We start from the raw sequence: 60,948 nt of genomic DNA, 5'->3' as shown, positions 1-60,948 counted from the left end.
AGAACTTGTGATAATTTTCAGTGAGATTTGTGGCATAAAGATGAGTTATGCTACCGTGATCTTTTACATGGTAGTTTACATGGGCCAGTTAACTGGCACTATTGCTGTAGTTGCAACTCCTAACCCTTATTCTTTCCACGACTCAACAACCTACCACGCGCTCACACACAACAGCCCGACATCGTTACCTTTAAATTTTCTGAGCCAGTGGCCAGTTTGTGAAATCAGACGATCAAGTTCACACGGGCAAATTGTAACGGTTGGTATTGGACTTTACAATGGGAGAAAGTTAGCTCAAATAGTGTGACACAAACGTGACATCAGGAAGTCAGTCTGTGCAGAAGGAAATGTGCACGGATATAAGATTATTATTTATTCGAGATTAATGTTTTGTTACAATTACTTACTATTTCCCTTTATGTTTCCCACCAGTGTTTACCATATAGTGCAATAGAATCATTGAATCATAGAATGATGCAGCAGACAATGAGGCCGTGCGGCCCATCGTGTCTGACCGGCTCTTTGAAACAACTATCCAATTAATCCCCTCCCCCTGCTCCTTCCCCAGAGCCCAGCAAATTCCCCCTTCAAGTATTCCTCCAATTCTCTTTCGATAATCATTATTGCCTCTGCTTCCGCCATCCTTTCAGGCCGTGCATTCCAGATCAGATCAAGAAAAAATGTCTGATCATCACACCTCTGGATAAGACCATAAACAATAGGAGCAGGAGTAGGCCATCCGGAACCCGAGCCTGCTCCACCAGTCAACAAGCTGAGAGCTGATCTTTTCCCTCAACCCCACGGTCCAGCCCTATCCCCACCGCCCTTAATTCCCTTCGTGTCCAACAATATAGGAAGATAAGAACTAGAAGCAGGAGTAGGAGAAACAGGAGCAGGAGTAATTATCTTAAATCTGTGCAGTCCGGATACTGACCCTTCTGCCAAAGGAAGCAGCTTCTCCTTATTTACCTAGAAAAACTATTTTCCCTCAAGCTCTCTAATCTGTGTTTCGTCTCCGTTCTATACTTTTAAAATTCATTCTTAATACATTCTTCATCATAGATTACAATTATAGGCATATTTGCAATGTTACATTCAGTCTGAGCTCTCCCTCTCACCTTTGATCCCCAGCCTCGGATGTTCAGTGAAACATGCCCAAACTAAAAGATTTGATGAACAGATTCTCACCGACGCATGATCTCTGTAAGTTGCTGCAATCTGATTGTTTAACTGAAGCGACAATAACTGGCTGCCGCTGTCTAAAGCTGGTGCTCCTGGGATATCAGTCCCAGAGCCACTCGACGGGAGTTTTATTCGCAGTTATAGCTGAGAGTGAATTTGTGACATTCCCTGTGTAACCGGCGAAATCCTGGATATCCCAAACCTATCCCAGCTCCCCCTCCCCATCTCAGTGTGAGCCGGTCGGTTTACAAACAATCCTCACTTTCCGAAATGACAAAACTCGTCACTTTCCCTGAGACTCTATCGCTTTCGCTAAAATTGACACAAGGCTCATTTCCAGAGAGAAACTGACACGGACACTTTCCCGGGAGAGAGACAAGAAAGAAACGGTGAAAGAAAAGGCATCGGGATCATGTTCGGACTCAGAGTCGAAGCGGATTCAATATTCTTAAAAAAAAATCTCAAAATGACTCCAGGAAACAGCCCAGAAATGAGAAATAACTTCGACTTAAAGAGCAGAGTCTCGGACAGAGGGCTGGGACAGCGGGATTCAAGTGGTGCCCTGTCTCTGGAGCCGAATGTCAGCACTAAAATCAGCGGCCCCGGGATTCCCGCTGCTCGTGTCACTGTAACCCGGATTTTCAAATACAATCCTCAACACATATCCACACTCCCCCAATACAGAGCCTCCCTCTAAACCACCTTCGTGCCCCGGGGAACCGAATCCACACAACACGGAGCTGGAGCCGGGCGCTGGTTGGGATCTTCTCTAGGGGATTTTCCCGTCGCTGCTTCAGGAATCTCCAGCTTTTGGATTCCTCACCTCAAACAGGAATCGCACAAACTATTGCTCTCCTGCCGCTCTTCCAAAGCTCCTGCAGCCCGATTTCACTTTTGGAATGTAATGCCACCCATTAAAGCCGGCAGCATGGCAGTGCCCGCTCCCAGCAGTGTCCAGCCGCACTCCCATACCACTCGGCAACACAGGCGGTCGCTCCCGGATCACAAGCCGCTGCATTTCCACTTCCAGACTTTCATTCAGTGACAAGAACCGTTTTCGGATCTGAACCCGGATCCGCTCGGCTTCTGAGCCTTCAGATCGGTGCTTTACCCTGGGTCGGTTGAGCATGGCTTTGGCGAACGTTTGGAGATGTTGCCTTGTGTTGGTCTTGTGGCCCGGGACCCTGAGTCTGGGCTGTGAGAGACTGTAGTTACAGCAAGTTCTCAACACACACACTCTGAGTAAACTGAATGAAATGATGAGTTTAAGGTGCATTCCGAGTCGGATCCGAACCACATAGGGACTGTTGTGAAAAGTCAGATATGGGGAGATAGTTTGGGGTTTTATAACTGTGTCAAATTAAAAGTCACTGACGCTCCAGTATTGCTGTCTCTCGGGTTGTCTGTAACAGCGATTATCTTCCATCTCAGGGCGGTCGCATCCCTCGACAGTGTGTAAGAGAGAGGCTCTCGCTGAAAACTAAGCCCTTGAATCTGGTGAAACCTTCGGAGGGATTGCAGGTGAGTGTTGTTTTATTTTATTCAAGCTCGAGTTTTATCCAAAGTATGAGTATGTTCAACATCCGGGCTAGAACTTTAATCATGGAATTTGATTCCAGCGTTGGCCGCCCATTGATGTGAACGTGGAAGGAGAACTTTTAATTCGCTTTTTGTAACTCTCCAACTCATTCGTTAACTCGCTCATTTACTCTCACTGTCACTCTCTCTAATTTGTTCACTCACGCTAACTAACAAACTCCCTCTATCTCAATCTCACTACCTCACTCAAACTATCTCACTCCTTTAAACTATCTTCTTCCCTCTAATCATCTCATATCCAGTATATTCACTTAACCCAGTATAATCTGCTTGCTTCCATAACAAACTTCTTCCCAGCAACTGTCTCACTTCCTCTTACCATTTCACCACCTCTTTCTCACTCACTGTAACCATCTCACTCCTTCATTCACTCCAGCTAATTATCTGACTCACTGAAATCTTCTCAACACCTCTAATCATCTTGTACCTGGTATCTATCTTAATCCCTGTAACCATCTGCCACCCTCTAACCATCTCACTCCGGAACTATGCTGATAATTGTGAGGTTTGCCCGATTCCGGGCTGGTTAAATCATGGAGTCATGTAATGATACCGCAGAGAAGGCGGTCTTATGCCCATCGTGCTTATGTGGCCTCATTGCAAGAGCTTTGCAATTAATCCCATTAAATTGCCCACTCCCCATAGCCCTTGTACATATTTCCCCAACAACTATTACATCACAGAAGCATATAATGATCCAGCACAATAGGAGGCCATGCGGACCATCTTTCTTGTGCCACTTCTTTGAAAGAGCTATAAAATTCATCCCACAGCCGTGCTGTTTCCCAATAACCCTGCACAGTTTTACCATTGAATTATTTATCCAAATTGTTTTTGAAAGTTATTATTGAATCTGCTTCCACCAGCCTTTCAGACAGTTTATTGCAGATCTAACAAATCGCTGTGTAAAGAAACTATCCGGCATCATACCTCCAATTCTTCTGCCAATTACCAACTGTGTTCTCTTGTTACTGATTGTTCTGACACTTGAAGCAGTGTTCTTTACTTAGCCTATCACTATTCTACCGTCAACACTCTCCATTACTGCATCAAAGAACTCAATCAAGTTAATCAAACATTGTTTGCTTTTAACAAATCCCTGCTAGCTGTCATTCATTAACCCATTTTTCTCAAATTGGCAATTAATTATGTCTTGAATTATTGTCTCAAAAACTCATCCGACCCCCAGCGTTAAGCTGACTAGCCTGTGGTTTCCGGCATTTTGTTGTCTTGGTTTAAACCCTCCATCTTTAATCGTCCAGGGATTGTGGCTAGACTGCATCCAAATTATGTCCGCTTTATAAGAACATAAGAACATAAGAAATAGGAGCATGAGTACACCATTTGGCCACTCGAGTCTGCTCTGACATTTAATAAGATCATAGCTGAACTGATCGTGGACTCAGCTCCACGTCCCTGCCTGCTCTGCATAAACTTATACTCCCTTATCGCACAAAAATCTGTCTATCTCCGCCTTAAATATATTCAATGACCCAGCCTCCACAGCTCTCTAGGGCAGAGAATTCCGTAGATTTGCAACCCTCTGAGAGAAGAAATTTCTCCTCATCTCAGTTTTAAATGGGCGGCCCATTATTTTAAGACAATGTTGCCTAGTTTTATATCCTCTCTGCATCCACCCTGTTGAGCCCCCTCATTATCTTATATGTTTCAATAAGATCACCTCTCATTCTTCTGAAATGCAATATGTACAGGCCCACTGAACCTATCCTCATATGTCAACCCCCTCATCTTTGGAATCAACCGAGTGAACCTTCACTGAACAGCATCCAATGCAAGTATATCCTTCCTTAGATACAGAGACCAAAACTGCACGCAGTACTCCAGGTGTGGCCTTAACAATACCCTGTACAGTTGTAGCAGGACTTCTCTGCTTTTATACTCTATACCCCTTGCAATAAAGGCCAACATTCCATTTGCCTTCCTGATTGCTTGTTGTATCTGCATACTAAATTTTTGTGTGTCATGCACAAGGACACCCAGGTCTCTCTGTACTGCAGCACTTTGCAATTTTTCTCCATTTAAATTATAATTTGCTTTTCGGTTATTTCTGCCAAAGTAGTCACCTCACATTTTCGCATATTATACTCCATCTGCCAAATTTTTGTCCACTCACTTAGCCTGTCTATCTCCCTTTGCAGATTATTTGTGTCCTCCTCACAATTTGCTTTCCCACCCATCTTTGTATCATCAGCAAACTTGGCTACATTAGAAACATAGAAACATCGAAAACAGGTGCAGGAGCAGGCCATTCGGCCCTTCGAGCCTGCACCGCCATTCAATGAGTTCATTCGGTCCTTTCATCCAAGTCATTAATATAGATTGTAAATAGTTGTGGACCCAGCACCGATTCCTGCGGCACCCCACTAATCAATGTTTGCCATTTATCCCGACTCCCTGTTTACTGTTAGTTAGCCAATCCTCTAATATATTACTCCCAGCCCCATGAGCTTTTATCTTGTGAAGTAAGCTCTTATGTGGCACCTTATCAAATGCCTTCTGGAAATCCAAATGCATGATAGCCACTGGTTCCCCCTTATCCATCCTCAAAGTGCTCCAACAAATTTGTCAAACACGATTTCCCTCTTTAAAGGCCTCCCATTGCTGATTTAATATTTTACCTGACAATCTTTGATTAAATCCACATGGGCCAGAACCTCTTTGTCGGTTCTGAAATTTGCCCTCCTCCAGTTGAGTACTTTCGCTTGGGACGGTTGCTTGTCCTTAACCATAACTACTCTAAACCTAAAAGGTTAAAAGCCTCCCTACTGACATCGTGTGTGTTTTGAACAGAGCCAGGACAGGATCCAGATTGTCCATCAAACACTGCGTCACCTCACCAAGATCTACAGCATGAACCTGGGCTCAGTCACATGGCCCCGGAACAAGGTGGAAACCTTCCGTCTTCTCCTGGATCAGCAGCTCGGGGAACTGGAAGAACGTGTCAGGAAACCGGGCTCAGGCTCCAGGCCGAGGAGAAACGCCTCCATTCACAAATACTTTAAGATACTGAGAAAGTTTCTCAAACAGAAGGTGGGACCATTGATATTTGACTGTGAATACTGACATGTAGCTCATTTCACCCCATTTAAATCTGTTCATTCTCTAATGGATTATCCTGAATATTTCTCTTTTTCAGAGATTCAGTGACTGCGTCTGGGAAATAATCCGCGCTGACACCAGGACCCGTTTACAACAGATCCTTTTCATCACGGCAAAAATCAGAAGAGAAATTCGAGATTTTCCTTGACGTGGTTAGAGCCTGGCAGTCTTAATTATTTATATTAAAATTGTTGAATTTTAAAAATTGTTACATTTCAAAGACATGTTTAGTACAGAATAGGAATGATCAATATTTATTTAAAATATCTTCGATTTATAAAAGAATCAATATATTTTTACAGACATTATATTGTATTGCAGCTAAGTGACTGATGGAGTACAACAATATCTTGATATTGTTCCATATTTAATTATTTATTTTAAGTTATTGATATTTATTACTGGGTATATTTTCCTGTGATGAAATGTTAAAGATTTCATTGGGGCGAGTCTGAGGAAAACGTTGTTTCTGTCCCGTCCTTTATGGATGGAAGCTGCTACAATTAAAAGTTTCATCTCAGATTTGCTCTGTTGGGCACCTTATTTCATTCGCTGGTTTCCCAGTGCCAGCTCTCTGTACTGGCCCACCCGGCTCACACTACTGTGGCTCCTCATCTCACCTGAACTGAGCCAGTTTTATGATCGTGATATCTTCATAAAATAAAATGTTACCGTTTTTACACAATGTGTAAAGTCAGTTCAGTAAGAAATATACATTGCTTGAAATGGAACAGTAAATGTTTCTTTAATGAATCTGTTTACATTGATTTTAAATAAATATACATCAAAAATTTCTGCCTCTCGTGCTTCATGAAAAGCTATTTATTTATCATGCCCGTAAATGCATTTGGTTTTCCATTTTTATTATAAACACTTTTGATTCTTCGCACACTCAAATGCTCAAGCTCACAATCTACTAATGCCATCATTCAGCATCATTCGTTTGTCCATTCTGTACCTCAATATCTCTGATTGCCACTTTGAGCAGGATAAAGAGTATCAGAGATTGGAGATTTGACTATCCTGGTCATGGTACTCAGATACATCCTTTATCACAGAGATATTCTGCCCCTCATTTTCCTCCTTGACTTCTCTGGTGTGTGCCACATGCTGTACCACTCCATCGTTTTTCACCATTTCTCCTCAGTGATTCACCACTGTGACATTGTCCTGGGTTGGCCCGTTTCCACATGTCCCAATGTAGCCACCACACTTCCTAAAATGGATTCTCCCTCCAGCCCAGTACATTCACTTTGGGTATTTCTTAAGATACTTGCCCTTTCTTTCATCAACGTGCTTCCCTTGGGTAATATCATTCTTTCACATAGGCTCAACTTCCTTATGTGTGCTGTTGGCATTTGGCTTTGCCCTTAATTCATGGACCACCACAGTATCATCTGACAGTAAAAATTATAGGTGAGCCAGAATTGTTCCCAACTCAGGTCCAGCAAAGCCAAAGCCACCCTATTTAAATCACCAATTTCATCCCCCTCTCTGGCAACTCATTCTGGCTGAATCCAGACATGTGCCTTGTCTGTGATCTATTTGACTCTGAGTTGAACTTCAAGCCCAAAATATTATCCAGCACCAAGGATGCCTTTATCATTGCAGCATAATTTCCATCTACCCCTAGCGGTCTCAGATTGTCAACAAACCTTCATCTACTCTTTCGTCAGCTCCAGGCCTGAATTATCCAAGGACCTTTTTGTCCCCCATGAACTCTACTCATCATAAACTCTGACTCATCCAACGTGCATCTGACTCATATCCTTATTACCCAGTTCCTCACCAAACTCCATTGATTCCTCATCTCCCAATGCATTGAGTTCAAAGTCCCTAGCCTAGTCTACAAATCTCTCTATGTCCGTGCCCCGCCCTACCTCTGCAACCTCCTGTAGCTCTATGTAGCAACATACACCCTCTGCTCTTGTGACTGATTACCTTTGCAATTCCCTTTCCCTCAGCTGCACTGTCAGTGGCAGAGTTTATAGTGCCTTGGGCCCACATTCAGGAACTCTACCCCTAAAGCCTAATCTCCCAATCATCAAAGGCCTCCTCAAACCCATCCTTCCCACCTTGCCTTAAACATATCTACTGTTGCACTGCTGTTTATAGTCCATTTTTAACCATTGTGAAACATTGTGGATGATTTACTGAAGGTACCACATAACTGCGTTGCTGTTGAGAGTAGAAAATCGTATTCGTAATATACTGAGATATAAATAAAAAAGAGAAGGAAAAACAAAGCTAATTAACTATGTTAATATTAAGAGAAAAACTCTGATTAATTATCCCATTCTTTAGCCCAGTGGCACTGGAGGACACAATTGCACTGTGTCTGAGACTATCCCAAGAGATCAGTTTACCCAGCAGTGACCATTTCCAAACCAAGCAGTGCATTTTTCCACTAAGCCACCAACGGGATGCTTTCAATTTATTAAAGATAGCAGTATTAGCAGAGTCAGCAACAGAAGGTGAGAGAAAACTGATTGATGGCAGGGCAAACTGGGGGACATGGGCAGCGAGTATTGTGCAGTGACTGTGTGCTTCCAATCGGTGCTGGGAGAGAACTTGTCTGTGTGGAGCATATTATTAACCTAGATGCCAATTTAGATTTGAATATTTCACGTTAATTACAGAGGACAAAGAGCCTGGATTTCAAGATTGAAATAGTGCCCTTTTGTTTCAATAAATTTCACAATATGGCACGTTGGTTGTATTTTAGTCTGCTGTGTGCCCACATCAAGATTTGGGAGTCTGAGCAAGCAAATCATTAAAAACTAATGCACAGGTAAAAAAAACAATCAAAAAGGCTACAGGAATGTTACACCCACACCAACCCCCCCATCACCAGGAAAATTGCCTGCATGACCGTAAGGTTGGAAGATTGTCTAGGGTCAGAACACAGAAGATCTAGGCCTCGTTTTCCAAAGTGACAACAGTTGCTAGGACAAGGCATTGGAGACTATGCTTTCCCGAGGAATAATACCCACCATCAGCTGCTGCTTTAAGGAGAGACAAGTTAACAATAAAAAATGAGAGTAAAAAACCATGGGGAGATGAGGAGAATTTTGTTTACACAGTGAGTTGTCATGATTTGGAATTCACCATCTGAAAGGGTGGTAGAAGCAGATTCAGCAGTAACTTTCAAAAGGGAATTGGATATATACTTGAAAACAAAACATTACCAGGGCAATGCAGAAAGAGCAGTAAAGTGGGATTCATTGGATAGCTCTTTCAAAGAGCCAGCACAGGCACAGTGACCGAATGGCCTTATTTTGTGCTGTAAGGTTCTATGATTCTATGATTTTCATGCTTTCAATGATGTTGACATATAACTTTGTGGTTCCTTTTCTACCCTCTCATTTTCAATGTTATTTTCTCCCATCCTTTAAGTTCATCTTGCTTAATCTATGTAGCACTATGTGTAGTACTGATTGCAAGAGTGAACCTTAGTCAATGGCTGGTATTTTCTGTAAGTAGGCAGCTCAGGGGCGGGTGGACCTCCGAGGTGGACGATAACCCAGGAGGCCGGGCATCCCACAGGCCCTGCCGACTTGAATAGCGGGGCCTGATTTGCATGTGAGCACTCGGTTTCCCCCCCACAGTCTGCCAGATTGCGTCTCGCTGCCTACGAGTGGGTAGGCCTGCAGATGCAGAGAGGGAGGGAGGTTCTGGTCTTGGGGAAGGATGGTTGGTGTGTTGAACGGCGACTGCTGGGTCTCGGTCGGGAAGCGGGGGTGGACGGCCATGGATTGGGGAATTGGGGGTATGGGGGGAGGCTCGGATGGGGGATCAGGTGGGTTCGGTCGAGGATCATGGGAGGGTTGGGGATTGGGGTGGTTGGCACGGTTTGGCTGGGGATTGAGGAACAGCGGGGGGCTTGCTCGAGGATTGGCAGTGGTGGTCTTACAGTTGCCAATGTCCTCCGATATGTCATCAAAATGGACATTGTCCACATGGCCTAGATGGCAAACTATTCCCTTCTATGGGACATCAGTCATGTCCAGTCCTGTTCTTAACGAAAATCCACGGACGTGCCCTTCTCAGTAGGCATGCACAAACATCTGAATGGGCTGCCCTGCCAGTTTAAGTGCCCACGCACCAAAAAAAATGACAGGGAATATTAGCTGTGAATAAGGGCACCCATAGTGTTGTTCCAGTAAGCTAACACCAATTCAATCCAAAATCTTCTGGCTGTCAATAGCAAATGTATTTGAAAAAGAAGCACTTAGAACACATTTTTTTAAAATATATAGGAAGATTAACAATAATGTTGTTCAACTGGAACTCTGTAAATGGGTTTGTTGCAAAAGAATAGATAATTTACAATATATAGCTTTGAACTACAAGTCCAGCTCTGCTACCCATGAACTGCTGAGGCCTGCTTATCGATGCTATGAGTACCATGTCACTGGACAAGCTGAGATAAGCGCTGATCTCTGCAGGTTTAGGGATTGGGTGTACAGTGATCCTCTCCTTGTCACGCAGAGCAGGGGCAGTCTACCTGCCTGGAACACGGTGAAATTCCGGTTAATATAATTTGACAAGCAAACAAATCCTGGAGATGGGAGAGATCAACATCAGTTCAAATTCACCATTTTATTCAGTTTGCTCAGAGTGTGTGTGTTGAGAACTTGCTGTAACTGCAGCCTCTCACAGCCCTGACTCAGGGTCCCGAGCAACATGACCAACACGACCAATGCAATCCAACATCTCCAAATACACGAGCTGGCCATCTTGAACCAAGTCAAGGTGAAGCAGAGAGGTAAGACTTGTGATTAACATCCAACAGAAATACACTTTACTGTTGGTTAGTGAACAAGTACAAGCGAAAGACAGCTTTATAAATCGAAAAATGCTTTTACTAGCTCTTAATATCTACTTATAGTAGGAAAATTTAATGCAGCCGCCATTTATTCAAGTAAACCACAGCAATACTAGGAGATTATTTAGAGCCAGTATCAACATTATTGGGGTCTTGATAAGGAGACTTATTATATGGAATTGTACAGCACAGACCTGGCCTTTTGGCCCAATACGTCTACGCCAGTTGGTATTTGTGGTCCACATGAGAATGCTCCCACTCTATTCACTTCACCTCATCCTTCTTCTATTCTTCTATTCTTTTCTCCCTCATGTACTTATTTAGCTTTGCCTTAAATGCATCTATGCTATTCACCTCAACCACCCCATGTGGTAGCGAGTTCCACATATTCACCACTCTCTGAGTAAAGATGTTTCCCTTGAATGTTTTAGTTAATTTATTAGTGACTTTCTTACATTTATGCCCCATTGTTTTGGAAACATCTTAGTGCTTGCTGATATCATGCTGGGCCAACTTTATACAATTTGCTTAATTAGTTATACATGACATGCTCACAGTCAATGTAGATCCTTTGACTCTGAGGCTGCAATTATTTTAGATTTTTTTTGTTGGACTTTCCAAAGGCTGTAAGGGGCAAAAGGAGTGATTGGCAAAATGTAAACGAAAGCAAAATATATTTGGGGGTAGAAAACTGAGGCTGTGACAAAGTAATGAGAAGGTGCAGCTTCTGAACCATCTTTTGATTTCAGTATCCTCCATCATATATCTGATTTTAATGCTTATGCTTCAATGCCAACGATACTGTGCCTATAAAACTATTCAAGCTTATAACCAATGGTAACATGTTAATTTAATTTTTCAGTTGTTCTGGATATTTCTGAGAGAGATCCAAAAAGTGTACCTCGCTTTTGATATCTGGATTTGAATCGATCCTACCTCAGACTAAAACCAGAGCCATTGTTTCCTTCCAGTGGTCATTCGTGTTCTGGATTGAGAGCGCAAAAATTGCTGAAGAGGAGTGCAAATATTTTTGCGAAGTATCAACATAAATCAACTTGTGGGTTTACCAAGAAGATAGACCCACAAGGAGATAATTCTTGTCTAAAGAACACCTGGAATACTGCGTGAACTTTTTACGAAAGGATTTTCTTGCTTTGGAGTCAGTTCAGAGAAGGTTTACTCGGTTGAATCCGGAATGAGAGGGTTGATTATGAGGAAAGGCAGAGTAGGTTGGGCCTTTACTCATTGGAATTCAGAAGAATGCGAGGTGATCTTATTGAAATGTATAAGATTATGAGGCGGCTTGACAAGGTGGATGTAGAGATGATTTTTCCACAGATGGGGGAGAGTAGAACTAGAGGGTATGACCTTAGAATAAGGGGCCACCCATTTAAAACAGAGACGAGGAGGAATCTCTTCTCTCAGAGGGTTGTGAATCTGTGGAATTTTCTGCCTCAGACAGCTGTGGAAGCTGGGACATTGAATACATTTAAGGCAGAAATAGACAGTTTCTTAAACGATAAGGGGATAAGGGGTTATGGGGAGCGGGCGGCGAAGTGGAAGTGATTCCATGATTAGATCAGCCATGATGTTATTGAATGGCGGAGCAGGCTTGAGGGGCCGTATGGCCAAATCCTGTTCATATTTCTTATGTTCTTATGTTCTCAGAGGAAAAAAATTACAAAACGAAAGAACAGAAACATTTCCTGACTTTAATTCGGCCAACTTCAGGTTCATCCTATGGGTGCAACCCTGACTCTAATTAGTTCACTTTGTTGATTCATTCAACAGTAACTCACTGACCACGTGAAACTGTTTGTGGTCACCCTGAAAGTCTCCTGCCAGGGTAAACACCTTGGACACCCTGCTCAGAGTTGTGTAGGAGCATCCTGCTGTATGGATCTCTTCCAGGTTTGCTCTCTCCCTACAGGGAAATGCCTGGCCTCCATTTAACACTTCTCCACAGCAATCCAGCTGAAGTAGGGAACTAACCAGTGAGGGTGATCATGTCCTACGATTTAATGTTGCTCTGTAGGAGGCCATTCAAGGGAGCAGCATGTGGCAGCACACCACTGCAGCGAGCAGTGCGTGCTGCTACAGCAGGGCAACTGCTAAGCAGCCAGGTCGCTGATTGTAGTGCAGGCATGCAATGCAAGACTGATGAAGGAGTGGCAAGAGTCCATAGAGGGATGTGAGCGGGACCCAGGAGAGGCGTGAATCTGAGGCCCAGAAGGGCGAGGGCCCGGGGGCAGCATGGTCCAGCCCACACTGTGATACGTGTGCACGCTCAGTCTGTGCAGCAGAGCTGGTCTCCAGTTAGTCTTGGGTCATCTTTGCCACTGGACCAAGACCTAGCTCAGTCAAGCCCGTGTGGTGTCTGGTGTGCAAAAAACTCCAAGCACAGTCATCTTCCAACCTTCACGATGTAGTTCGGGATCTGGAATATTAGGTCCTTCATTGAAACACCTGTGAACTCATCCCTTTTTGGCCTCATCCTCGCTTCGAGCAACTGCCTATGATGATGATGGTATTAGTGCCACAATGACACAATTAATTCCAAGCATCTTCAACAACTGTGTCCTCATATCTTGAGACATCAGCAGAAGATCACAGAACATAGAAACATAGAAACATAGAAATTTACAGTGCAGAAGGAGGCCATTTCGGCCCATCATGTCTGCGCTGGCCGATAAACAGCCGCACGGCCCTTCATCAGCAGCCCTAAATGTTACTTACCAACCCAAGAACAATGATGGAAAGGCAAAGAACGCTCTGCGCACCAATCTGCCTCACCACAACTGCGACACCCCTTGTACTAAAAACATCTGTACTCCACCCCAGCTGGAGCCATGTGATCTCTTGGGAGAGGGAAAAACCAGATAAAAACCCAGGCCAATTTAGGGAGTAAAAATCTGGAAAAATTCCACACCGACCCATCCAGGCAATCAAAACTAGTCCAGGAGATCACCTTGGCCATATTCTATTCCCTGCAGTACTTACCATTATATGTGTGCCGACCAACAAAGGTCCTTTAATCTAATCCCAGTTACCAGCTCTAGCTCCGTAACCCTGCAGGTTACGGAACTTCAAGTACTCATCCAACCATCTCTTAAAAGTAGTAAGGGTTTCTGCATCCATCACTCTTCCAGATCCCCACAATCCTATGTGTAAAGAAGACACCCTTAAACCCCTATAAACCTTCCACCAACCACCTTAAAACTATGCCCCCTCATAATAGCTCTCTCCACCAATGGAAAAAGACCCTTACTATCCACTATGTCCAGGCCCCTCAATATTTTGTACACCTCGATGAGGTCTCCTCTCAACCTCCTCTGTTCCAATGAGAACAAACCCAGCCTATCCAATCTGTCCTCATGACTAACATTCTCCATTACAGGCAGCATCCTAGTAAATCTCCTCTGCACCCTCTCTAGTGCAATCAGGTCCTTCCTATAATATGACCAGAACTGCACACAGTACTCCAGCTGTGGCCTAACCAAAGTATAATACAATTTAAGCATAAGCTACCTGCTCTTATATTCTATGCCTTGGCCAATAAATGTAAGCATTCCGTATGTCTTCTTAAGCAACTTATCCACCTGGCCTGCTACTTTCAGGGATCTGTGGACAGGCACTCCACGGTCCCTTTCTTCATGTACACTATTGAGTGGCCTACCACTTAATGTGTATACCCTTTCCTTATTAGCCCTCCCAAAGTACATCAGCTCACACTTCTCTGAATTAAATTCCATTTGCCACTGCTCTGCCCACCTGACCAGTATATTGATATCCTCCTGCAGCCCATGACTTTCCTCTTCATTATCAACCACACAGCCAATTTTAGTGTTATATGCAAACCTCTTAATCATACTTCCTATATTCAAATCTAAATCGTTGATATATACCACAAAAAGCAAGGGACCCAGTACTGAGCCCTGTGGAACCTCACTGGAAACCTCCTTGCAGTCACAAAAATATCTATCAATCTTTACACTTTGCTTCCTATCTCCAAGTCAGTTTTGTATCTAACTTACCACTTTGCCCTGGATCCCATGTGCTTTAACCTTCATGACCAGTCTACCATGCCGGACCTTATCAAAAGCCTTGCTAAAATCCATATATACTACATCGTATGCGCTGCCCTCATCGACCCACTTGGTCACCTCCTCAAAAAATTAAATCAGTTTAGTCAAAGACGACCTTCCCTTAAAAAATCTGTGCTGACTGTCCCTAATTAATCCTTGCCTATCCAGATGCAGATTTATCATGTCTTTCAGGATTTTTTCCAATAATTTTCCCACCACTGATGTACGGCTGACAGGCCTGTAATTACTCGGCCGATCCCTTTTTCCCTTCTTAAACACTGGTACTACATTAGCATTCCTCCAATCCACCGGCACCATGCCCATATCCAAAGAGGACTGGAAAATGATGGTCAAGGCCTCTGCTATTTCCTCTTTTACTCTGCTCAACAACCTGGGATGCATTTCATCTAGGCCTGGAGACTTATCTACTTTCAAAACTGCTAAACCCCTTAATACTTCCTCTCTCACTAGACTTATTTCATCCATAATATCACACTCGTCCACTATAGTAGTATATGCATTACCTCTTTCCTTTGTGAAAACAGGTACAAAGTATTCATTAAGGACCCTACCAACATCTTCCACATCCTCACAAAGATCACCCTCATGGTCTCTAATAGGCCCAACACTTTCCTTAGTTACCCTCTTACTCTTAATATACTTATAGAACATCTATGGGTTTTCCTTAATTCTGCTGGCCATGAATTTCTCGTGCTCTGTCTTAGCATTCCTAATATCCTTTTTAATTTGACCTCTTATCTTTCTATATTCCTCAAAAGATTCTAAAGTATTTAGCCATTGATATGTGACATAAGCATCGTTTTTTTTCTTAATCCTCCCCTGCAAGTCCCTAGACATCCAGGGGGCTACAGAATTATTTTTCCCAGCTATTCCTTTAAGGGCACATGTTTGGCCTGATCCTTTTGGATCTCCTCCTTGAATGCATCCCACAGTTTCCAGCCCGTTATGGCCAAATCACTGCTTAACTTAGCAAAATTAGCTTTTCCCCAATTCGGAACTTTTATTCCAGCCTTATTCTTGTCCTTATCCATAACCAACTTAAATCTGACTGAATTATGGTCACTGGCACCCAAATGCTCCCCCACTAATACACCTTCAACTTGCCCAGCTTCATTCCCCAAAACAAAATCCAAGATCCCCCCTCTCATGTTGGGCTTGCTACATACTGACTAAAAAAGTTCTCTTGAATGCACTTCAAGAATTCCGCACCCTCTATACCCTTCACATTAAATTTGTCACCGTCATTTTATTTTTCATAATACATCATAAAACAAGGATTTATCACACACAAAATGAAAGTAACAAACACTTGATACAATTCAGTACAAAATGCATATGTTTGAAGGATAACTCTTCCATGCATATATGTCAAAATAATTAGTCTCTCTGATACTGTACTTGCTTGGTCTGAATTTGATTTTATGCCAATTATATTTTTACCCAAAGTTTCCTCTGGATTCACTTACTCATAATTGCACCCTGAGCAAGGTAGGCAACTCCAAATATTTAAAACATTTCCGCTGTAAACAGGAACAAAGTGCATGTTGCCTAACTTAAAATTGTATCAGGTCTTAATGATATTGTTTAACGTAGGTGAAACTGCTTTATATCTCTTACATAATGATTGAAACCACACTGAGGAAAATCAGCAAAGATTGCTGCCATCTAGAATTAGAAAACAATGCACAAGAGAACAAAGTTAAATAGACACACCGTTGTATAAAGGATGAAGAAGAGTTTAATGGAAAATGAATATGAAATTAAAACAGGAAGTGCTGGAAATTCACAGCATGTGAAAGAGAAAAGTGGTTTGTTGTTTCGGGAAAACACTTCAATACTTTTCTAGATAGAACCAATAGTATTGAAGGGTATTGCCTAAACAATCAGTTCCTTTCAAATACATGTCCAAGTGTCTTTTAAAAGTTCCAATGGAATCTGATTCCACCACCCACTAATGTAGTGCATTCTAGATCTTAACAAACCTCTGTCTGAAAAAAGTCTCTACTTGTTCTTTTACAAATTATTTTAAAGCTCTGACCTCTGGTTACCGACCCACTTGGCACAGGAAACACTTTCTCCAGCAAAACCCCTCATAATTCTTAATACATCTTTCAGGACTCCTCTTAACCTTCGTTGCTCTAAGGAGAACTATCCTAGCTTCTCCAATTTCTCTACATAACTGAAATCCCTCATCCCTGGTATCATCCTGGGAAACATCCTCTGTAACCTCGCCAAGGCCTTGGCATCCTTCCCAAAGTGCGGTGCCCAGAATTGTACACATTACTCCAGCTGAGGCCTGACCATTGATTGGTAAAGGTTTAGCATGACTTTCTTGCTTTCGATTCAAGTTAGAAAGCTGAGTTTCCCATACCCTTACTTAGCCGCCTCATCAACTTGCCCTGGCATTTAAACAATTTGTGAATGTGCATCCCCAGGTCCCTCTGCTTCTACACCTCCACAAAATAATATCATTTAGATTATACTGTCTCTCCACGTTGTTCTTCCCAAAGAGCATCACTTCACAATTATCCGCAGTAAATTGCATCTTCCATGTGTCTGCCCATTTCACCAGTCTGCCTCTGTCCTCCTGAATCTGCTACTATCCTATTCACTATTTACTACGTTGCCAAGTTTTGTATCATCCACAAAATTCAAAATTGTACTCCCTGCAGAAAAAAGCAATGGTCCTAATACTGACCACTGGGGGATCCCACTGCATACTTCCCTCCACTCAGTAAAATCATCCATTCACCATTACTCTCTGCTTGGTCTCGCTCAGCCATCGACGTACCCAATTTGCCACTCTCCCTCTAATATCATGTGCTTCTATTTTGTGAATAACTCTGTTACGTGGCACTTGATCAAATGCCTTTTGAAAGTCCATGGGGCTAGAGATTTGTCTCATGCTCTAATGGATTGGCTGCCCATTATCTGTCACACCTGATATTCAGTGCCACTGACTGGATCCAGCACTGCTTTCGTCCTCGTTGGGCCACAAACATATGGATTATTAAGATTTTCCTACATATATTTTAGGAATTCTTTACCTTCCATGCCATTTACTCAATGGCAAGGAAGGTAAAGAATTCACCGCCTCCGCCACCCCCCCCCCCCCAGTCGATATTAGATTAATTGAAGTCCCCTACTATTACTGCTCTATTGTTTTTACATTTATCTGTAATTTGGCTACAGATTTTCTCCTCTATCTAATTCTCACAATGTATGAGTCGACAAGAAACACCTAACAAAGTAACAGCTCCTTTTCTGTTCCTTAACTCTAAACAAATAGATTCCATTTTTGAAACCTCTGATATATTGTCCCTCTGTAGACCTGTAATGTTATCCTTGATCAATACTGCCAAAACTCCTCTTGTCATTTTTTTTCTTCCCTGTCCCTCTTGAATGCATTGTAGGCAGGAATTTTTACTTCCCATTTCTGCCCATGTTTAAGGCAGGTCTTTGTTATAGCCATTATATCATAACATCCACGTGGCAACTTTCGCCTGTAGGTCATCAACCTTATTTGTAACTCTCTCGCACTAACAAACATGCGTTCCAATACTATGTTAGTTGGCTTTGCTTTTTTCCTCCATTTAATTCATGTTCTTTCTACACTATTCTTTGTTCTGTTACTGTTTGTGCCACCTAGCAATCATTTTGTGGGAAACTGAGAAAAATAAGGTCATATATATATACTCATACTATTTTAACCTCTATATATGCATACCTATGTATATATATATATATGTTATATATGGAGAAATGTAACATGGGTATATTTCTCTGTGATATGACTATACCTGACTTATTGCAAAGGTGAGTTTATAGAAGAAGCAAGAAAGACCTGGCATTTATATAACTTCTTACACAACCTCAGAACATGACAATGTGATTTTCAGCCAATTAAGTACTTTTAAAGTGTATGGAAGCGCGGCAGTCAAATTGCACACAGCAAGGTCCCACAAACAGCAATGAGATAATGACGAGATAATTAATTGGTCAGGGATAAATATTGGACAGAGGACCAGGACAAATCATCTTCAGAAAGTGCCATGGGATCACCCAAAGTCTGAACACAGGCAGTGACCTGAGAAGTTTCAGAAGTAAAACGGTTCCGTATTTTAAGACCTTAACAAATATATAAAGTATAATTTTATTAATTGCGATTGTAAGTCCCGGAACCTGAGGAACAGCTGATGTGACATTTATAGAACTATCTGCCCTGTATTTAATATCGAAGACTATTTCTTGTATCCTTGTTGATGAAAGGGAATGCCACCTTTTAATTAAGCAGAAAGTGGAAGGTTTCAAATGAAGAAGTTACTTTGGAAAGGAGTGAAACGTTTGCCTGAAAACCACCTGCGGTTAGAACCAAAATCGATCAATTTTTTGTAACGTCAAAGGAATATCCTGGTGTGCCCCTTAAAAGGGACACACCTCGCCCAGAATGAATATTCCTTTCAATCCAACAGTGAAGCAGAGCAACTTGGGCAGATATTGTTTTCAGAGCTGACCCCCGATACAGCCGATTTGTGAGATTCCAGATCGCTGTTTCCAGGAGCAATCACCATGTGGGAAATATATTCACATTAACAAAATAAAACGAACCTAAATCATTTTTAATTTGAGCGCGTTACTTTATTCATTGTAATAAGTGTAAACATTTTGTGCTGGGCAACACTCTGCGGAATGGTTTGTCTACTTGAATGAATGAGTTAGTCTGCTGAGAAAGATGGGTTAACTTAACCAACATCGGAATGTAGTAGGAAGCAGTTAGTTAACACAGCAATATTACCAACAACAATCACCATGCTGTGGTTTTAAATTCATACACTTTATATATTTGCATCTACAGATGGTCATTAAATTAAGATATAGCTGAGCTGCGGTGATTGGCAGTGAGTTTTACCCTATCCCGGGCTGGATAAATGGGAACAGATCCCCTCTAATGACATTGTGTGTGCTTTGCACAGAGACAGGACAGGATCCAGATTGTCCATCAAACACTGCGTCGCCTCACCAAGATCGACAGCATGAACCTGGGCTCAGTCACAAGGCCCCGGGACAAGGCGGAAACCTTCTGTCTGCTCCTGGATGGGCAGCTCGGGGAGCTGGAAGAATGTGTCCGGAAACCGGGCTCAGACTCCAGGCCGAGGAGATTCTCCTCCATTAACAAATACTTTAAGAAACTGAGAATGTTTCTCAAACAGAAGGTGGGACAATTGATATTTGACTGTGTGATTACTGACATTTAGCTCATTTCACCCCATTTAAATCTGTTCATTCTCTAATGATTGTCCTGAATATTTCTCTTTCTCAGACATTCAGTGACTGCGCCTGGGAAATAGTCCGCGTTGAGACCAGGGCCCGTTTACAACAGATTCGTACCATAATGGGGAAAATTAGAAGAGATTTTCCATAGACATGTTTAGTAGTAATTGGTATTTTGATTATTTATTTAAAAATGCTTGAATGTTATTTTAAGTGTTGCTCTGCTTGTTGTTCAATCAACTTCATAAACCAGCAAAAAAGACCAGAAGAACCTAAAGATTTCCCAATTATATATTATATAGAGACTACGGACATTGATTTACTTTTTACATTGTTCCGTTTCAAAGGAAACAATATTTATTATAACATTATTCAGGGCAATATACACCAATTGACAATATTTATTTTGTTTTGAAGATACTTAGTGCATGATAGAAATGCTTAGTGTGCATGTATCTGTCGATATATATCCATATATATATAAAGCATACATACAGTTGAAAAATTTGATAAGCCATATTTATTCAAAGCAGCTTCGTACGAAATTACAGTGAAACGATACACATTTTGTACGTTGATCACTTTTATGAAGTGGCTTTTATTTTAGAACAGTGTTTCTGTCTTTTGTCTGTTTATTCGCGGTGAAATGGCAGACAAATGGAAGTTGACATTTAATACAGAAATGTGGAAAACTACAGAATTCCCTCCCGAAAACTCACTCTCTTGCTATTTATCTCTCCTTTCTCTCTCTTTGACCAAGCCTGTCGTAATATCTCCTTTGTCCAATTTTCTTTGATAACACTCCCGAGAAGCGCTTTGCGGCGTTTGACTACGTTAAAGGTGCTATATAAATACACCTTATTGTTGTGACGTATTTTGGGAGGAAGAATGAAGAGAGGCAATATAAACAAAATAGTACAATTTGAAAGGGGATGCAGGAACAGAGGGCTGGATTTTGCGGGGGTCAGTGGGCACGATCGGTGGTGGGTCGGGTGGGAAAGATGTTTTTCCCCAACGAGTGGAGATCCCACTGTGATCTGGCATCCATGCGCATTTACCAAATTTCGGGTCTGTGAGCGCTGAGCAGACCCGACATGCAGCTGTGTCGGGGGCAATTATAATCATTAGTGGCTTGTTTACAGTCACTTCTCAATCTTTTCTTTCTCATTTCTGCTCCCCCACTGTCAACACTTCAACTCGTCTCATGTCTTCCGAATTTATTGATATTTATAGTTGTGGTGTCTTCATGTAATTAAATATTGCAGTTTTATAAAAGGCGTAAAATGAGTTTCAAAAGAAATGTTAATATATTGGTATTTATTAAGAGTTGGGAATAGACCATCTTTTTCTAAACTGGAAACTTTTTAGACTGAATAAAAATATGTTGGTGTAAATAAATTGTTTTCAATATTACACTTTTACTGGAGTGATATTTATTTCTCATTTGTGTCTGTCAGTTTTCCACACTGACTATACATTCTCTGGATTGCCACACCTGCTGCCTGTTACTGGGAGTCCCTCTCCGCTCTATTCTCCCTTCTCCACTGCCCTCTTGTTCCACACCAGTCAAAACTCTGAATCCTTTTTGAACCCCAACTTTCCTTCTCCGAGACAGTACCACTGTGTTACTCTTCTGCTGCTCAACTGAGTATTCTCACTCCACACTATTCTCTCAAGTGGAAGAATGTGAAGGCACAAAAACAACACTCTCATGGACAAGGACTGCAACTGTATCATAACAGCTGACTTTTCAAAATAGAATTGCAAATGTTGAGCAATTTTCAAGGGTAAAAGCTGAGAAAAAATGTAATCAGAACTTGAGATAATCTTCAGTGAGATTTGTGGCCTAAAGATGCGTTCATCGACCGTGATCACTTACATGGTAGTTTACATAGGCCAGTTAACCGGTACTGTTGCTGTATTTGCAACTCCTACCCCTTAATCTTTCCACAACTAATTCACCAGCCTACCACGCGCTCACACCCAACAGTCCAACATCATTACCGTCAAATTTTATGAGCCAGTGGCCACTTTGGGAAATCAGATGGTCAAGTTCACACGGGCAAGACCTACTGTAAATGTTGGTATTGGACTTTACAATGGGAGAAAGTTAGCTCAAATAGTGTGACACAAACATGACATCAGGAAGTCAGTCTGTGCAGCAGGAAATGTGCGAGGATCAAAGATTTGTATTTATTATAGATTAATGTGTTGTTACAATTACTTACTATCTCCCTTTATGTTTCCCACCAGTGTTAACCATATAGTGTAATAGAATCATTGAATCATAGAATGATGCAGCAGACAATGAGGCCGAGCGGCCCATCATATCTGTACCGGCTCTTTGAACCGCTATCCAACTAATCCCCTCCCCCGACTCCTTCCCCAGAGCCCAGCAAATTTCCTCTTCAAGTGGTTCTCCTATTCCCTTTTGATCATTATTATTGACTCTGCTTCCGCCATGCTTTCAGGCCGTGCATTCCAGATCTGATCAAGAATAAATGTCTGATCATCACACCTCTGGATAAGACCATAAAAAATAGGAGCAGGAGAAGGCCATCCGGACCCCGAGCCTGCTCCACTATTCCACAAGCTCAGAGCTGATCTTCTCCCTCAACCTCATGGTCCAGCCCTATCCCCAGCGCCCTTAATTCCCTTAGTGTTCAACAATATAGGAAGATAAGAACTAGAAGCAGGAGTAGAAGAAACAGGAGCAGGAGTAATTATCTTAAATCTGTGCAGTCCGGATACTGACCCTTCTGCCACAGGAAGCAGCTTCTCCTTATTTATCTAGAAAAACTATTTTCCCTCAAGCTCCCTAATCTCTGTTTCGTCTCCGTTCTATACTTTTAAATTCATTCTTAGAACATTCTTCAGCACAGATTACAATTATAGGCGTATTTTGAAATGTTACTTTTCGTCTGAGCTCTCCTTCTCACCTTTGACCCCCAGCCTCGGATGTTCAATGAAATATGCCTAAACTAAAATATTTGATGAAAAGATTCTCACCGACACATGATCTTTGTAAGTTGCTGCAATCTGATTGTTTGACGGAAGCGAGAATAACTGTCTGCTGCTGTCTACAGCTGGTACTCCTGGGATCTCAGTCCCAGAGCCACTGGGCGGGAGTTATTGTTCGCGGTTACAGCTGAGAGTGATTTTGTGACATTCCCTGTGTAACCGGGGAAATCCCGGATATCCCAAACCTTTCCCAGCTCCCCCTCCCCCTCTCAGTGTGAGCCGGTCTGTTTACAATCAATCCTCACTTTCGGAAATGACAAAACTCGTCACTTTCCCTGAGACACTTTCGCTTTCACTGAAATTGACACAAGGCTCATTTCCAGAGAGAAACTGACACGGACACTTTCCCGGGAGAGACACAAGAAAGAAACGGTGAAAGAAAAGGCATCGGGATCATGTTCGGACTCAGAGTCGAAGCGGATTCAATATTCTTTAAAACAAAATGTCAAAATCACTCCAGGAAACAGCCCAGAAATGAGAAACAACTTCGACTTAAATAGCAGAGTCTCGGATAGGGGACTCCGGGCGGGGATAGCGGGAATCAAGCGGTGCCCTGGGCTGTGAGCCGGGCTCTCTGCAATGTCCAAGCTGCGAAGTGTGAACAGTCCCAGCGCGATGTGAGCAAACCGGGGAGAGAGCGGGTTTAAAATGGAGCCGCTGTCTCTGGAGCCGAATTTCAGCATTAAATCCGCGGCCCCGGGATTCCCGCTGTTCGTGTCACTGTAAACTCGATTATAAAATACAGCCCCCAACACATGTCCACACTCCACCAATACAGAGCCTCCCTCTGCACCACCTTAGTGCCCCGGGGAACCGAATCCACACAACACGGAGCTGAAGCCGAGCGCTGGTTGGGATCTTTTCTCGGGCATTTTCCAGTCGCTGCTTCAGGAATCTCTAGTTTTTGGATTCCTCACCTCAGACAAAAAACGCACAAACTATTGCTCTCCTGCCGCTCTTCCAAATCTCCTGCAGCCTGATTTCACTTTTGGAATGTAATGCCACCCATTGAAGCCGGCAGCATGGCAGTGTCCGCTCCCAGCAGTGTCCAGCCGCACTCCCACACCACTCGGCAACACAGGCGGCCGCTCCCGGATCACAAGCCGCTGCATTTCCACTTCCAGACTTTAATTCAGTGACACAATCGTTTTCGGAGCTGAAGCCGGACCCGCTCGGCTTCTGAGCCTTCAGATCGGTGCTTTAACCTGGGTCGGTTAAGCATGGCTTTGGCGAGTATTTGGAGATGTTGCGTTGTGTTGGTCTTGTTGCCCGGGACCCTGAGTCTGGGCTGTGAGAGGCTGCAGTTACAGCAAGTTCTCAACACACGCACTCTGAGCAAACTGAATGAAATGGTGAGTTTAACCTGCATCCCGAGCCGGATTCCGAACCACACAGGGGCTGTTTGTTGTGAAAAGTCAGATATGGGGAGATAGTTGGGGTTTTATAACTGTATCAAATAAAAGTCACTGATGCTCCAGTATTGCTGTCTCTCGGGTTGTCAGTAACAGCGATTATCTTCTGTCTCAGGGCGGTCGCATCCCTCGACAGTGTGTAAGAGAGAAGCTCTCGCTGAAAACCAAGCCCCTGAATCTGGTGAAACTTTCGGAGGTATTACAGGTGATTGTTGTTTTATTTTATTCAAACTCGACTTTTATCAAAAGTACGAGTAAGTTCAACATCCGGGCCAAAACTTTAATCAGGAAATTAAAATCCAGTGTTGACCGCCCATTGATGTGAACGTGGAAGCACTATCTCACTCTCTCCGACGATGTCAGTCTTTCTATCTAATTCGTTAACTCGCTCATTTACTCTCAATGTCATTCTCTCTAATATCTCATTCACTCAAACTAGCTCACTCACTCTAACTATCACACTCCCTCTAATTATCTCAATCTCATTACCTCACTCATTATCTCACTCCCTTTAATTATCTTATTACATCCAATCATCTCACGCCCTCTATTCACTTAACCCAATATAATCTGTGTGCTCCCATAACAAACTGCTTCCCAGTCATTGTCTCACTTCCTCTTACCATATCACCACCTCTATGTCACTCACTGTAACCATCTCACGCCTTCAGTTCACGCCCTCTAATTATCCGACTCACTGAAATCTTCTCAACACCTCTAATCATCTTGTTCCTGATGTTTATCTTAATCCCTGTAACCATCTGCCTCCCTCTAACCTTGTCACTCCGGAGCTATGATGATAATTGTGAGGTTTGCCCGATCCCGGGTTGGTTAAATCATAGAGTCATGTAATAATACCGCACAGAGGGCGGTCATTATGCCCATCGTGCCTATGTGGCCTCATTGCAACAGCTTTCCAATTAATCCCACTAAGCTGCCCACTCCCCATAACCGTGTACATATTTCCCCTTCAACTATTAAATCATTGGAGCATATAATGATCCAGCACAATAGGAGGCCATGCGGCCCATCGTTCCTATGCTAGTTCTTTGAAAGAGCTATAAAATTTATCCCACACCCATGTTGTTTCCCAATAACCCTACACAGTTTTCCCATTGAATTATTTATCCAAATTCTTTTAGAAAGTTGTTATTGAATCTGCTTCCACCAGCCTTTCAGACATTTATTGCGGATCTAACAAATCGCCGTGTAAAGAAACTATCCGGCATCACACCTCCAATTCTTTTGCCAATTACCAATTGTGCCCTCTTGTTACTGATTCTTCTACCATTAGAAGCAGTTCTCTTTATTGAGCCTATCACACATCATCATAGGCGATCCCTCGAACGAGGATGACTTGCTTCCACATGGGTTCACAGATGTTTCAATGAAGGACCCGATATTCCAGTCCTGAACTCCAATCGAAGGGGCGGAAGATGTCTGTGCGTCGATTTTTTTAACGTGTGATGATCGTTGCACATCAGCCACCACATGGGCTTGATAGAGCTAGGGCTTTATCTAATGGCAAGGGTTAACCAGGACGACTGGAGACCTGCTCTGCTGCACGGACCTAGTGCACACACATATCGCAGTGCTGCCCCTGGGCCCTCAGCTCTTCTGGGCCCCGAACGCTAATTTGCCGGACCTCCACCACGATCTCTCATCTGCCACGGTTTCTCGCTGCTCCTCTGCCACAAACTTTCACCTCAGCTCCGCCACGATTTCTCACAGTTCCTCCACCACGATCTCTCGCCGCTTCTCTGCCACAAAAACATTCGCAGCACCTCCGCCACGATCTCTCACAGTTCATCCACCCCTACCTTCCCGCTCCTCCAGTGTACCTGGGTCCCGCCGATGTTCCTGCCCACCGTATCACTATTCTACCATCATCAACTCTCTCCATTACTGCATCAAAGAACTCAATCAAGTTAATCAAACATGATTTGCCTTTAACGAATCCCTTCTACCGATCATGTATTAACCCGTTTTCTCAAAGTGATAATTAATTATCTCTTGATTTATTGTCTCGAATACATATCCCAGCCCCAGTGTTAAGCCGACTGGCCTGTATTTTCTGGAATTGTGTTGTCTCGTTTTAAAACCTATAGCTTCAATCGTCCAAGGAGAACGAGATTTGTATGCACTTCCTTTCCCTTCATGGGATTGTGCCTAGACTGCATCCAAACTATGCCCGCCATGAAGGCCTCCCATTGCTGATTGAAAGATTTACCTGCAAATCTTTGATTAAAATCCGCATGGACCAGAACCTCTTTCTGGGTTCTGAAATTAGCCCTCCGCCAGTTTAATATTTTCACCTGTCATTGTTGCTGGTCCTTTCCCATAAATACTCGAAAGCTAAATGGGAACAGACCCCCTCTAATGACATTGTGTGTGTTAAGAACATAAGAACATAAGAATTAGGAACAGGAGTAGGCCATCTACCCCCTCGAGCCTGCTTCGCCATTCAACAAGATCATGGCTGATCTGGCCGTGGACTCAGCTCCACTTACCCGCCCGATCCCCGTAACCCTTAATTCCCTTATTGGTTCAAAATCTATCTATCTGTGATTTGAATACATTCAATGAGCTAGCCTCAACTGCTTCCTTGGGCAGAGAATTCCACAGATTCACAACCCTCTGGGAGAAGAAATTCCTTCTCAACTCGGTTTTAAATTGCCTCCCCCTTATTTTGAGGGTGTGCCCCCTAGTTCTAGTCTCCCCGACCAGTGGAAACAACCTCTCTGCCTCTATCTTGTCTATCCATTTCATTATTTTAAATGTTTCTATAAGATCACCCCTCATCCTACTGAACTCCAACGAGTAAAGACCCAGTCTACTCAATCTATCATCATAAGGTAACCCCCTCATCTCCAGAATCAGCCTAGTGAATCGTCTCTGTACCCCCTCCAAAGCTAGTATATCCTTCCTTAAGTAAGATGACCAAAACTGCAAGCAGTACTCCAGGTGCGGCCTCACTAATACTCTGTAGAGTTGCAGCAGGACCTCCCTGCTTTTGTTCTCCATCCCTCTCGCAATGAAGGCGAACATTCCATTCACCTTCCTGATTACCTGCTGCACCTGCAAACTAACACTAGTCTGAAAACGCCCGATCTCGTCTGATTTGGGAAACTAAACAGAGTCAGGCCTGGTTAGTACTTGGATGGGAGACTGCCTGGGAATACCAGGTGCAGTAGGCTTGCCTTGTAAATGTCTGGTGTGTCATCCAGGTCGGGTGGTACGGTTTAATGTTTTATGTTTTATAGGTAGACTCTAAAAGAGTTTCATGCACAAGGACATCCAAAAGAGTTTCATGCACAAGGACATCATCATGCCCGGCAACCAAATTTTAATTTGATTTTATGTTTTTAAGTTAATTTGTTTTAATTGCCGGTGCTGTTAGTGTCCCCCTCCCCTTTTATAGGGGGCACTTGGAGAAAAAATATGTTTTTGTGCCCAAAAAAAAAACCCAAAAAATACTTCAAAAAAATAAAAGGGCCTGTAAATGTTTGGTGTTTCCCCCAGATCGGGGGGCACGGTTTAATGTTTTTTGTTTGCTCCAAAAAGAGTTCCTGCACAAGGACCCCCAGGTCCCTCTGCACCGCAGCATGTTCTAATTTCTCCCCATTCAAATAGTATTCCCTTTTACTGTTTTTTTTTCCAAGGTGGATGTCCTCACATTTTCTGACATTGTATTCCATCTGCCAAACCTTAACCCATTCGCTTAACCTATCTAAATCTCTTTGGAGCCTCTCTGTGTCCTCTACACATTCCGCTTTCCCACTAATCTTTGTGTCATCTGCAAATTTTGTTACGCTACACTCTGTCCCTTCTTCCAGTTCATCTATGTATATTGTAAACAGTTGTGGTCCCAGCACAGATCCCTGGGCAGACCACTAACCACCGATTTCCAACCCGAAAAGGACCCATTTATCCCGACTCTCTGCTTTCTGTTAGCCAGCCAATTCTCGATCCATGCTAATACATTTCCTCTGACTCCACGAAACTTTATCTTCTGCAGTAACCTTTTGTGTGGCACTTTATCGAATGCCTTTTGGAAATTTAATACATCACATCCATTGCTACACCTCTATCCACCTTGCTCGTTATATCCTCAAAGAATTCCAGTAAATTAGTTAAACATGATTTCCCCTTCATGAATCCATGTTGCGTCTGCTTGATTGCACTATTCCTATTTAGATGTCCCGCTATTTCTTCCTTAATGATAGCTTCAAGCATTTTCCCCACTACAGATGTTAAACTAACCGGCCTATAGTTACCTGCCTTTTGTCTGCCCCCTTTTTTAAACAGAGGTGTTACATTAGCTGCTTTCCAATCCACTGGTACCTCCCCAGAGTCCAGAGAATTTTGGTAGATTATAACGAATGCATCTGCTATAACTTCCGCCATCTCTTTTAATACCCTGGGATGCATTTCATCAGGACCAGGGGACGTGTCTACCTTGAGTCCCATTACCGTGTCTACCCACCTAGTGATAGTGATTATCTCAGGGTCCTCCCTTCCCACATTCCCGTGACCAGCAATTTTTGGCATGGTTTTTGTGTATTCCACTGTGAAGAACGAAGCAAAATAATTGTTTAAGGTCTCAGCCATTTCCACATTTCACATTATTAAATCCCCCTTCTCATCTTCTAAGGGACCAACATTTACTTTAGCCACTCTTTTCCGTTTTATATATCGGTAAAAGCTTTTACTATCTATTTTTATGTTTTGCGCAAGTTTACTTTCGTAATCTATCTTTCCTTTCCTTATTGCTTTCTTGGTCATTCTTTGCTGTCGTTTAAAATTTTCCCAATCTTCTAGTTTCCCACTAACCTTGGCCACCTTATACGCATTGGCTTTTAATTTGATACTCTCCTTTATTTCCTTGGTTATCCACTGCTGGTTATCCCTTCTCTTACCACCCTTCTTTTTCACAGAGCCAGGACAGGATCCAGTTTGTCCATCAAACACTCCGTCATCTTACCAAGATCTACAGCATGAACCTGGGTTCAGTCACATGGCCCCGGGGCAAGGTCGAAAACTTTCGTCTTCTCTTGGATGGACAGATCGGGAAGCTGGAAGAATGTGTCAGGAAACCGGGCTCAGACTCCAGGCCGAGCAGAAACGCCTCCATTCACAAATACTTTAAAAAGCTGAGAAAGTTTCTCAAACAGAAGGTGGGACCATTGATACTTGACTGTGAATATCGACATGCAGCTCATTTCACCGCATTTAAATCCGTTCATCCTCTAATGGATTTTCCTCAATATTTCTCTTTTGCAGAGATTCAGTAACTGCGCCTTGGAAAATAATCCGGGCTGAGACCAAGACCTGTTTGCAACAGATCCTTTTCATCACGGCAAAAATCAGAAGAGAAATTCAAGATTTTCCATAGACGTGTTTAACAGAGCATGGCAACCATAATTATTTATCGTCAAATTGTTCAATTTTATTAAATTGTTACATTCCAAAGACATGTTTAGTACAGACTGGGAATGATGAATATTTATTTAAATTATCTTCTACTTATAAAAGAATCATTATATTTTTACAGACATTATATTGTATTGCAGCTAAGTGACTGATGGAGAACAAGTAATATCTTGATATTGTTCCATATATAATTATTTATTTTAATTTATTGATACATATTACCGTGATATTTTCCTGTGATGTAATGTTAAGATTTCATTGGAGCGAGTCTGAGGAAAATGCTGTATCTGTCCCGTTCATTATGGACTGGCAGCAGCTACAATGAAAAGTTTCATCTCAGGTTTGCTCTGTTGGGCACCTTATTCCACTCGCTGGTTTTCCAGTGTCAGCTCTCTGCACTGGCCCACGCGGCTCACACGACTGTTCCTCCTCATCCCACCTGAATTGAGTCAGTTTTATTATTGTGATATCTTCATACAATAAAATGTTACCGTTTTTACACAATGTGTCAAGTCAAATAAATAACAAATATGCATTTCTTGAAATGGAACAGAATTTAAATGACAATGTTTACATTGTTTTTTTAGATAAATATACATCAATAATTTCTGCCTCTCATGCTTTATGAGAAGCTATTTATTTATCGTGCCGGTAAATGCACTTGGTTTGCCATTTTTAATTATAAATACTTTTTGATTCGCTCGCACATGCAAATGCTCAAGCACACAATCCACTGATTCCATCATCCAGCAGCATTAGTTTGTCCCTTCTGTACCTCAATATCTCTGATTGCCACTTCGAGCATGATAAAGAGTGTCAGAGATTGGAGATTTGACTGCCCTTCTCATGGTTATTAGAGACATCCTTTGTCACAGAGACATCCTGTCTGTCATTGTCCTCCTTAACCTCTCTCGTGTGTGCCACATGATCTATCATTCCATCGTTTCCCACCATTTCTCCTGTGAGATTCACTTCTGTGGCACTGTCCTTGCTTGGCCCTGCCTCTACATGACCAATCCACTTCCTAAAATGGCTTCTCTCTCAGGCCCAGTTCATTCACTTTTGGTATCCCTTAAGAAACTTGCTCTTTCTTTCATCTACATGCTTCCCTTTGATAACATCATTCTTTCACATAGGGTCAACTTCCTTATGTGTGTTGTTGACTTTTAGCTTTGTCCCTCCTACCGTCACCCTTAATTCATGGACCACCACTGTACCATCTGACTGTAAATCATAGGTGAGCCAGAATTGTTCCCAACTCAGGACCAGCAAAGCCAAAGCCACCCTATTTAAATCACACCAAAAACTCTATAACAAGCCCCAATTTCATCCCCCTCCTTGGCAGCTCACTCAGGCTGAATCCAAACCTGTGCCTTATCTGGGATCAATTGGATGCTGAGTTGAACTTCAAGGCCAAAATATTATCCAGCACCAAGAATGCCTTGATCATTGCAGCATAATTTCCGTCTACTCTTAGCGCTCTCACATTGTCAACAAAACCTTCATCTACTCTTTCCTCAGCTCCAGACCTGAATTGTCCGAGGACCTTTTTGTCAGCCCAATAAACTCCAGTCATCATAAACTCTGATTTGTCCAAAACGTGTCTTCCTGCAGCATGTCTTACACTATGTCACAGCTCCCTATTACCCACTTCCTCACCAATCTCCATTGGTTCCTCACCTCCCAATGCATTGAATTCAAAGTCCCTGGCCAAGTCGACAAATCTCTCCATGTCTGTACTCCTCTCAACATCTGCAATCTCCTGCAACTCTATGTAGCAACATGCCCGCTGCTCTTGTGACTAATCACCTTTGCAGTTCCCTTTCCCTCTGCTCCACTCTCAGTGGCATGGTTTACAGTGCCTTGGGCCCAAACTCTGGAACTGTATGCCTAAAGCCTAATCTCCCAAGCTTCAAAAGCCTCCTCAAAACTCATCCTTCCCACCTTGTCTTTAGCCATCTCTACTGTTGTCCTGCTGTTTGGAGTCTATTTCTAACCTCTGTGAAACATTGTGGATGATTTACTGTGCTGAAGATACCACATAACGGTGTTGCTGTTCAGAGTAGAACATTATATTCATAATATACTGAGATGTAAATAAAAAAATCAGAGGCCAAAACAAAGCTAATTGACTATCTGTTCATCTTGACAGCAAAACTCTCGATTAATTCTCCCATTCTTTAGCATAGTGGCACTGTAGGATTTTACAATGTTCCTGAAACTATCCCAAGAAATCGCTTACTCAGCAGATACCATTTCCAAACAAAGCAGTGCATTTGCCCACTCAGCCACCAATGGGAAGCTTTCTCTTTATAAGAACATAAGAACATAAGAATTAGGAACAGGAGTAGGCCATACGGCCGCTCGAGCCTGCTCCGCCATTCATTAAGATCATAGCTGATCTGATCATGGACTCAGCTCCACTGCCCCGCACGCTCCTCATAACCCCTTATCCCCTTATTGTTAAGATATCAGTATGAGCAAAGTCAGCAACAGCAGATGAGAGATTACTGCTTGATGGCAGGGCAAACTGGGGGACATGGGCACTGAGCATTGGGCAGTCTTTGTGTGCCTCCAATCAGCCCTCAGAGAGAACTTGTCTGCGAGGTGCATATTATTGACCCAGACACCAGTTTAGATCACAATATTTCATATTACCACAGCAGACAAAGAACCTGCACCTTTGGTACAATAAATTTCACAATTTAGCATGTTGTTTGAATGTTAGTCTGCTTTGTATCCACATCAAGATTTGAGAGTCCAAGCAAGCAAATAATTAAAAGTTAATCCACAGGTAAGAAAAGCATTGAAAAAGGCGAAAGAAATGTTACGCCCACACCAACGCCGCCCCCCCACCACCCCCCATCACTAGCAAAATTACATATATGATCCTAAGGCTGGAAAATTGGCCAGGGTCAGAGCACAGAAAAGCTGGGCCTCATTGTCCAAAATGACACAAGTTCACCAGCGGCTGGGACAAGGCATTGGAGACTGTGCTTTCCTGTGCAATAATACCCAGCATCAGCTGCTCCTTTAAGGAGAAAGAGGTTATCAGAACAAATGAGAGTAAAAAACCATGAGAAGATGAGGAGAATTTTGTTTACACAGCGAGTTGTCATGATCTGGAATTCACCATCTGATAGGGTGGTATAAGCAGATTCAGCAGTAACTTTCAAAAGGGAATTGGATACATACTTGAAAAGGAAAGATTAGCAAGGCAATGCAGACAGAGCAGTAACGTGAGATTCATTGTATGGCTCTTTCAAAGAACCAGCACCGGTAAAGTGGCCGAATGGCTTTTTTGGGCTGTAAGATTCTCTGATTCTCTGATTTACATGCTTTCAATGATGTTGACAAAAACCTTTGTGGTTCCCATTCTACCCTCTCATTTTCAATGTTATTTTCCCCCTCCTTTAAGTTCGTCTTGCTCAAACTATGCAGCACTGAATGTATCACTGAATGTAAGAGTGAAACTTAGTCAATGGCCGGAATGTTTTGGAAGTAGGCGGGTCAGGGGCGGGTGGGCCGACGACTTGGACGATAACACAGCTGGCCATGTGTCCCACAGGCCCTGCCAACTTGAACAGCAGGGCCGGATTTGCATGTGAGCACTTGGTTTCCCGCCCACAGCCAGCCAGCTTGAGAATCTAGCTGGCTGCGTGTGGGTAGGCCTGCAAATGCAGAGAGGGAGGGAGGATCAGTCTGGGGATGATTGGCTGGTGTGTCCGTCGGGGATTGACGGGGCTCGGGCGGGAAGTGGGGATGGTCGGCCATGGATTGGGGAATCAGACAGGTGGAGGGGTGGGGGTGGGTGCTCGGTGGGGGATCAAGCGGTTCCAGCCGAGGATCGTGGGAGGGTTCGGTTGGGTGAGGGGTCGGCTGGGGATCGAGGAACGGTGTGGGGCTTGGTCGGGGATTGGCAGTGGGGGCCTTAGAGGTGCGAATGTCCTCCAATACATCATCATAATGGCCATTGTCCACATGGCCTAGATGGCAGGCTATTCCGTTGTTTGGGACATCAGTCAAGTCCAGTCCTGTCCTGATGCAAATTCCACGGACGTGCCCTTCTCAGGAGGCATTTCTGGATAACGATGCATGCGCAACCATTTGAATGGGCTGTGCTGCCAATTAAAGGGCTCATGCACCAAGAAAATGACATGGAACATTGGCTATGACGAACGGTCTTAGTGCTGTTCCGAGTCAGCTAATTCAATTCAAATCTTCCTGCTCCCAATAATGAAAATATTTCAAAACAAAGCACTTGCAAGACATTAAAAAAAATTTGCAGGAAGATTGATGACATGTATTCAACTATCATTGTAACCCATGTATAAGCTGACCTAAGTTGTACACCTTGAGAACATTGGCCACAAGGGGGGAGCTTGTGGGAGATATTCCAAACCTGGACTTTTAGGTGTAAAAGGGGAAGCTCCACGCAACTTCATCACTTGAGGTCTTGGTAATAAAGGTAACTGGTCACAGAGTGACCTTCCCTCAAGTATCGGCCTTGTGTGCATTTATACTGTAAGTACGGACATATCAATTTACAAATAATGTTGTTCAACTGAAACTCAGTCAATGGGTTTGTTACAAAAAAAGAAGATAATTTTCAATATGTAGCTTTGAACTACAAGTCCAGCTCTGCTGCCCATGAACTGCTGAGGCCTGCTTAGATGCTGTGAGTACTATGTCACTGGACAAGCTGAGACAAGCTGCTGATCTCTGCAGGTTGAGGGATTGGGTGTGCAGTGCTCCTCACCGTATCACGCAGAGCAGGGACAGTGCACACCCCTGGAACACAGAGCAATTCCGGTTAATACAATTTGCCATATAAAAAAATCCTGGCGATGGGAGAGATCAAGATCAGTTCAAACTCACCATTTCATTCAGTTTGCTCAGAGTGTGTGTGTTGAGAACTTGCTGTAACTGCAGCCTCTCACAGCCCAGACTCAGGGTTCCAGGCAACATGACCAACGCAATCCAACATCTCCAAATACATGACCTGGCCATGTTCAACCAAGTCATGGTAAAGCAGAGAGATAAAACTAGTGATTACCATCCAACAGAAATACACTTTAATGTTGGTTAGTAAACAAAAACAAGTGAAAAGCAACTATATAAATGGAAAAATGCTTTTACTAGCTTTTAATATCTACTTATGGGAGGAAAATTTAATGCAGCCTCCATTTATTGAAGTAAACCACAGCAATACTAGGGAACTATTTAGAGCCAGTATCAACATTATTGAGGGTCTTCATAAGGAGACTTATTATATAGAATTGTACAGCACAGAACAGGCTTTTTGGCCCAACACATCTTGGCCAGTTGGTATTGGTGGTCCATACGAGAATGCTCCCACTCTATTTACTTCATCTCATCCGAGCAACATATCCTTCTATTCCTGTCTCCCTCATGTACTTATCTAGCTGCCCCTTAACTGCATCTATGCTATTCACCTCAATCTCCCCATGCAGTTGTGAGTTCCACAAATTCACTACTCTCTGAGTAAAGATGTTTCCCCTCAATGCTATATTTACTTCATTAGTGACTATCTTATATTTATGGCCCATTGGAATCCCCCAAAATTGGAAAGATCTTAGCGCTTGCTGATATCATGCTGGGTCAACTTTATACAATTTGCTTAATTAATTATACATGACATGCTCACAGTCCATAGAGGTCCTTTGACTCTGAGGCTGCAATTATTTTAGATTTTTTTTGTTGGCCTTTCCAAAGGCTGTAAGGGGCAAAAGGAGTGATTGGCAAAATGTAAAGGAAAGCAAAATATAATTGGGGCCAGAAAACTGAGGCTGTGACAAAGTAATGAGAAGGTGCAGTCTCTGAACAATTTTTGATCTTAGTATCCTCGATCATAGATCTGATTTTAAAATTTATGCTTCAATGCCAACGATACTGTGCCCATAAAACTATTGAAGCTTATAACCAATGGTAGCATGTAAATTTAATTTTTCAGTTGTTCTGGATATTTCTGAGAGGGATCCAAAAAGTGTACCTTTCCCTTCTGAAATCTGGGTTTGAATCAATCTTCGCCCAGACTAAAACCAGAGCCATTATCTCCTTCCAGTGGTCATGAGTGTTCTAGACGGAGAGCGCAAAAATTGTTGAAGAGGAGTGAAAGTATTTTGCAAAGTACCAATATAAATATCCTTGTGGGTGTATCAAGAAGATAGACCCACAAGGAGATACTTCTTGTTTAAAGAACACCTGGAATAATGCGTGCAGTTTTGGTTTCCATATTTACGAAAGGATATACTTGCTTTGGAGGTAGTTCAGAGAAGGTTCATTAAGTTGAACCTGGGGATGAAGGGGTTGACTTATCAGCAAATGTTGAGTAGGTTGAGCCTCTACTCATTGGAATTCAGAAGAATGAGACGTGATATTATTGAAATGTATAAGATTCTGAGGGGGCTTGACAAGGTGGATGCAGAGAACATGTTTCCACTGATAGGAGAGACGAGAACTAGAGGGTATGACCTTAGAATAAGGGGCCGCCCATTTAAAACAGCGATAAGGAGGAATCTCTTCTCTCAGAGTGTTGTGAATCTGTGGAATTCGCGGCTTCAGAGAGCTGTGGAAGCAGGGACATTGAATAAATTTAAGACAGAAATAGAGTTTCTTAAACGGTAAGGGAATAAGCGGTTATGGGGAGCGGACAGGGGAGTGGAGGTGATTCCATGATCTGATCAGCCATGATCTTATTGAATGGTAGAGCAGGCTTGAGGGGCCATATGGCCTAATCCTGTTCCTATTTCTTATATTCTTATGTTCTTAGAGGAAAAAATTACAAAACGAAAGAACAGAAAAATATCCTGAATTTAATTCGGCCAACTTCAGATTCATCCGATGGATGCAACCCTGACTCTAATTAGCTCACTTTGGTGATACATTCAACAGTAAATCACTGACCACATGCAACTGTTTGTGGTCATTCTGAAAATTTCCTGCCAGAGTTAACACCTTGGACACCCTGCTCAGAGTTGTATAGGTGCATCCTGCTGTATTGATCTCTTCCAAATTCACTGTATCCCTACAGGGAAATGCCTGGCCTCCATTTGATGCTTTTCCACAGCGATCCTGCTGGAGTAGGGAAGTACCCAGTGAGGGTGATCATGTTCTACCATTTAATGTTGCTCTGTAAGAGGCTATTCGAGGGAGCAGAGTGTGGCAGAATACCACTGCAGGGAGCAGTGCGTGCTGCTGCAGGAGGGCAACTGCTACAAAGCCAGGTCACTGATTGCAGTGTGGGCAGGCATCGCAAGAATGATGAAGTAGCGGCAAGCGTCTGTAGAAGGAAGTGACTGGGGCCCAGGAGAGCCGTGAATCTGCATCTCAGAAGGGCGAGGGACCAGGGGCAGCACGGTCCAGCCCACACTGCGATACGTGTGCGCGCTCAGCCTGTGCAGCAGAGCTGGTCTCCAGTTAGTCTTGGCTCATCCTTGCCACTGGACCAAGAACTAGCTCTGTCAAGCCCATATGGTGGCTGGTGTGTAACGGCCACCACACGTTTCAAAACTCCAAGCACAAGCACCTTCCAACCTTCACGATGTAGTTCGGGATCTGGAATATTAGGTTCTTCATTGAAACACCTGTGAACTCATCCCTTTTTGGCGTGGAAGCAAGTCATCCCTGCTTTGAGCGACTGCGTATGATGATGGTGTTATTAGTGCTACGATGGCACAATTAATTCCAAGCATCTTCAACAACTGTGTCCTCATGTCTTGAGACATCAGCAGAAGGTCACAGAACATAGAAACATAGAAACATAGAAATTTACAGTGCAGAAGGAGGCCATTTCGGCCCATCGTGTCTGCATCAGCCGATAAAGAGCAGCACGGCCCTTCGTCAGCAGCCCTAAATATTACATACAAACCCATTATTGTCTTCCTAACACAGATGAGACTGCACAGGGAGTTCAAAGTAACAGTGACCTCAGTCTTTATTAAGACACTTCAGAGTGAGGAACAGGCCTTAGGGGCCGGCTTACATACAGTGCTCCCAAGGGATGCTGGGATACCTTGGGAATTAAGTGGATGAGCTCCCTGGTGATGGAACGTGGAAGTGCATGCTTTGCAGATACACAACACCCATGACCAATGACGGAAAGGCAAAGAGCACCCAGCGCAAACAATCTGCCTCACCAAAGCTGCTACACCCCTTGTACTAAAAACATCTGTACTCCACCTCAACTGGAGCCATGTGATCTCCTGGGAGAGGCAAAAACCAGATAAAAACCCATGCCAATTTAGGGAGAAAAAATCTGGGAAAATTTCTCTCCGACCCATCCAGGCAAACGAAACTGGTCCAGGAGATCACCCTGGCCGTATTCTATTCCCTGCAGTACTTACCATTATACCTGCGCTGACCAACAAAGATCATATAGTCTAATCCCAGTTACCAGCTCTAGTTCCGTGACCCTGCAGGTTACTGCACTTCAAGTGCTCATCCAACCATCCCTTAAAATTAGTGAGGGTTTCTGCATCCACCACTCTTCCAGGCAGCGAGTTCCAAATTCCGACAACACTCTGTGTAAAGAAGCCCCACTTAAATCCCCTCTAAACCTTCCACCAACCACCTTAAAACTATGCCCTGTCATAATAGCCCCCTCCACCAATGGAAATAGACCCTTACTATCCACTATGTCTAGGCCCCTCAATATTTTGTACACCTCAATGAGGCCTCCTCTCAATCTCCTCTGTTCCAATGAGAACAAACCCAGCCTATCCAATCTGTCCTCATAACTAAGATTCTCCATTCCAGGCAGCATCCTAGTAAATCTTCTCTGCACCCTCCCTAGTGCAATCACTTCCTTCCTATAATACGGCGACCAGAACTGCACGCAGTACTCCAGCTGTGGCATTACCAAAGTATCATACAATTTAAGCATAACCTCACTGCTCTTATATTCTATGCCTTGGCCAATAAAGGTAAGCATTCCGTATGCCTTCTTAACCACCTTATCCACCTGGCCTGCTACTTTCAGGGATCTGTGGACAAGCACTCCAAGGTCCCTTTGTTCAGCTACACTATTAAGTGGCCTACCGCTTAATGTGTTTACCCTTTCCTTATTAACCTTCCCAAAGTGCATCACCTCACACTTCTCTGAAATAAATTCCATTTGCCACTGTTCTGCACACTTGACCAGTAGATTGATATCCTCCTGCAGCCCATGACTTTCCTCTTCATTATCAACCTGTTTTGGATCAATAATAATAGACCCAGGTTCGGGATCTGGATGAATGTTCAATAAGAGACAAGACAAATGAAGTAAAGAATAAAACACCATTTTTTGAGAGAAAAGAAACATTAATAATACAGTGTACGAAGAAAAGAGAAGTATAATAAGATGCAACAATGCTCACGGCCTTCCGCCCATCGGGAACTCCACAAGTGATGGCTGGTCTGGAGCATTAGGGATCGCGGCACCGCTCGCGAAACACGGCCCAAGGTGAAGTTCAAAGAGCTACGGGACAGTGCTGAACCTTAATACTAACAAATAAACATACTATTGAACAAAACATGGGTGCATGTGGCTTATGGCCAACTCCTAATCTGTAAGGCCCCAGGTGCTTGTCCACAAAGCATGAGATGTCAAGCCGCGGACCGTCTCATAACAAGCTGGTGTGCATCCAAGGTCACTTTCTCTCTCTCTATATAGCAACAACAATCCACGAAGCATGGAGCAGAGACACACTGTGAATGACTAAATATCATAATTAACCCTATGTGATTAACCCTATAAAATACAATCCACCCTTGATATTTAGACATTCTAAGTAATATAATCAAGTTGAAGGAGTAATGCATCAGTTACATGTTGAGTATGCGCAAGCAACGCCCGCAATCTACACCTAAGAATACATACAAGCAGTAATAACGCGACGAGTAAAACAACGATCAGTGTTAGCTTTTAGAAATTGAGTGAAATGTGTTTGGTCTACAGTGGGAGGAATATTAGTAATTGTCTTGCGTACGATCAGTGTTAGCTAACCGCCACCCTATACGGCCATCCCATGCTGTGTTTGAGGATGAAAGTAGCATAGTCACAGATAACGAGACACAGAGCTGGCCAGCTCGAGTTGGTAAGTTGCCATTTTCGGCAGAATTCCTGTGGGAGGAAGCATAAGTATATTAATTCAGCCCCGTTTAGTCAATTTACCCTTGTCAACACAGAGAGGAATATCTTGACCAGTCAGGAGCACCCAATAAGTGTTTCCTTCTCCTTTCGCTAAGATTTCCCCTGCTTGTAAGGGTTTCTGGGGGTACTGCACCACACTTTTCCTCTTTCACAAACTGTGCCCTGAGTCTGATTTTCTTTTTCAATAGTAGGGTCACTAACTTTGTCTAACATGTGGCTTCTGGAAGTTCCCTCCCACAATGGTCGGTGATTCAGATTGCGCACTGCTTGTGATCAGACCTTTAACCACCCTTGCAATGTGTTAGTGAGAGTTAATATTTTAATCTGTTGCTTAAGTAGTCCATTCATGCGTTCTATTAACCCTGCAGCTTGCGGATAGTAAGGTATGTGGAACATCCAATAGATCCCGTTGTCTACCGCCCACTGTTGCACTGTTTGACCTGTGAAGTGCGACCCATTATCGGACTGTTCTTCTGCTGGCTCACCATAGTATGTGATTAAATTCTCCAGTCCTTTAATCGTACTTTGTTGATTCGCTTTGGTCACTGGATAAGCTACCAAAAGTCCAGAATAGGTATTAACAGCAGTGAGCAAATATTGGAACCATTGATGCAATGTTAAAGGTCCAACATAATCAACTTGCTATATTTGTGCTGGTTGAGTCCCTCTCTTAATATGGGCACCGGTTTGTCGTTGTAGGGGAAAATGCTTCACCTTTTGACAAATTTCACAGGTGTTTATGATCTGTTTAACACCGTCCATAGTCAAATGTAACCCCCTATTTCATGCCCATTGTATTGTACCCTGAATGCCCAAATGTCCAGATTTGTGGTGGGCCCACTTTCCTATGCCATATTCTTCCTCTTCCGCCTCTTTGACAGCCCATACCCGGGCTATATTATCAATGGTGTTATTATAATCAAAAGTCTTTGAAGTGTTTTCATGTGAGCATCCACATGATATACAGTTATTTTCATCTTCTGGGCTTTGGACCATATTTGTTCCCATAGGTGCTTTCCCCACAATTCTTTCCCAGTTATTTGCCAGTTATGTTCATGCCAGTTTCGCATCCAACTCGCCATGCCATTGGCTACTGCCCATGGGTCAATATATATGTGTACTTGTTGCTGTTCCTCTTCTAATGCAAGGACTACAGCGGCTAGTTCTGCTAGCTGGCTGGAGCCTCTCACGCCATCATCATGCACAATTGTCTGGGTTTTTGGATTGAACGCAGTGACTCGCCATCGCCGAAGGCCGTTTCGCCAGAACGCTGAGCCATCTGTGAACCAGGCATAGTTACGTTCTTCAGGTATCAACTGTTCAAAAGCCAGGCCCCAGGAGATCAGTGTGGTGACTCTTGGGTTAAACTGACAGACGACTGCGCAAGTTCACTCTCAGCTGTTTGTGGGTATTCAGCCACATGCTCATGTAGTCGGGTGATTCCTTCTTTTCCTTTACTCGCTCTGTCTGCGATATACCATTGCCAGCGCACTATGGAGCTTTTCTGCGCTCGCCCGACCTTATGTGTCTCATTTTCTGAGAGAACCCAGGATAATATGGGTAGGTCTAGTCTTAAAGTGACTTTGTCATCCCCTGTCTGTCCTTCTGTTTCTGTTAGGGCCCAATAACATGCTAATAATTGTTTCTCAAATGGAGTGTAACGAGTAGCAGCATCTGTCAATTTTCTAGACCAGAACCCTAACGGTATACGAATGCCATGTTGAACCTGCCACAAACTCCATACTGCAGTATTATTGGTAACGGATACCTGTAGCTCAACACGCTGTCCAGACACTCATGAGGCTAGGGGTACAGCTTGAGCTATGGCTTCTTTGGCTGCATCGAAGGCCACCTGTTGTTCCTTTCCCCACTCGAAGTGGGCCTTTTTTCGTGTTACGGCATACAGTGGTTTTAACAGCATCGTGAGGTGAGGTATGTGTCTCCTCCAGTAACCCAATCGTCCCACAAACCGTTGTGTCTCAGTTTTATTCATGGTTGTGGCCATTTCTTGAATTTTATTCCTTACAGGCTCGGGTATGATGTGCTTCCCCCGAGACCATTGGATCCCCAGAAACTGGACAATCTGGCTAGGGCCCTGCACCTTCTTCGGATTTATCTCCCAGCCCCGTCTCGCATGTGTTGGACTAAAGTAGCTAGGGCTTCTGACACCACTGCCTCTGTGGGACCCCTTATTAGTACATCATCGCTGTAGTGTGCCAGTGAGACGTTAGGAGCCAATATGCACATGTCCAGGTCCCAGGCCACCAATCCGTGGCATAGGTTAGGGCTATGTAGGTAACCCTGAGGTAGGCATTTAAACGTGTATTGCCTCCCTTCCCAAGTGAATGCAAACTGCTCCTGGGACTTTTCCACTATTGGAATGGAGAAAAAGGCATTGGCCAGGTCGATTACCGCAGACCACTCTGCACCTTCTTCAGACAGTCGCTCTGTTATAGTTACTACATCTGGGACAGCGGTTGCCAGGGGAGGGGCAAATTTGTTCAGTTGTCGGTAGTCCACAGTCATCCTCCAAATTTTGTCGGGTTTCTGCACAGGCCAAACAGGGCTATTGTAGGGGGACACCGCATGTCTAATGATACCCACCTCCAAGAGTCCTTGTACAGTTTCCCCTATTTCTTTGTGTCCCCCAGGTATTTGGTACTGTTTCATAGTCACTATACGTGATGGCCGTGGTATTACCAATGGTTCCCACTTTGCTTCCCCTACAATCACAGTGATCGCCCATATCGCGAATGAGAATTGCCCGAACGAGGTGTTGTGTGTGGTTCCCTTTAAAAGGTCCATCCCAATAATATGTTCCTTTACTGCTGATATTAAGACCGTTATCCAGCACGGAGGCCCATTTCCCAACGCCATTCTGATAGTTGTTCGGACAACGGGCGTTTCTGCCCCTCCGAACCCATTAATGATCATACGGGTCCCTGTGTGTTTCCCTGGATTTCCATGGATAATAGTAACTTCTGCCCCTGTGTCTAGTAAAGCAACATCTCTTTGTATGTTCCCCCCCCCCGCCAATGTATCGCAATCGGAATGTGTGGCCTCAGATCCCCGGGAGCTTGGGTTGATGTGGTTCTAACGGGGGGTACTCCCGGGTCCCGGCCACACCCCTAGTCGAGGGAATTAGCCTGCCACAGCTCTTCTACGTTGGGGTATAGGCTGGCGGGAGGTGGTTTCTCCGCATCCGCAGACTTACCGCTATCCGACTTAGTCTCCCTTACCTCCCTCCTTTCACCTTTCCCTGTTCCCGGGATGCAGTGTTGCTTCCACAAAGAATACATCACTCCTGTTGGGGTTCCATCAATTTTTTTCTTGGGGATCCCTGCCTTCAGAAAAGCTGGAAACATGTTCCTCCGCGTAATTCTTTTTTTTTTGGCTTTCCTGACCCTGTACCTTTCCCAGAGGTCGAACCTTGTCGCTGATCCCAATCCCCCTCTACATTAGCCGCTCTCGACTCTCGCACACTATCTTCTGCATTCTCTAACTGTCCTAACAATAGGCAGGCGTGCCCCACCCGCTGCCTGTGGGCTAGTCCCAATAATGCGAGTAGCACACCCCTCACCATCGGAGGCCACTCTTCATCAACCTGCTCCGCATTCCTGCCGTAAAGAGGTCCTGATCTGGCCCCCCGATATTGTTGGTGATATATTCCTCCCTGTGTTGCCATGTTGCGCAACTGTATCGTACCCTCCGCCATAGTATTCCAAGGTTTAACCTCTCCTTCCCAATCAACGGCAGAGGGATATTTTTGCTGGACCCCTGTAGTAATCATGTCCCATAGCGAACTTGTGCCCTGGACATTCCGTAGCACTGCTGTGATATAGTCATAGTCCCCATTTTTGTTAACTCTTCAGGGTTAAGTATTACGCCTGATGCTCCCTGGTCCCAAATCTGGGTTAGCCATTCTGACAATGATTCCCCGGGCTTTTGACGAAATCGAGACCCTATTTCTTGTAACTCACTAGTGGTGAAATCATGCACCCCTCTAGTGGTTATCGTCTGTTCCCCATCTTGCTGTTTCATTTTATTTGTCATAAGGGGTCTAGCTTCCGTGCCCGGAGCGTATGGGGGTGGGTGTGGGGAGGGGTTAAATTCCTCCCGTTCTCCCCCCCCCCTCCATCTGTCCACTCATATTCTGAGTCAGAGGAGTACCAGATGTCTCCGTCCCAACGAGCCGGATCCCAAGTGGGTCCAGCTAACAATGCATGTACCTTTGACCGATCTATCTGTAATTTATGTCGTCTGGCTTTCTTTTTATTTTGTACTGTCGCCAGACGGCATATTAAAGTTTCTGATTGTTCAGTGACCTTGTCCGCCCGTTCTTGTGCAGTGCGGACCGCTTCAGTCAGAATCGAGTTTTGACTTTCCAAAACCTTAACAGCTGTTTTTAACTGTAGATTTTCTGCCTCACTTTCCTTAAGTTGTTTACACATCGCCCTTAAGGCTGTCAACAAAATCCATCCCATTTGTGGAGGACTATTTTTCTCCTGTGGGAAGCCCACTTCCTCCAGGAGAGACAGTACCGCATGGGGTACGGTTCTATCTTTGCTCTGTTCCAATAACTGCGTATCCCAATGTTGCAGGGGTCCAAACCGGGCTAGCACATTGGCAAGAGAGCCAAAACCCTCATCCCTCTTGCTCCACTGTGGTATTCTATACTTCACTCCCGCAGAAGGAGACTTCTTCTTGTCTTTTCTCTTAAACATTTTACCAGATCCTGTTCGTGACGCCAAAATATTTAGGATCAATAATTATAGAAGCAGTTTCGGGATCTGGATGAATGTTAAATAAGAGGCAAGACAAATGAAGCATAGAAAAAAACACCGTTTACTGAGAGAAAAGAAACATTAATAATACAGTTTACGAAGAAAAGAGAAGTATGATAAGATGAACAATGCTCACGGCCTTCTGCCCGTCGGGAACTCCGCAAGTGACGGCTGGTCTGGAGCATTGGGGGTCCCGGCACCACTCGCGAATCACGGTCCAAGGTGAAGTTCAAAGAGCTACGGGACAGTACCTTTATTCTATCAAATAGACATACTATTGAACAAAACATGGGTGCATGTGGCTTATGGCCAACTCCTAATCTGTAAGGCCCCAGGTGCTTGTCCACAAAGCATGAGATCCCGAGCCGTGGACCGTCTCATAACAAGCTGGTGTGCGTCCAAGGTCACTTTCTCTCTCTCAATATAGCAACAACAATCCATGAAGCATGGAGCAGAGACAAACTGTGAATGACTAAATATCATAAATAACCCTATGAGATTAACCCTATACAATACAAACCACACAGCCAATTTTAGTATCGTTTGCAAACTTCTTAATCATACTTCCTATATACAAATCTCAATCGTTGATATATACCACAAAAAGCAAGGGACCCAGTACTGAGCCCTGCAGAACCTCACTGGAAACATCCTTCCAGTCACAAAAATATCCATCAATCATTGCCCTTTGCTTCCTACCTCCAAGCCAATTTTGGATCCAACTTGCCACTTTGCCCTGGATTCCATAGGCTTTAACCTTCATGACCAGTCTACCATGCGGAACCTTATCAAAAGCCTTGATAAAGTCCATATGTACTACATTGTACGCACTACCCTTGTCGACCCTCTTGGTTACCTCCTCAAATAATGTAATCAGGTTAGACAAGCACGATCTTCCCTTAAAAAGATCTGTGCTGACTGTCCCTAATAAATCCTTGCCTATGCAAATACAGATTTATCTAGTCTTTCAGGATTTTTTCCAATAACTTTCCCACCACAGACGTCAGGCTGACAGGCCTGTAATTACTCAGCCTATCCATTTTTCCCTTCTTAAACAAGGGTACTACATTAGCAGTCCTCCAATCCTCCGGCACCATGCCCATATCCAAAGAGGACTGGAAAATGATGGTCAAGGCATCTGCTATTTCTGCTTTTACTTTGCTCAAGAACCTGGGATGCATTTCATCCGGGCCTGGGGCATTATCTACTTTCAAAGCTGCTAAACCCCTTAATACTTCCTCTCTCACTATTATTATTTCATCCAGAATATCACACTCCTCCTCTATAGCAGTATTTGCATTACCTCTTTCCTTTCTGAAAACAGGTGCAAAGTATTCGTGAAGACCCCTACCAACATCTTCTGCCTCCTCACAAAGATTACCCTCATGGTTTCCAATTGGGCCTACCCTTTCCTTCGTTACCCTCTTATTCTTAATATATTTATAGAACATCTTAGGGTTTTCCTTAATTTTACTGGCCAAGAATTTCTCATGCTCGCTCTTAACATTTCTAATATCCTTTTTAATTTTACCTCTTATCTTTCTATATTCCTCTAAAGATTCTAAAGTATTTAGCAATTTATATGTGACATAAGCATCCCTTTTTTTTCTTAATCCTCCCGCATAAGTCCCTAGACATCCAGAGGGCTCTAGAATTATTTTTCCCAGCTTTTTTCTTTAAGGGCACATGTTTGGCCTGAACATTTCGGATCTCTTTCTTAAATGCATTCCGCTGTTCTGACACCAATTAACCCACAAGTAGCTGTTTCCAGTCCACTATGGCCAAATCACTCCTTAACTTAGCAAAATTAGCTTTTCCCCAATTCAGAACTTTGATTCCAGGCTTATTCCTGTCCTTATCCATCACCAACTTGAATTTGACTAAATTATGGTCACTAGCACCCAAATGCTCCCCCACTAATACCCCTTCAACTTGTCCAGCTTCCTTCCCCAAAACTAAATCCAAGACCGCCCCCTCTCATGTTGGGCTTGCTACATACTAACTAAAAAATTTCTCTTGAATGCATTTCAAGAATTCCGCACCCTTTATACCCTTCTCATTAAATTTGTCCCAATCATTTTATATTAAATAATAAGTCATAAAAACAGGGATTTATCACACACAAAATGAAAGGAACAAACACTTGATGAAATTTAGTACAAAATGGATATGTGTGAAGGATAAATCTTCCATGCGAATATGTCAAAATGATTAGCCTCTCTGATACTGTATTTTCTCGGTTTGAATTTGATAGTATGTCAATTATATTTTTACCCAAAGTTTCATCCGGTTCAGTTACTCATAATTATACCCTGAACAAGGCAGGCAACTCCAAATGTTTAAAACATTTTCCCTGTAAACAAGTACAAAGTGCATGTTGCCTAACTTAAAATGGTATCAGGTCTTATTCAAATTGTTTAATGTAGTTGAAACTGCTTTATATCTCTTAAATAACGATGGAAACCCCACTGAGAAATATCAGCAATGATTGCTGCCATCTAGAATTACAAAACAATGCACAAGAAAAAGAAGTTAGATAGACACACAGTTGTATAAAGGATGAAGAAGAGTTACATGGAAAATGAATATGAAATTAAAACAGGAAGTGCTGGAAATTCACAGCACATCAATCAGCATGAGAAAGGGAAAAATGGTTTGTTGTTTCGGGAATGCCCTTCAATACCCTTCTAGATAGAACCAATAGTATTGAAGGTGTTGCCGAAACAATCAGCTCCGTTCAAATACATGTCCAAGTGTCTGTTAATAGTTCCCATGGAATCTGTTTCCACCATTCACTAAGCGAGTGCATTCTAGAACTTAACAAATCTCTGTGTGAAAAATATTCTGCTTTAGTTTTTTTGCAAATTATTTTAAATCTATGATCTCTGGTTACCTACCAATTGTCACAGGAAACAGTTTCTCCCTACTTGCTCCATCAAAACCCCTCAAAAGTCTGAATACATCTTTTAGGACTCCTCTTAACCTTCATTGCTCTAAGGAGAACAATCCCAGCTTCTCCAATTTCTCTACATAACTGAAATCCCTCATCCCTGGTATCATCCTGGGAAACATCCTCTGTAAACTCTCCAAGGCCTTGGCATCCTTCCTAAAGTGTGGTGCCCAGAATTGTACACATTACTCCAGCTGAGGCCTAACCATTGATTTGTAAAGGTTTAGCATGACTGTCTTGCTTTGGATTCAAGTTACAAAGCTAAGTTTCCTATATCTTTACTTAGCCACCGCATCAACTTGTCCTGCCACCTTTAAAGACTTGTGAATGTGCATCCCCAGGTCCCTCTGCTTCTTCACCTCCACAAAATAGTATCATTTACATTATACTGCCTCTCCATGTTGTTCCTCCCAAAGTGCATCACTTCACAATTATCCGCATTAAATTGCATCTTCCATGTGTCTGCCCATTTCACCAGTCTGCATTTGTCCTCCTGAATTCTGCTACTATCCTACTCACTATTTACTATGTTGGCAAGTTTTGTCTCATCCGCCAACTTTAAAATTGTACTCCCTGTAGAAGAAAAGCACTGGTCCTAATACTGACCAATGGGGCATCCCACTGCATACTTCCCTCCACTCAGTAAAATCATCCATTCACCATTACTCTCTGCTTCCTCCTGCTCAGTGAACGATGGACCCAAGTTGCCACTGTACTTTTATATCATGTGCTTCTATTTTGTGAATAAGTCTGTTATGTGGCACTTGATCAAATGTCTTTTGAAAGTCCATGGGACTAGAGATTTTTCTCATGCTCCAACAAATTGGCTGCCCGTTATATGTCGCACCTGGTATTCAGTGCCACTGACTGGATCCAGCATTGCTTTAGTCCTTGTTCGGCCAGAAACATACAGATTAAGAACGTTTTCCGATATATATTTTAGGAATTCGTCACCCTCCTTACCCTTTACTCTGTCCCCCACCCCCCACTCCCACCCAGCCCCCCAGTCGGTATTAGGTTAATTGAAGTCCCCTACTATTACTGCTCTATTATTTTTACATTTCTCTGTAATTTGGCTAAAGATTTTCTCCTCGATCTAATTCTCACGATTTGGGAGTCTACAAGAAACCCCCAGAAAAGTAACAGCTCCCATTCTGTTCCTTAACTCTAACCAAATAGATTCAATCTTTGAAACCTCTATATATTATCCCTCTGTAGACCTGTAATGGGAGCCTTGATCAATACTGCCAAACCTCGTCCTGTCATTTTTTTCTTCCCTATCCCGCTTGAATACACTGTAGGCAGGAATTTTTACTTCCCATTTCGGCCCATGTTTAAGCCAGGTCATTGTTAAAGCCACTATATCATAACATCCATCTGGCAACTTTCGCCTGTAGCTTATCAACCTTATTTGTAACACTCCTCGCGCTAACACACATGCATTCCAACACGATGTTAGTCGGCTTTGCTTTTTCCCTCCATTTAATTCCTGTTCTACCTACACTATTCTTTGTTCTGTAACTGTTCGTCCCACCTAGCAATCATATTGAAGGAAACTGAGAAAAATAATATTGGAGAAATGTAATATGGGTATATTTTTTCTGTGATATGACTCTACCTGACTTATGGCAAAGGTGAGTTTATAGAAGAAGCAAGAAAGACCGAGCATTTATATATTTTACACAACTTCAGAGCATAACAATGTGATTTGCAGTAAATTAAGTACTTTTAAAGTGTCTGGAAACGCGGCAGCCAATTTGCGCAGAGCAAGATCCCACAAACAGCAATGAGATAATGACGAGATAATTAATTGGACGAGGATAAATATTGGACAGAACGCCAGGACAAATCACCTTCAGAAAGTGCAATGGGATCACCCAAAGTCTGAACACAGACAGCGACCTGAGAAGTTTCCGATGTAAAACGGTTCCGTATTTTAGGATCTTAACAAATATATAAAATATTATTGTATTAATTGCGATTGTAATTCCCGGGACCTGAGGAACAGCCGATGTGACATTTAGAGAACTATCTACCCTGTATTTAATATCGAAGACTATTTCTTGTACCCTCGTTGATGAGAGACAATGCCACCTTTTAATTAGGCAGAAAGTGAAAGGGTTCAAATGAAGTAGTCACTTTGGAAAGGAGTGGAACGTTTCCCTGAAAACCACCTGCGGTTAGAACCAAAATCGATCAATTTTTTGTAATATCCTGGTGTGCTCCTTAAAATGGGCACACCTCACCCAGAAGGAATATTCCTTTCAATCCAACAGTGAAGCAGAGCAGTGATGATATTGTTTTCGGAGCTGAACCCTGATACAGCCGGTTTCTGAGCTTCCAGATCGTGGTTTCCCGGTGTTGGTGAACATGTTTTTTCCGCGTGTCTGGAGACTCTGGATATTGTTAGTCCTGGTGCCCGGGTCTCTGAGCCAGGACTGCCAGAGGCTGCGGTTACTTGAAGAAATTAATAATGAGGCTCTCCACGCCCTGCGTGAAATGGTGAGTTGATTCGAAGACCTGGGGATTAGAGTGACCAATCTTAACCACTAGTTTCTCGGGATAATTTCCTGTCTCGGAACGGCTGAGGCTGAATCGGTTTTATTACAAGCTGCATCAACCGATATGGAATATTTACTTGGTCGAATTCACATTGACGTATCAAAATAACGAAGAAATTGTGCAGAAACCGTGTAACATTTTGTACAAAGAGTGATTGATTCAGTTGGACAGTCGATTAAATATGTGAGCGCTAAAATCTTTAAACAAATTGTTCAATGATAATGAATGAGTGCAGCGGTTTTCGGGGAAATATTTCTGAGAGTAAGTAGCGATTCTGAAACATGTGCCTTGAGCCGGGTCTGACTGTCACTCTCTCCTGTTGCAGGGAAAGCCCTTTCCACTCCAGTGTCTATCAGAAAGGACATTACTGAGCAACAATTCCCTGAACCTGCACCAGCTCAGCAACAGGGTACAGGTGAGTGCACATCGTACACTGGGTAATCATTCCGCTAATGTGGCCAGGAGCAATCACCGTGTGGGAAATATATTCACATTAACAAAATAAAACGAACGTACATCATTTATAAATTGAGCGCGTTACTTTATTCATTGTAATAAGGATAAACATTTTGTGTTGGGCAACACTTTGCGGAATAGTTTGTCGACTTGAACGAATGAGTTAGTCTGCTAAGAAAAATAGGTTAACTTAACCCACAGCGGAATGTAGTAGGAAGCAGTTAGTTGTTAACACAGTAATATTACCAACAACAATCTCCAGGCTGTGGTTTTAAATTCAGGCACTTTAAATATTTGCATCGACAGATGACCATTAAATTAAGAAATAGCTGAGCTGCTGTGATTGGCTGTGAGTTTTGCCCTATCGCGTGTTGGTTAAATGGGAACAGATCCCCTCTGATGACATTGTGTGTGTTTTACACAGAGCCAGGACAGGATCCAGATTGTCCATCAAACACTGCGTCACCTCACCAAGATCGACAACATGAACCTGGGCTCAGTCACATGGCCCCGGAACAAGCTGGAAGCCTTCCGTCTTCTCCTGGATGGGCAGCTCAGGGAGCTGGAAGAATGTCTCCGGAAACCGGGCTCAGACTCCAGGCCGAGGAGATTCTCCTCCGTTAACAAATACTTTAAGAAACTGAGAATGTTTCTCGAACAGAAGGTGGGACAATTGATATTTGACTGTGTGATTACTGACATGTAGCTCATTTCACCCCTTTTAAATCTGTTCATTCTCGAATGGATTTTCCTGAATATTTCTCTTTTTCAGACATTCAGTGACTGCGCCTGGGAAGTAGTCCGCGTTGAGACCAGGGCCCGTTTACAACAGATTCGTACCATAATGGGGAACATTAGAAGAGATTTTCCATACACATGATTAGTAGAGACTGGTATTGGTGATTATTTATTTAAAAATGCTTGAATGTTATATTAAGTGTTGCTCTGTTTGTTACTCAATCAACGGCACAAACCAACAAAAAAGACGAGAGGAACCTAAAGATTTCACCAATGATATGTTTAATAGAGATTGCGAACATTGATGATTTACTTTTTAAATTGTTTCGTTTCAAAAGAAAAAATATTTATTATAACATTATTCATGGCAATATACACCGATTGAAAATATTTATTTTGTTTTGAAGATACTTAGTGCACGACAGAAATGCTCATTGTGTATGTATCTGTCGATATATATATACATATATATCCAGCACATATAGTTGTATAATTTGATAAACCATGTTTATTCAAAGAAGTTTCGTCCGAAATTACAGTGAAACCATAAATATTTTGTATTTTGATCACTTTTATGAAGTGGCTTTTAATTTAGAACACTGTTTGTGTCTTTGATCTGTCTATTTACGTGCGGTGAAATGGCAGACAAATGGAAGTTGACATTTAATACAGAAATGTGGAAAACTATAGGATTCCCTCCCGAAAACTCTCTCTCTCTCTCGCTATTTCTCTCTCCTTTCTCTCTCTTTGACCAAGATTTTGGTCACCTGTGTAATATCTCCTTTGTCCAATTTTGTTTGATAACACTCCCGGGAAGTGCCTTGCGACGTTTGACTACGTTAAAGGTGCTATATAAGTACAAGTTATTGTTGTGACGTATTTTGGGAGGAAGAATGAAGTGAGGCAATATAAACAAAATAGTACAATTTGAAAGGGGATGCAGGAACAGAGGGATGGATTTTGAGGGGGTCAGTGGGCACGATCGGTAGTGGGTCGGGTGGGAAAGATGTTTTTCCCCAACGAGTGGAGATCCCACTGTGATCCGGCAGCCATGCGCCTTTACCAAATTTCGGGTCTGTGAGCGCTGAGCAGACCCGACATGCAGCTGCGGCGGGGGCAATTATAATCATTAGTGGCTTGTTTACAGTCACTTATCAATCTTTTCTTTCTCATTTCTGCTCCCCCGGTGTTAACACTTCAACTCGTCTCATGTCTTCCTAATTTATTGATATTTATAGTTGTGATGTCTTCATGTACTTAAATATTGCAGTTTTATACAATGCGTAAAATTAATTTCAAAAGAAATGTTAATATATTAGTATTTATTAAGAGTTGGGAATAGACAATATTTTTCTAAACTGAAAACTTTTTATACTGAATGAAAATATGTTGGTGTAAATAAATTGTTTTCAATATTACACTTTTACTGGAGTGATATTTATTTCTGATTTGCGTCTGTCAGTTTTCCACACTCACTATTAATTCTCTGGATTGCCACACATGCTGCTGCCTGTTACTGGGACTCCCTCTCTGCTGCATTCTCTCCTCTCCACTGCCCGCTTGTTCCTCACCAGTCAAAACTCTGAATCCTTTTTGAACCCCAATTTTCCATCTCCGAGACAGTACCACGGTGTTACTCTTCTGCTGCTCAACTCAGTATTCTCACTCCACACTATTCTCTCAAGTGGAAGAATGTGAAGGCACAAAGACAACACGCTCGTGGACAAAGACTGCAACTATATCATAACAGCTGACTTATCAAAATAGAATTGCAAATGTTGAGCAATTTTCAAGGGTAAAAGCTGACAAAAAACGTAATCAGATCTTGTGATAATCTTCAGTGAGATTGGTGGCCTAAAAATGAGTTGGTCTTTTAATTGTAGTTTCCATAGGCCAGTTAACCGGTACTGTTGCTGCATTTGCAACTCCTATCCCTTAATCTCTCCACGACTCAGTCACCAACCGACCAAGTGCTGACACCCAACAGCCTGACATCGTTACCTGTACATTTTCTGAGCCAGTGGCCAGTTTGTGAAATCAGACCGTCAAGTTCACACGGGCAAGACCTATTGTAAATGTTGTTATTGGATTTTACAATGGGGGAAAGTTAGCTCAAATAGGGTGACACAAACCTGGCATCAGGAAGTCAGTCTGTGCAGAAGGAAATGTGCAAGCATATAAGATTATTATTTATTAACGATTAATGTGCTGTTACACTGACTTACTATTTCCCTTTATGTTTCCCACCAGTGTTTTCCATATACTGTAATAGAATCATTGAATCACAGAATGATGCAGCAGACAATGAGTCCGTACGGCCCATAGTGTCTGTACCGGCTCTTTGAAACAGCTATCCAATTAATCCCATTCCCCTGCTCCTTCCCCAGAGCCCAGCAAATTTCCCCTTCAAGTATTTTTCCAATTCCCTTTTGATAATTATTATTGACTCTGCTTCCGACATCCTTTCGGGCAGTGCATTCCAGATCAGATCAAGAATAATTATCTGATCATCACACCTCTGGATAAGACCATAAAAAATAGGAGCAGAAGTCGGCCATCCGGACCCCGAGCCTGCTCCACTATTCAACAAGCTCAGAGCTGATATTCTACCTCAACCCCACTGTCCAGCCCTATCCCCGGCGCCCTTAATTCCCTTAGTGTTCAACAATACAGGAAGATAAGAACTAGAAGCAGGAGTAGGGGAAACAGCAGCAGGAGTAATTATCTTTAATCTGTGCAGTCGGATACTGACTCTTCTGCCACTGGAAGCAGCTTCTCCTTATTTACCGAGAAAAAACATTTTCCCTCAAGCTCCCTAATCTGTGTTTCGCCTCCGTTCTATACTTTTAAAATTCATTCTGATAACATTCCCCAGCATAGATTAAAATAAGAGCCATATTTTGCAATGTTACTTTTGCTCGGAGTTCCCCCTCTCACCTTTGACCCCCAGCCTCGGATGTTCAGTGAAATATGCCCAAACTAAAAGATTTGATGTAAAGATTCTCACCAACACATGATCTCTGTAAATTGCTGCAATCTGATTGTTTAACTGAAGTGAAAATAACTGGCTGCCGCTGTCTACACCAAGAGCTCCTGGGATCTCAGTCCCAGAGCTACTCGGCGGGAGTTTTTGTTCGTGGTTACAGCTGAGAGTGATTTTGTGACATTCCCTGTGTAACCGGGGAAATCCCGGATATCCCAAACCTTTCCCAGCTCCCCCTCCCCCTCTCAGTGTGAGCCGGTCTGTTTACAATCAATCCTCACTTTCGAGAATGACAAAACTCGTCACTTTCCCTGAGACACTTTCGCTTTCACTGAAATTGACACAGGGCTCATTTCCAGAGAGAAACTGACACGGACACTTTCCCGGGAGAGAGATAAGAAAGAAACGGTGAAAGAAAAGTCATCGGGATCATGTTCGGACTCAGAGTCGAAGCGGATTCAATATTCTTTAAAACAAAATCTCAAAATGACTCCAGGAAACAGCCCAGAAATGAGAAACAACTTCGACTTAAAGAGCAGAGTCTCGGACAGAGGGCGGGGACAGCGGGCATCAAGCGGTGCCCTGGGCCGTGAGCCGGGCTCTCTGCGATGTCCAAGCTGCGAAGTGTGAACAGTCCCAGCGTGATGTGAGCACACCGGGGAGAGAGCGGGTTTAAAATGGAGCCGCTGTCTCTGGAGGCGAATGTCAGCATTAAATCCGCGGCCTCGGGATTCCCGCTGCTCGTGTCACTGTAACCCGGAGTTTCAAATACAATCCTCAACACATGTCCACACTCCCACAATACAGAGCCTCCCTCTACACCACCTTCGTGCCCCGGGGACCCCAATCCACACAACACGAAGCTGAAGCCGAGCGCTGGTTGGGATCTTTTCTCGGGGATTTTCCAGTCACTGCTTCAGGAATCTCCAGCTTTTGGATTCCTCACCTAAGACAAAAACCGCACAAACTATTGCTCTCCTGCCGCTCTTCCAAATCTCCTGCAGCCCGATTTCACTTTTGGAATGTAATGCCACCCATTGAAGCCTGCAGCATGGCAGTGCCCGCTCCCAGCAGTGTCCAGCCGCACTCCCACACCACTCGGCAACACAGGCGGCCGCTCCCGGATCACAAGCCGCTGCATTTCCACTTCCAGACTTTCATTCAGTGACAACAATCGTTTTCGGAGCTGAAGCCGGACCCGCTCGGCTTCTGATCCTTCAGATCGATGCTTTACCCTGGGTCGGTTGAGCAAGGCTTTGACGAGTATTTGGAGATGTTGCGTTGTGTTGGTCTTGTTGTCCGGGACCCCGAGTCTGGGCTGTGAGAGGCTGCAGTTACAACAAGTTCTCAACACATACACTGTGAGCAAACTGAATGAAATGGTGAGTTTAACCTGCATCCCGAGCAGGATTCCGAACCACACAGGGTTGTTTGTTGTGAAAAGTCAGATATGGGGAGATTATTTGGGGTTTTATAACTGTATCAAATAAAAGTCACTGATGCTCCATTATTGCTGTGTCTCGGGTTGTCAGTAACAGCGATTATCTTCTGTCTCAGGGCGGTCGCATCCCCCGACAGTGTGTAAGAGAGAGACTCTCGCTGAAAACCAAGCCCTTGAATCTGGTGAAACTTGCGGAGGGATTACCGGTGAGTGTTGTTTTATTTTATTCAAACTCGACTTTTATCGAAAGTATGAGTAAGTTCAACATCCGGACCAGAACTTTAATCAGGAAATTAAAATCCAGTGTTGGCCGCCCATTGATGTGAACGTGGAAGAACTATCTCACTCTCTCCTACGATGTCAGTCTCTATCTAATTCGTTAACTCGCTCATTTACTCTCAATGTCATTCTCTCTAATATCTCATTCACTCAAACTAGCCCACTCACTAACTATCACACTCCCTCTAATTATCTCAATCTCACTATCTCACTCATTATCTCACTCCCTTTAATTATCTTATTACATCCAATCATCTCACGCCCTCTATTCACTTAACCCAGTGCAAACTGCTTGCTCCCACAACAAACTGCTTCCCAGTCTCACTTCCTCTTACCATATCACCACCTCTATGTCACTCACTGTAACCATCTCACGCCTTCATTTCACGCCCTCTAATTATCTGACTCACTGAAATCTTCTCAACACCTCTAATTATCTTGTATCTTATCTTAATCCCTGTAACCATCTGCCTCCCTCGAACCTTGTCACTCCGGAGCTATGGTGATAATTGTGAGGTTTGCCCGATCCCGGGTTGGTTAAATCATAGAGTCATGTAATGATACCGCACAGAGGGCGGTCATTATGCCCATCGTGCCTATGTGGCCTCATTGCAACAGCTTTCCAATTAATCCCACTAAGCTGCCCATTCCCCATAACCGTGTACATATTTCCCCCTCAACTATTAAATCATTGGAGCATATAATGATCCAGCACAATAGGAGGCCATGCAGCCCATCGTTCCTATGCTAGTTCTTTGAAAGAGCTATAAAATTTATTCCACACCCCTGCTGTTTCCCAATAACCCAACACAGTTTTCCCATTGAGTTATTTATCCAAATTCTTTTGGAAAGTTATTATTGAATCTGCTTCCACCAGCCTTTCAGACAGTTTATTGCGGATGTAACAAATCGCCTGTAAAGAAACTATCCGTCATCACACCTCCAATTATTTTGCCAATTACCAATTGTGCCCTCTAGTTACTGATTCTTCGACCATTAGAAGCAGTTCTCTTTATTTAGCCTGTCACACATCATCATAGGCGGTCCCTCGAACGAGGATGACTTGCTTCCCACATGGGTTCACAGATGTTTCAATGAAGGACCCGATATTCCAGTCCTGAACTCCAATCGAAGGGGTGGAAGATGTCTGTGCGTCGATTTTTTTAACGTGTGATGACTTTTGCACATCAGCTACCACATGGGCTTGATAGAGCTAGGGCTTTATCTAGTGGCAAGGGTTAACCGGAACGACTGGAGGCCTGCTCTGCTGCACGGACCTAGTGCACACACATATCGCAGTGTGGGCTGGCTCGTGCTGCCCCTGGGCCCTCAGCTCTTCTGGGCCCCGAACGCTAATTTGCCGGACCTCCACCACGATCTCTCCTCTGCCACGATCTGTCGCAGGTCCTCTGCCACAAACATTAATGAAACTTCCGCCACGATCTCAGCATTCCTTTGCCGAACTCTCGCTGCTCCTCTGCCACAAACATTCACCTCAGCTCTGCCACGATTTCTCACAGTTCCTCCGCCACGATCTCTCGCCACTTCTCTGACACAGAAACATTCGCAGCACCTCCGTCACGATCTCTCACAGTTCATCCACCCCTACCTTCCCGCTCCTCCAGTGTACGTGGGTCCCGCCGATGTTCCTGCCCACCGTATCACTATATTACCATCATCAACGCTCTCCATTACTGCATCAAAGAACTCAATCAAGTTAATCAAACATGATTTGCCTTTAACGAATCCCTTCTATCTGTCATGTATTAACCCGTTTTCTCCAAGTGATAATTAATTATCTCTTGATTTATTGTCTCGAATACATATCCTAGCCCCAGTGTTAAGCCGACTGGCTTGTATTTTCTGGAATTGTGTTGTCTCGTTTTAAACTCTATAGCTTTAATCATCCAAGGAGAACTAGATTTGTATGCCCTTCCTTTCCCTTCATGGGATTGTGCCTAGACTGCATTCAAACTATGCCTGCCATGAAGGCCTCCCATTGCTGATTTAAAGATTTACCTGCAAATCTTTGATTAAAATCCACATGGGCCAGAACCTCTTTCTGGGTTCTGAAATTAGCCCTCCTCCAGTTTAATATTTTCACCTGTCATTGTTGCTGGTCCTTTCCCATAAATACTCGAAACCTAAATTGGAACAGACCCCCTCTAATGACATTGTGTCTGATAAGAACATAAGAACAGAAGAATTAGGAACAGGAGTAGGCCATCTAGCCCCTTGAGCCTGGTCCGCCATTCAACAAGATCATGGCTGATTTGGCCGTGGACTCAGCTCCACTTACCAGCCTGCTCCCCATAACCCTTCATTCCCTTATTGGTTAAAAATCTATCTATCTGTGATTTGAATACATTCAATGAGCTAGCCTCAACTGCTTCCTTGGGCAGAGAATTCCACAGATTCACAACCCACTGGGAGAAGAAATTCCTTCTCAACTCGATTTTAAATTGGCTCCCCCGTATTTTGAGGCTGTGCCCCTTAGTTCTAGTCTGCCCGACCAGTGGAAACAACCTCTCTGCCTCTATCTTGTCTATCCCTTTCATTATTTTAAATATTTCTAAAGATCACCCCTCATCCTTCTGAACTACAACGAGTAAAGACCCAGTCTACTCAATCTATCCTCATAAGATAACCCCTTCATCTCCGGAATCAGCCTCGTGAATCGTCTCTGTACCCCCTCCAAAGCTAGTCTATCCTTCCTTAAGTAAGATGACCAAAACTGCACGCAGTACTCCAGGTGTGGCCTCACCAATACCCTGTACAGTTGCAGCAGGACCTCCCTGCTTTTGTACTCCATCCCTCTCGCAATGAAGGCCAACATTCCATTTGCACCTGCAAACTAACTTTTTGGGATTCATGCACAAGGACCCCCAGGTCCCTCTGCACCACAGCATGTTGTAATTTCTCCCCATTCAAATAGTATTCTCTTTTACTGTTTTTTTTCCCAAGGTGGATGACCTCACATTTGCTGACATTGTATTCCATCTGCCAAACCTTAGCCCATTCGCTTAACCTATCTAAATCTCTTTGGAGCCTCTCTGTGTCCTCTACACATCCCGCTTTCCCACTAATCTTTGTGTCATCTGCAAATTTTGTTACACTACACACTGTCCCTTCTTCCAGGTCATCTATGTATATTGTAAACAGTTGTGGTCCCAGCACCGATCCCTGTGGCAGACCACTAACCACCGATTTCCAACCCGAAAAGGACCCATTTATCCCGACTCTCTGCTTCCTGTTCGCCAGCCAATTCTCGATCCATGCTAATACATTTCCTCTGACTCCATGAAACTTTATCTTCTGCAGTAACCTTTTGTGTGGCACTTTATCGAATGCCTTTTGGAAATCTAAATACACCACATCCATCGGTGCACCTCTATCCACCTTGCTCGTTATATCCTCAAAGAATTCCAGTAAATTAGTTAAACATGATTTCCCATTCATGAATCCATGTTGCGTCTGCTTGATTGCACTATTCCTATCTAGATGTCCCGCTATTTCTTCCTTAATGATAGCTTCAAGCATTTTCCCCACTACAGATGTTAAACAAACCGGCCTATAGTTACCTGCCTTTTGTCTGCCCCCTTTTTTAAACAGAGACGTTACATTAGCTGCTTTCCAATCCACTGGTACAACCCCAGAGTCCAGAGAATTTTGGTAGATTATAACGAATGCATCTGCTATAACTTCCGCCATCTCTTTTAATACCCTGGGATGCATTTCATCAGGACCAGGGGACTTGTCTACCTTGAGTCCCATTACCCTGTCTAGCACTACCCACCTAGTGATAGTGATTATCTCAAGGTCCTCCCTTCCCACATTCCCGTGACCAGCAATTTTTGGCATGGTTTTTGTGTCTTCCACTGTGAAGAACGAAGCAAAATAATTGTTTAAGGTCTCAGCCATTTCCACATTTCCCATTATTAAATCCCTTCTCATCTTCTAAGGGACCAATATTTACTTAGTCACTCTTTTCCGTTTTATATATCGGTAAAAGCTTTTGCTATCTGTTTTTATGTTTTGCGCAAGTTGACTTTCATAATCTATCTTTCCTTTCTTTATTGCTTTCTTGGTCATTCTTTGCTGTCATTTAAAATTTTCCCAATCTTCTAGTTTCCCACTAACCTTGGCCACCTTATACGCATTGGTTTTTAATTTGATACTCTCCTTTATTTCCTTGGTTATCCATGGCTGGTTATCCCTTCTCTTACCGCCCTTCTTTTTCACAAAGCCAGGACAGGATCCAGTTTGTGCATCAAACACTGCGTCATCTCACCAAGATCTACAGCATGAACCTGGGCTCAGTCACATGGCCCCGGGACAAGGTTGAAAACTTCCGTCTTCTCCTGGATGGGCAGATCGGGAAGCTGGAAGAATGTATCAGGAAACCGGGCTCAGACTCCAGGCCGAGCAGAAATGCCTCCATTCGCAAATACTTTAAAAAGCGGAGAAAGTTTCTCAAACAGAAGGTGGGACCATTGATACTTGACTGTGAATATTAACATGCAGCTCATTTCACCCCATTTAAATCCGTTCATCCTCTAATGGATTTTCCTCAATATTTCTCTTTTGCAGAGATTCAGTAACTGCGCCTTGGAAAATAATCCGGGCT

General features: G+C 43.3%; 1 protein-coding gene and 1 pseudogene across 1 annotated transcript; both read left to right on the top strand.

Moving 5' to 3' along the window:
• Positions 1-2,309: 2,309 nt before the first annotated feature.
• LOC139233524 (interferon beta-like) lies at positions 2,310-6,049 on the top strand (annotated as a pseudogene).
• An 18,298-nt stretch (positions 6,050-24,347) lies between these two features.
• Positions 24,348-29,861, top strand: LOC139233665 (interferon alpha-21-like). The gene is made up of 4 exons (XM_070864069.1): positions 24,348-24,479; positions 24,655-24,744; positions 29,477-29,716; positions 29,823-29,861. Exons 1-4 carry the CDS (start codon positions 24,348-24,350, stop codon positions 29,859-29,861), a joined length of 501 nt encoding a protein of 166 aa, XP_070720170.1.
• The last annotated feature ends 31,087 nt before the right edge of the window (positions 29,862-60,948 follow it).

The sequence above is a fragment of the Pristiophorus japonicus genome, chromosome 21 (genome assembly GCF_044704955.1).
Source record: "Pristiophorus japonicus isolate sPriJap1 chromosome 21, sPriJap1.hap1, whole genome shotgun sequence".
In the NCBI taxonomy this organism is placed as follows: Eukaryota; Metazoa; Chordata; class Chondrichthyes; family Pristiophoridae; genus Pristiophorus; species Pristiophorus japonicus.
The sequence above is the reverse complement of the archived record's forward strand: the minus strand, read 5'-3'. Positions and strand labels throughout refer to the sequence as shown.

Bases quoted from the DNA above. Each gene is read 5' to 3' on its own strand.
- LOC139233665 (XM_070864069.1), top strand. From the start codon at position 24,348: ATGGCTTTGGCGAGTATTTGGAGATGTTGCGTTGTGTTGGTCTTGTTG. The intron at 24,745-29,476 runs GTGATTGTTGTT...TCTTTTTCACAG, and splicing joins AACTTTCGGAGGTATTACAG to AGCCAGGACAGGATCCAGTT. The intron at 29,717-29,822 runs GTGGGACCATTG...TCTCTTTTGCAG, and splicing joins GAAAGTTTCTCAAACAGAAG to AGATTCAGTAACTGCGCCTT.